Raw genomic sequence first — 60948 nt, 5'->3', positions numbered from 1 at the left:
GAGGTTTTTCCTTCCCGCTAATGGGTGGTTTTTCTTCCCACTGTCGCTTCATGCTTGCTCAGTATGAGGGATTGCAGCAAAGCCATGTACAATGCAGATGACTCTTCCTGTGGCTCTACGGTTCCCCAGAAGTGACTGCTGCTTGTCGGGACTTTGATGCAATCAACTGGTTTCCTTATATAGGAAATTTTTGACCAATCTGTATAATCTGACCCAATCTGTATAATATGATTGAACTTGATTTTGTAAAGTGCCTTGAGATGACATGTTTCATGATTTGGCACTATATAAATAAATTGAATTGAATTGAATTGAATTGAATAGTTGCTCCAAACTGCTTTCACTGTCCTAAAACTGTTCTTAGACTTGTGTCTAATACCTGACTGACTTTTCAGAGTTGCCGCCCAAACTGGATGCACTCTCTCTGTTCCAACCGGTTCTTGTTAGATGTGTTAAAAAGAGTATATATATATATATATATATATATATATATTTTTTATGATTGACTGCCATCGTCTCTTTCACCACGTCATTCACTACAAGCTTGAGTCTATAGGCGGAGCAGTGTCACACAGTTATATGAGGCAAAATAACTTGAAGTCTACTCGCAGCACTATTATTAGCGTCACAAATGCGGCATCACATGTAAGCCCAACAAGCGTTTTAAATAGAAACTCTTTAGTCAAATGCAAGCGCTCAAGTGCGGATAATAATACATAAATAATCTAGTTCAACCAGTTCAGTAAATATGTTACTTGGTTTGTGCATGTCTGGAAGCTGTGTTCTTATGTATATAATACGTTTTTTTTTTGTTTGTTTTTTTACTTGTAGACTTGTCCAGCAAGAGGAAAAGTTTTTTGGTGCAAACTCCACAATACGAACAAATCATTTTCTTTTCATTGTGTTTTTGTATGTTTGCATCAAAATGCAGTATTCTGCCCATATCAAGTCTGTTTAACTCCTGACAATCTGTTTCAGATCCAAGTGCTGGCCTTTTGCGTTTAGCCTCTCTATATGTAGTGCAAAGGACCCGACTAATAGTGGCTTTCTGTTCAGACTGAGTATTGACTGTAGCCTGTCCCAAACTGTTTTCTTTTGCTTTTTCAACTATGTTTTTTTGCTAAGTGACTCTTCGCCAGAGGGGGTTTATTATTTTTTATTATTTGAAGGAGTGCTCGCTGCTGCTTTGTTATGTTAGGAGCAGATGAAGTTATTAAACACGACACCCATTCTTTAGCCAGTTTCATTCCACCAGTCTTCTCTGGTCCTAACGTCCCAACAGCCTTGCATGTAGAGCATCCCAAACCTGATTTCTCCATTAAAAGGCACAGATAGGGAACCTGCTCAGCCTTAAAATGGGCAGATGTCCATATTTTTGTGCATCCTGCACTTGACGGTTCCGAACTCGACTCTTCTTCGCTGAATTCCCTCTCCTCCCTTAAGTTCTTGTCGTCCTGCTCAGGCTGTTCGCTGTGGTCGACTGTGGGCTCCGATAACCTGGTTAGCTTAGGAGTCAGCTACACCAATCCTTCTCCAGTAGTAACTTCATTGCCACTGACTATGGGTAGAAACAGACTTAATCTCTTTCCATTCTTGGTTGTTTACCTGTAGAATGAGAAGCATTTAAAAAAAAAAAGTGAAAAGAAAGTATATTGGACTGTTTTTAGACACTTTTATTGCTAGTATTTTTGACAAATTTGCGCTTTTGGTTTGATACTTCAGGTACGTAATAATGTGATGCAACGTACCCATTACCCATCACACATTTCTCATTTAATTGTAATTATAATACAGAAATTATATTTTTTATCATCAACATAAAATGTAAAATTGTTTTACAATTTAGATTTGCTGTTTTATTATATTTTTGTATTTATAATAAAAGTGCCCATGACTTAGGACTTCAAGGGGCGGGTTTTAAGGGTAGAAGCAGAAATAGGTACATGAAGGGAAAGTTCTTATGTGATATGAAGAAGCCTAAAAATAGTGTTTCATGTAATCATCTGCAGATTACGTATTTACTTTAGGTTTTGTTGTTTCAATGCAGTCAAATGTGTTCATTAACTTTTCATAAGTGCGACTGAGCGTTACCGGATCCTAGCAGACAATTTCTGGAATGCACCCTGTCAAAATAAGAGAGTTCCCTGATCCTGTTCCGGCAAGATCCGGCTCAGATTAAGCACTGGGTAAGAAGATACCTGTAAGTGGAACTGACTGATCTTAAATAGAAGGTGTGGGAAAAAGAGGTATTTACCGTGCTCTTGATGCTGGTGAAACTCAGGAAGAGTAAAGTTGGTTTCCTGGAGGCTCGTTGCAGGAGTGTGGATCCTCAGAGGCTTCAGGTGAATGTATGGGGTCAGCATCCTGGATCTTGAGAACAGATGAGATGCTGGAGAACAGGCAGGCGAGGTGAGAAGACAGAAAGGTAAAGACTGAGCGACCATGAACTGCAGGTGATTCCAGTGGTAACGGTTAACAGGTGAATCCAAGACTTGGCAGAAAGGAGCAGAAAGCTAGGATCACAAGGATAATGTGTGAGTAAGTCTCAAGAATCCTAAGTTCTATGAAATAACTATAACTACGAACAGAGTGAGATGTACTGGTTCTGAGAACCTGGTTACCAAACAATGGTTGACGAGTGATCGGTCAGCAGCTCCTTAAGAATGCCTCCTCCCTGATGAAATGATGAAGAGCAAGAGCACAGAACCACACCTGAGCAGCCACATCTCCAGCAGAAGTCCTCCATTAAGGAGGAGGCACACAGCCTGCAAAGAATAAACCTTCAGAGACTCTAAAATTATTAAATTCCAATCATAAAATAATCATCTGTATTGTCATTGTAATGTGCATTCCAATGAAACGAGTCTTCTGCATTTAGCCTATCCGTTAGGGTGCGGGGGGCTGCCACTGTGCTGCGCTACGGGAACATTCAAGAGGTCTTGCTCAGGGACCCAGAGTGGCTGTCCGTGGGATTTGGACCAGATAACTTGCAGCCTTCAAGTGCTCTGCTATACCAACTAGGCCAGCACTCCCCCATTCTTGTTAAATTTCGGTTTTAAATGAATTTTAAATACAGTCGTGAACTGTTCCCTGAGTCGTTCAAATACATGTATGAACACGTATTTCAGGATGTGTAGATTGGTAAAACACTCTGGAATAAATATCAGAAAGAGGGTTACAAAAGAGGAAGAAAAAGGTGAAATGAGTTTTAAAGTAGAAGACAATAGCTATGAATTTTATTCAGTGATTTTTTTTTTTTCAAATGAGATGAGCTGCACAAGATGCAAATAATTAACTTTTAATCAGTGGAAGATTTGACCATTTGCATTTGGTAATAAAATAGAAAAAAAGGAAAATCAGATCACCTTTTGGTTTATCAGAGTTGCTTAAATGGTGAATCTATGTGCATGCCCCCAAAGCCAAAGTGTTTCATATTTAAAGGAGTAATTTGGTTTCCTGGCTTTTAAGAACAAGGAGTCTTTCATTCAAACTTACAAATCAAACAGACTTAGAGCCCAGTGGCTGACAACATGGGAAATATACAAGGATTTCCCATGTCCTCTTAAAATCATTCAAGACTTTCAGTGTTTATAGTCGCCTTCCGCTGGGACTGCTCTCTACAACAAACATGACAGGTTGATTGCCTCAAATAAAAATGTTATGAATGTGATTTATGAAAAAGGTTGACACAGATTTAACTTTCTGACAGGAAAGCTTGTTTATTCGCCCCCACAGACCTTCAAATTCTAAATCTTTGAGGCTTAGCAGGAGCTTCATTTCATACAGCTGTGGAGGTAGTCTCTTTTATTCCCAAAGAACCGAGCCGCATTTTTTGATTTATAGAAGAACTTTGTCATCTTTTCAAATACGACTACTGTTATCTATTAATCCTAATGTTTTGTGGCCTCGTGTCATTTTATTCCTCACTATTGATTTCATGACACTACTTGCTTTCATTCAATGTTCTGTTTTGAAGAAAACATTAGGAATTTATTCAAATCTTATTTTAAAAAGCAGTGATTTAAATTATTCACCTAATCTTCTAATGGACTTTTTAGTTAAGAATTAAAGCCAAATTCAGGTCTTTGATATTGACAGCGAAATCCATCCTTGCTTTTTCCATCCATCCATACATCTGTCCGTCCGTCCGTCTGTCCATCGACTTCTGGTCTTAGTTGCAGAAATTGCAGTCATCTTTCTCCCCAGCAGCTTTCTCCAGCTCATTCTGGGGCATGGAGTTTAACCCCTTTCCTTGAGCTTTGGTGCTTAAAAGCATCTAGATGCATCCCTGGTCCAATGTCCCTAAATCAAAAGACTAAATTCCCTCCTCAGCATGCTGTAAATTTCTAATGAGTGGCCATTGGCCCCCAATAACGTATAATTTTAGACCCCTGTTTTGCAGGATCCTAAGGTGCTTCCAAACCAAAAGAGATGTGAGTCCCTGAACAAATGTCTACACCACCTTGTCATTATCTGATTATCATCTGACACACATGTGCAGCTCCGCCTCGTTGCTCATCAACTCTCATCAGAGCCACTTGCATCTCTTAATATATAACCAGCCCTCAGACCAGTCCCTAGTGCCAGACTATTACCTCCCACTGGTGAGTTTAATCCAGCATCCTGAATCTTGCTAGCCTGTTTCCTGACCTGTTTCTGCCTTCTGAGCCTCTGAGCCTGCCTCGCCCGTCAGACCTGATTGCTGTGCTCTCTGGATTGCTGACCGGTATCTGTACCCTGACTCTGCCTCGGATTCTGATTTGGACTGTTCATGGATTTCTGATCACCTGGCTCTGACTCTAAACTGGCTCTCGGATTTTGGACTCTGGTAATCCCCTCTGATCCTCCTGCCTGATTCTGTCATCACGGTTCTGACCCTGTGCCTGTTTCTCGACCACCGGACACCTGCCAGACTCACAAAGTCTTTATCCACATTCAACCTGCAGCAGCTTTTGTCTGAAACTTTTTAGCTGCTTGAGTCTGGCTGAAGTCTGGGTCATCTGAATTCTGGGCATTACACACCTCTACTGACTTCTTATAATGCGAACAAGCTGTGTCTCAAGTTTAAGTTCCCACCCCAGATGAGAGCCACGTATCATCTTTTAGGCTGACCCAACTCACTCTGTAGGCAAGGCTCATCACAGCTGTTTATGGCTTTTCTTTTGGACATGATCCAAACCTTATTACAATATGTGAGAGTCAAACCATAGATTGATGTGTAACTGGCTTCATCTTCTTCTTTAGGATGACAGACTGGAGCAGTGCCTCTATTTAAAAAGACAAGACCCCAATCCATCTGTCCATCTCCTTCTCGATCCTACCCTCGCCTGGGACCAAGACACCGAGATGATTGAACTCCCCCCTCTGAGGCACAGACTGATTCAGCCTTGATGTCAGGATTGTAAGTTGTAACTCTTCACACATTTTATTACTTAAAAGATCAGATGCCCAGGTTTCATATCTTTTCGGGTTTACTAATCTCAGACTGTGGCGAAATCAGACCAAAACGGTTTTCATTGACTTCGAAAAATTAACAGAAGCCATTTCATCTGTTCTACTATATGAAACATCTTCCCCTTGAGTTTACTTTTGAACAAACTCTTCTGAAACATGAACTTCCTCGTGGGTATTGATCTTGAAGGATTCATGCAATAGTTTAGAAATGCAGAAATTGTGAAACAGCAGCTTAGTTTTCAAAGGGAAAAAAACTGAAAGAGGTTTTTATCACAAAATAAATGACTCAATAATTTTCAGCTTTCTGAAAATGCTAATTTATACTGCTATGTGTTCTCCCAATAAAAGGAATCTTTCTAAGTAAAAAAAATATTTTAACTTTGGGCCACAAACAAAGTAGTCTGAATGTTGAGTTTAAACTACAGTACTTGGCTGGTTTGTTATTCTCCTTTATTCAACTTTTTTATCTGACTAATGAAAATGAAAACATACTTTTTTAACAACTTGTTGTTAAGAACTTTAACAACTTGTGTTTCACCAAAATGTACATTGTGAAGTTGAATACCAATAAAGTCTGTCCAGGTCTAAAGTCTCAGTCTGTTTGTTATTTTGGTGAAGAGTTATGTCAGTACTTGGTTCTACATTTTATGCATAACATTACATACACTTCATCTATAATCATTGAAACAATTATTCCACAAATTAGTCTTAAAATGTGTTTTATGGTTACTGAGGTAATATTAGATTAAACAAGAATAACACCTATTACATGATTATTATTAACTGTTGTTTGGATTTTATGTACATTTTTATGTTTATGTGTTTTATGTACCTACATTTGTTCTTTCTCTAAACCTATACCAACAGTTCGTACCAATTTGCCTCATAAAGGAGTATCAACAAATTGAAATTACCTAACTTAAAAAAATATTTTCCTCAAAAAAAGGTAAAGAATTATTGTAAAATTTGTTGGTAGGATGTTACCTTAGTATTGTAAGTGCATATTTAGAAACTGACTTTCATGTTTCCTAATTTACAATGCAGATGTTATTAAATCCTGGCCACTTGTGCTACTTTCTGTGAGTAAATTGTTTAAAAATAGACATGCAAAAAATGACACTGCCATCTGTTTAAAGCAGCACCATGTAAGTTTTGACCCAATTATACGTTTAATTTGAGATATATATTAAATTATATATTAAATTATTTTTTCAGATCCGGCTTTAAATGGGTTGTGTGACCTAGAGCGCCCACTTTATGGTAGTCTTTGCCCCTCCTAGCCACGATTGCTAACCTTACATGCTTCTATTTTTCTCATCCTCGAGTCAAAGTTTGTCATGGCCATGTTATTATTACAAAATACAGTAAGCATAGTTCACAAACCTGCAGGTCAGCTCCTCTCCTCTGAAGTTTCTGCAGCCTTTCATGATCAGATGATTGAGCCTCTTGCATGCCCCATCCTTCTCTTCCATGGCTCCCGGTGCTCCCCTCCCTCTCCCCTGCCTCTGCCTCCTCTCCGTTTCATTGGGAGACTCTGAGGATAATCTAGACGGATGAATGAGGCCTTGACTTTACAAGTAACTCGATGACTTCTCAATCTGCTGGTCCAAAGTGGTCTGCTATCAGATTCCAAAACGGAGGGAGACTGGGTATGAAGATGTTCAGCGGCGCTAAACCTGGAAGTTACAGGTCCAGTGCCCCCCAGTAGCTAAAAGTCACAGTGTGCTGCTTTAAGCAATGTGAAAAAGTGGTTGCAGATAGCACAGAGGAAGGCAGCCTATAAGTGCCTCACTGTCTTATTTTTGCATGTTGTTCATTCTGCTCTCTGGTACTAGAGTACACCTTGTCTGATCACCTTCATAGGAGAGGAACTCCTAAAGATCAGACAGTGGTCTTCAGGCATATTTTCTCCCTTCTACATCAACCCCAACTTTACTGAGATTTTGTTTGGTGGTGCAGCCACACCTAATGGCTATCACCACTGATGCAAGCAAGGTAGGTGCACTTGTGAAGCTTTGGCAATCAGGGGATGTTTCACACTCTTGCCTTCAATCCACCTGGCTATCGTCGGCTCCCTGGCTGGAAAATTGGATTAATTGCTGTTTGTCAACTCTAAAAGCTTCATCTGTTTCACCATAACATGGCTCGGTGAGCACAACCACGGATTGTGCCATAGTTCCAGATATTTCTAGAGGGGTGCAGCAAGGAGCTCTTAGGGAAAAAAAGGGAATAGGTGCAATCTGCTTTTACATAAACCAAGGTTTGTGTGTGTTATGGTTTGTTTGATTTGTGTAACCTGCAGGGTCAGAGGCCAGAGAAGCTGCACAGCGCTGCGCTGTGGGAATATGTTTACCAGGACACTGGAGTATCTTCGATTCTGTATCAGGAGAAAAAAGCATAAATAATAAAGTATGCATATATAAAGCATTTCTAGCTTTCAGCTGACGTTAACCAATAGTGAGGAAGACGAAGAATGCTTGGACTATGGTGCAATTGTGCACTTAGGACACAGTCTTATTTTGGCACAGAAAGAGAGCAGCAGAACATGGGACTCATCGGATATTGGGTGAATTTGAAAAGTTTAAAAAACTATTACGATGCAATGTACTGAAATTAAAGCTGTATATCATTCAAGCTTCCATTTTTAATATCCAAACATGATTTCTAGCTAGGGTCGGTGATTTTTTCGGAAGTTTCCCCAAGTCCCTTTTTGAATAACTGCGCATGAGCAACATCAGCTTACCTGCTCTTCAGGGGGAACATGTCTTAAAAATCTCCCAAATCCACTCTGGTCTTATTTCTTCCTACTTAGGCCTTCCTCTTCTTCTCATAAACATGGGTAGTGGATAATTTACTTGTAATTTACTTGAACAAAACAGTGCTGTGAGTTGATCTAGTCCCTCTATTGTGGGAGGTGTTGCTGCAAGGTATGCACAGTAAATCAAATCAACATCTTTTGTTAACACCCCCATGCTTGGGGTGATTGTAAAAAAACTTTGTGGCTTGTTTTCTCACTAATCTTCTTTGCAGATTGCCAACATTCAAACGTCATACTTTTTCAAATTGTATTTGATTTCCACAAGTTTGACTTCATTGGAAAGCTTAGATTTCCCTTTTTTTTATCTCCAAATAACACAAAACCGCCCCAGGGAGACTTGTTCATGGTTTTGCTGTGACCGGTCACATATTGTATATTTAATATATCAAAGGAGATAAACTCAGTTCCTTCAGATATATGTTCTCAATACCTTCACTGTTCCAGTAGGGAAAAACACGATCCTTGTTGAAACATCATGTGAGGAGACCACCCACCTTGGAGGGTTGTGTCTAAGCTTAGAAAAAGCCATGTTTGTGTGAGAATGGGGCTCTTCACTCATGGGACGTTGTCTGGGTTGTTTTGTTGTAAGAGTCCAGCAATGTAACTTTGTGATTATTTCTCTGCCTTATTAGAATAAATGGTTAAGTTAAGTCTGAAGCTGAGTCCTCCTTAGAGGGTCTTTATAGTGGCAAGGTACTTTGAGAATTTAAAAGGTAAGTATGGGAAGCAACACTGTTCAAGTGCTATTGTGTGAGCTGATGTCAAAGTGTCACATAAGACATGTAGTCCTCACATGGAGACTACTCTTAAAGCCAAGCCTATTTCAAGGAACAACCTTATTTAAATAAACTGTTCTACTTCTGTCAAGAAGAGTGGATGAGTGGAAGTGCAACTGCTTAGGGGAGATTCAACTACATTTTTAAGGAGGCAAAATATAGAAATGTGAGACTCTATTGTTTCACACTGTGTGGATTAGAGGAAGTACATCATAAATTAAACATTTTAAAGTCAGTTTTGTGTTTTTTAAAATTACTAAATTTGTTTCACATGCAAATAATGAAAGGATGTAAGTTTCTAATGTAGCCTGCATTTAATAAAGGAATAATCATAGGTGGAAAAATGAAAGGAAATATTTCAAAAGTTGCCACTTACAGTGTTTTATTGCACAGGTTCTCTTAGATAATGAGGAAGTCTTTCTCTTGTCTTTTTCTGAAAGCATTAGGGGAATGGAAGAGAGGAAGACAGAGTAGGACAGAGACATAAAGGACGAAGAAAGTCAAGAAGACAAATTGCTATGAAACAATGATTTATTTTCCCTCACTAACAGGTCTGACCTTAGTTGTGCAGTGAATCCACAGCTGACTATTCAGAAAGATCTTTGTACATCAGTTCATTCTATGTCAGCAAGTATAGGTGTTATTGTATGAGAATATATATTTGTGTGTGTGTGTGTGTGTGTGTGTGTGTGTGTGTGTGTGTGTGTGTGTGTGTGTGTGTGTGTGTGTGTGTGTGTGTGTGTGCAGGTTAAAGTTTGTGAAGGAATATATAACAGCCAAAGAGTAAACATTTGGAGCTGCTGAAGTCACATTTTGTATAGAAAAATCCATACTGAGCTTGGTTCTGCTGGAGGTTTTTCCTTCCCGTTAATGTGTGGTTTTTCTTTCCCCTGTCGCTTCATGCTTGCTCAGTATGAGGGATTGCTGCAAAGCCATGGACAAAGCAGACGACTCTCCTTGTGGCTCTACGCTTCCTCAGGAGTGAATGCTGCTTGCCGGGACTTTGGAGCAATCAACTGGTTCCCTTATATAGGAAATTTTTGACCAATCTGTATAATATGATTGATTTTGACTTTGTAAAGTGCCTCGAGATGACATGTTTCATGAATTGGCGCTATATAAATAAAACTGAATTTAATTGAATTGAATAATACCCAGCCATTGGCGCCTTCTTGCACCAAAGTAGTCCAGCAACCTGGCTAATGACCTTGTTTTCTTCAGACAGAAGCACCTAAAGTTGAAGAAATTGTAATAATATAATAATATGATATATAATTATATTATTATTATTATTATTATTATTATTATTATTATTATTATTATTATTATTATTATTATTATCTTCTTATATTATCTCTGTTCTGTTCTCAAATGACAAGAGTCAGACGATAAAAATAGTACATTTAGCCTACGTAAGGGTTGGGCATGAAAACTGAATAAGGACAGTGCCAGACACTAAACTGAACTTTTCATTTGGTGTACTCTTTTTTTTAACTAGTAACAACCATCTAACCAGAAACTACAAAATCTACAGACAATGTGGGATGAAATGACTGCAGGTCTGGTTGAAGGCCAAAATAACAAATACAAATGATTGCAGAAATTCAGATCGATAAGTGCTCCCAACCAGAGAACCGTGACTTACTTCATGTACCATTTACCACATCATACTATTATAGTTTTACACATTTTAATATATTTTACTTTTTTTTTAAATATTAAGATATTTTTGACTTTTCTAGCTATTTTATGTGAAATATCTTCCATGACACAATGAAGCCAAATGTGATTGTACAGTAGATCCAGACCCAATGTGTAGTAGCTATTTGACAGCCCCGTATGACGGGATTTTAATGAAAACAGATAAATTTACAAAGCTCAAGATGGAGTGGAAGGCCCTCAGTGATACTAGTTCTGACACCTTCAGTTCAGATGGGAGGGTATTCGAAGCAGAGGGAGAACTTAAGTGAATCCTCTCTTTTCAGTCCAAACATGGGACACAGAGAGATTCAAAGTGTCCTTAGAACATAAGGCGTAGCAGCTTTTCGTTCTCCAAAGAAAAGTACATAAATAAATTGGAACAAGGCCCAGAACAGCCTTGTAAATCAGAATGATCCAGTGTGTAAATCACCTTACAACCAAGGAAGGCATGTCAGCAACAACCAGTGATGTCAGCCAGCACTGGTAGGTAGGGGTCAAGGGTCATGAGGTCATGGCATCAGAACAGAAAGCAGCATCCGGCTGAGGCCCTCGGATCATTATGTTTGTGCTTGTGTTTTTGTTCGTGTTATCACCACTCCAAGCTTTAATCCAGCGAGAAAACTATGGTACTGGAACTGAAGGAAAACTCTAAAGATTACAGATCCTCCGGCCGCCAAGACAAGACTCTATTCCGCTCGAACTTCAGTGGACAACAGAGGCTGTGGTCAATCCGCTTCTAAGGCCTAAATGCAGAAGGAAGAAAAGAATAGGCAGCCGAGGTGGACTGCACACTACGCTAAAGGCTAAGCCACAGAGACTAGCTCTGCCTCGTCTCCTCTTGGCCCTAGCGATCTTCACAGAGACAACATCTCCAACGCTGCAGTGGAGCTAGCAAGCTGCAGGCCCAGACATAGTGTCAGGTTGAACGCTTATATCATGTGCTTAACACCAGGGTTTTTTTCTGGACATCTTTAACCTGTAATTTAGCTCTCCTTACTCCCTGCCTGCCTGAAATCCTCCATCATTGTGCCGCAAAACAAACATCATCTGCTGCAATGATCCTGGTGTTCTGACCCCTGTTAACAAAAAGTTATTTGAGAGTGTAACGTTTCACCCTCAGAATCTGGAGAACCGATAATTCAGCCAACACAAGAGATGAACATTTGAACGAGTTTATTGTATTACTGGTATTGCTGGAACAGGAACTGAATGGAATCTGTATCAGGATCACTGTAAATTGGAGAGCTAGCTTAGTGGCCATGAAATGCTTGGTGAAAGAAATATATATATGCAGAAATATATATATATATATATATATATATATATATATATATATATATATATATATATATATATATAAGAAATCCCATTAACCTTTTCAGATGCTGGGAGGTTGCACTGGCCCTGAAGATTGATCCATATGGCACCTTCCTGGGGATCCGAATCACTGGGTGACTTATTCAGTCCTTGGTGATGCTAGGCGGGGTTAGAGCTAGCATGGAAGTCGTAGTCAGTCATACACAGATGAACAGTCCAGAGGCAGAGGTTTCCAAAAGGGCTAGGCAAAAGGACAATCCAGGCAAGAGAATCAGTAAGAGGCGGCACACGCACCATGCAGAGGTATCCAAGTGGGGCCGAGACAGGAGGCAGGTCTGAGGTTCGGTTTTGTTACCAATTCACAGGAGTGTCCAGACAGGGGCAGAGGGAGGCTTGGTTGACGGAAGAGGCAGGAGATCAGTGTCCAGAGATCAGGACCCAACAGGAGTATCCAAAAAGGGCAAGGCAGGCAGGAAATAAAGGAACAAGACTGCCCAAACACCAAAAATCAGAACAAGGAACGCTGGATGGTATACTCACACAATGGCCTTCAGGAATCTGGCGCTTACACACGGGGAAGACCAGGGGAAGTCCACCCTGGTGCAACAGCTTCCAGAAATCAGAGCTGTCACAAGTGTAATTGTGGTGGCCGAGTAATGTCCATGTTATTTCCAGTAACAAAACTAATGAGTCCGAAAAAAAAAAAAAAATTACAGTGTGCTGTTTGGCAATGTGGCAATAAGAATTGTCTTAATGCCAAAGAGAGCTCATCAGATTTGACTTTCACAAGTAGAGCAGTACTGCTTTTGCCATAGTGCTCCGCTTGATTTATGAATGTGAATAGTTTTATTATGATTCATGCGGGGAATATCTCAAATGATATAGACACTACAATGGGAAAGTAGGAGAGGAAAGGAAGAACAAGAAGAAAAAAAGAAAAGGTGAAAGAAAGAGGAGATAAAAGGAAGAGAATGATAAAACAATTATTGAAAAAAACATGTACTTCGTTTAATTGAAAATCTGCAGTTCCTATTTTGTCCACGAGGGGCGCTGTGTTTTAATCAGCAGATGGTAGCACTGAGCTTCAGATGTGGAAAATTGATTTTAAATCATTTCTTAATTTTTATCTGTTTGATGTATTTTGTCATGCAGGACAGTGTTTTTAAGTTCCAAAAAAAAATCAACAACAAGTCCTTTTTTATTATTTCAATTTAATCTTGCAATGAGTTAACTCGTGTGGCCCTATTGAGATCAGATTAAGCTGTATGCGGCCCCTAAACCAAAATGAGTTTGACACCCCTGGTCTACAGGGACAATCACTTTACAAAGGATGCTGTCTTGTTAGCATCTCACGCGGCTCTGACCCATTTGCAGCATTCCAACACCTATTTTAGGATGCTATTTGTGAATGCTATTTCAGCCCAGCCTTCAACACTGGGCTCCCAGACATGCTGACTTTGAAGCATTATCTGCACCGCTCTGCACATGGATGAGCGACTTCCTCACCAAGAAGCCCACGGTGGTGAGAATAGATGTAAAGAAACTTGCAACACTGGCATTGTGTTCTCATTGTGAACACCATCAAGACCAAGAAGGTCCACTATGACCTCTCTGCATAAAGTTCCTGGGCATTCACATTTCCTCTGACCTCTCCTGGACTGTGAACACCTCCCACCTGGTGAAGAAGGCCCAACAACGGCTGTTCTTTCTCAGGAAACTGAAACAGACTGGACTTTCTACTCCGCTGCTTCTAAACTTTTCTGGAGCTACAATCAAAAACATATTGTGTCTCAGTGTGACAGTTTGGTAAGGGAGCTGCATGACACAGACGAGGAAGTATTTAGCACAGGTGGTGAGGTCAGCACAGGGGATTATGAGATGCCACCTCCAAGATCTACAGTAGACATGGTTTATGCTGCATGTGACCAGAGAAGGGCAAGGCAGATTTCCACAGATCCCACCCACCTGGGCAATGCACTATTAGTCCCACTTCCATCAGGTAAACAATTCAGGAACATCAGAAACTAATCGACTTAAAAACCCAGAGCTGTGAGGGCTATCGTCCCCTACTGAGAATAAACCATCAGCTCTGACTATAGTCTGTTCAATTTTTACAAACATGCTACTCGTTCCACACATTCTTGATCCAATGAGAATTCCTCTCTGACATAATAATGTCTATTTGCAAACTAGTTTCTTAGGGTGGGTTTCTTTGGACATCCATCCCAATTGCACAGTTCTGCAACTTGAAGTTTGAAATGAATTGCACAGTATGTTACATCATCCTGTAAACTGACTGCTACCGCTCTATTTGTCTTGAGCATCGATTAACATGAACATCAGTTTTTCATTATGACTGTTTTCTCACTTTATGACCTCTCAGTGAGTGTTTGGGTGATATACTCAAGCTATTGCACAGTAACCTACATCGTCTGTATGTTTCAGCATAACTGTGTGGTATGGGAGCTGCACAGTACAGGAAAGGAAGGATTTAGCTCGGGTGGTGAGAACAGCGCAGGGGATTCTGGGATACCGTCTACAGGATTTGGACTCAGTTTATCCCGCACTAATCCAGAGAAGAACCAGACGCATTGCAACACTAATCGCACCCACCCAGGCATTGCACGGTTTGTCCTCCTCCTTCAGGTAAACGTCTCAGGAACATCAAATCCAAAACTAACAGACTCAGAAAGACTTTTTGGCAACAGCGGTGAGGGGTAGCGCCCCCTGCTGAGAGGAGCCTGTTACATGTTAAAATATCACTAATGTGGATGCATATTTGCACACTCTAATTTACCAGGAGTTTTTCCATTGCACAGTTCTGTATATGAAGGTTTATTGCACAGAATTTACTGCAGACATGTATCATCAAATCTTTGAGTGATTAATTCATGCAACACAGTAAATCATATCGCTCAAAAAGGACTGACTTTCAGAAATCGGCACAAGTCTTAGCATACCCTACAGATTATTTTGCATGCTTGGGCTTCTCATGAAGTGTGTTTGGCCAGTGCTGGCTGACTTCATCTTTATATAAAAGGTGTCTTATGTCTACCTGTACATATTATTTGTGTGCATCCTGAGCTGGTGTCGATCTAAAAAACATAAAAAATCACCACAGTAACACAGTAACAAAATATTCTTAATTCTGGATTTTGACTTGAAAGACTATTTGCACACTTTAAGCTTCTCATGAAGTGTAAATTAAAAAAAACCTGTATTTGTTGCTTTTTCTGCCTTGATCCACGCATGGTCTCTTTCTTTAAGTAGGTTTCCAACTTCAGTGAAAAACCAGTGAATATTTCACCCATTTATCCAGAATTTAAGCAGGGGAGCATGTTTATTAATATGCTTCAAAAATTCACCCTGAAAGGAATTCCAGGCCACCTCTAGATCAACAAAGAGGGAAACTTGTTTCCAGTCAAAATTTAACAATTTGTGCAAGGATGTCTGCTCATTAACACATTTAAGATCTCTATTTAGTAAAATTCACGTGTTAGTTTTAGCAAGTTTGGCATTTCTTACATCTGCAATGGCTCAAAGGTCACTCAGATCATTTCCAAAAACACAGATATCTGTATACTTGTGTGGGGCATTCGTTATTATTAGAACAAGAAGCATCGATCTTGGAGGATATTTAATATTAGGCTGAGTTGGGCTATCTAATAACTGATTTAAATTCAGTGAGTCACAAATAGATTTTAGACTGAGGCTGCTGGTAGCCAATCCAGATTGAAATCCCCCGTAACACAAACTCTCCAGAGTTTAACCCTGTGACACAGTAATTTAAATAACTGAGAGCTCCACTGCAGGCTGAGGGAAAACTATAACAGCCCATGACTTTGAGAGACTATCTCTGCTGAAATTCAATTTTCAGTGACAGAAATTCAAACTGTGAATAGATAGAGAGGAAGGAAGGGTCACATAAAACATATTTTATATGTAAAAGGTTACACCTTCACCTTTCCTCTGATGATCACAGTGGAAAACATTGTAAGAGTTGATAGCAATATGATGATCTAAGACTGATTTGCTGAACTTTCAGACTGCACAAGAATATCAGGATCATTTATCTGTACCCAGAAATTAATTATGTCAATTTTAGGATGCAGGTTCCATACATTTAGATGCAGGATGTCAAGGCCTATTCTGGTTTATACATTCTCAGGCGGACCAAGAGGGGCTTGGGTTAGGCTCAGCATTGTTAGGTAATAAAAAAGAAGAAAACATTTTAGTTTGATACTAAAAACTGACACCTTATTTTCATTATTAGACATTTTCTGGTCTATAAGCAAATTTAACGACAGAGAAACCGAAACCAGGAACTGAAATTTATCCGAGAATTGATCAACACACCACAAACAGGTGAGAACAATCAACCAAACACTAATAACCTGGGGAAGAACTGAGGAAGGCACAAAACTAAATTTAACTGGATAAAAAAACACAAATAACAGAGGTATGTGGAGGTGATCTCACCGTATGTTTGTGGGTGCACCGGTTTCATGGGCCACCCTGAGACGTCAACTACATGCATACTGCATGAGCAGAAAAACAACAGAAACGCAGACGCCCATGGTGAATTATGAGTGGATCAAATGCAATGGCTTCGGCTTCTCCGTAAGTCATGTTGATGAATGAGTAATCAGTTAATCATAAGAGCAAGCGGGGAGGAAAGGGAGGAAGACACAAAGAGAATGAAAGACAGAAGAAGGACAAAGCGAATCAAAGGTGACTGTGATGCATCGATCTGATTTCAGCACAGATTTTATTCTACACCAGTCCAAGCCAGACATGACTCCTAGCCATCAAATGTTGTGTTCTTTTTGTGCTACTTCTGACATGTTTGCTACATAACACTGCAAATGGAAACAAGTTCTTGTGGATCTACAATGCACAGAACTTTATGTGCATGAGGAAACAGGTCCGAGTGGTCCTCTGCATCATTAGTAAGGGGTGCAATCACATTTCATATTAAAGGAAACCTCTCTAAAAGCAGAAATACATTTTGTATTCAACTAAACTTAAAAGTGTACAAAAACAAATACTGCAGTTAAATGCAAATCTTTAATACATGATAAAACAAAGCTGTAACAGAACTAACTAGATATGGTTAATGAAGCAATAACGCAAAAACCCAAAGATATGATGCTGAGCCACCTGAAGACGGAAAGCAAATCCAATAAAACTGTGAGATCTTTACATTTCATAGCATAGATGCCAAACTGAGGCAAAAAGCTTATATTAATTTCTTTTTCAAACTGGCTTTTATCTGTGGTAGGGGGAAATCATCCCTTATGTTGTATGATCTTTGCAGAGTTTCATCACACGTGTGCATACATGTGTTTATGTAAAACAAGAGAAGTTATAGCATCGTTAAAACCTTTGGTGTCATGGTTATTCTTTCCATGCAAACACAGGTGACAGTTATAATGAAAGTTGTTTTATTGAAGGTTTGAATGGTGGAAAGGATGAGAGATGGATCTTTGGTCAACAACCTGTTGTCTTTAAATGTGTTTTATAAATAAATTGGATTGGGTGGATCTGGAGAACTGGCCCACTGGAAAGGCTCTGGCTGTGGACTGTGGGGAAAGTGGGAGATATAACTGAGCACTGACAACAAGCAGGAAGACATGATGAAGTAGCAGAGGCTGACTCAGGCGTTGGGTGTTATACGCCGAGCCAGAAGTGATGAGACCAGAACCAGAACCAAACATGGAGAAGCAGCATTCAGCTTCTATGTTCTACAAATCTGGAGCAAACTTCCAGAAAACTGTAAATCAGCTGAAACACTGAGTTAATTTAAATCAGACTGAAAACGTACCTGTTCAAAGTCGCTTTAGGCCATAATAACAGAAACACTGATCAACATATATGATGTTTATTGATGTTTTCATTGGATAATGTTTGTTACTGGTCTCACAATCGGTGACTGTTTTAATGATATAAAGCATTTTGAACCGCCTTGTTGCTGAAACATGCTGTACACCTCCTGTACAAAGAGTTTAAGCCCCTCCCTTCAGGTAGGAGATGCACCCAATTCAGCCTTTATTGTTTATCTTTACTTCAAGTCTGAGCTCCAGTCTTTTATTTTTTGCAAATGTGTTTTAGATTGATCTCCTTTAACTTTTATAAGTTGCTTCTTATCCTTCTGTCTTGTCTATTGTCTGTATTGTTCGTGTGATTATGTGATGGCTGCTATTATTACTACTATTACTTGCTGCAAACGAATTGCCCTTCAGGGGACCAAACAAAGTCTAAAAAAACTTGATTTGAGAGGGGTAGCGGTTGCATGGATGAAGGTGTGGTTGCAGCTGATGGATCTTGCACACTGGAGGGTACACAGCCCTGTTGGTAATTGTAGCCGAGGACGCAAGCGTGGTCAGAGGAGCGTTGGTTGACTGGTTTGCTAGGAAGGCTCTTGGATCTGGGAACAGATCCATGGGGTAGATGATCTTCTGATGGAGTCACGGTGAAGTCAGGCAGGAGCAAGGAGGTACCTGAGGGAAAGATGAGGAGAATCAGCCAAGGAGAACAAGAAGCTAGGCTAGGATCTGGTCAGGTACCACTCAGGCAGAGCCAATGCTCACACGCCTTCCATCTGTCTCCAGCCAACTTAAATGATTGGCGTGGATGGAGAACACCACCTGTTGCACCCTGCTGGAGAAAGATAAGAGCCACACCAAACAACCAAATCACAAAACAGCATACCTGACTCTTTTTTTTAAAATATGTAATGTGCCCCAACTGTTTCAGCTCAGGAGTGTATCTGGAGTTTCCAATTATGAAACAAAAAAATTAATCGCCATCACAGTAGATATTTATTCACTTTTGTCAAAACAAAGTTTAAGTTAACAGAACTTATGTGTGTTTTTTTTCAGATTTAATAAAATAATGGTTCCATTTCCCTATTTTTGGCTTTTGGATGAATAGGAAGTGTTTCACTTGTTACAAGGAAAAGTCGTGATCATTAAATCAGCCAGTAAGGGTATAATTTAGTTATCTTTATAGGGACAGCATTCATGTTGGCTCTTCCCTCTCTTGTGCTGGGAAACCTTCATATTTTTGGTTCCACATAAGACAACTAAGGGGTTCGTGGTTTTTAATGTTGTAGGGAACGCAGCAGGAAGTAGCCAAGCAACCAGGTTAGGAATATAGCATGCTCTGAGACAGAGGCTGACCGTAACTCAGCGTTTACCTACTGGAAACAACGACACCACAACCTGTTGAGTGTTTGACCATCAAAGCAACGCCTCTGAACCAAACTCCACACATCAGCGGTGCTGGAAGCCAACATCCTTCCAACCAGACGACAAACGGCTGTGAGACCTGCATCCTGATGCTCTGGGTAGTGCCTGAGTGAAAACTTGAAGCAGTAATGAGTGAAGTGGAGATACGACCGTCTCCCATCGGCTTGGTGCAGCAGTGGGTTGCCATGGAGACTGAACGTAGGGCAGTTAACAGATATTGCTGTACAGGGAGTGGCATTGATTTCCTTGGCACGTCCCCCAGCTGCGTGGGTTAAATGAGATGTCACTGGGGCTGCTGCCGTCCCTCGTGCCATTTGGTCTCTCATTTTAAAAGGTAGGCCCTGGTTCATTAAGACCCTCCTGGTAGGGAATACACAACGCTGGGTTGCTTTCTGTATGTGAACCACAGTAAGCTATGCTTTCAGGTTTTTGTTTTTCTTTTCTCGGGAGTGGAGGGGGAATAAAGCCTTAAGTTTCTAAAAGGCAATACAGAAAAGGCTGTATGCTGTTGTAGGAACCAGAGCTGAGCTCTTCTGGGACAGGCAATGGGTAAAACATGTAGCTGTGTTTCTCCAGTATCAGATTTGATCATCATATAGTTTATTAGAACTAATAAAGCCTTGTTTGCTAGTAGGCAGAAATTGATGAATAACCATATGGAAGATAATTAATGCCACGTTTTCATAAATTATTTTCTAAATATATATTTTAAAACTGAATATATTTAGAATTATGACATGACTGCTGGTTAAAAAAGTACGTTTCCTTCTTTTGGAAGCACACAGTGCAACACTGCCACCTAATGGCATACTGATGTTTCTACTAAAATACCTTTTCTGGTTAAAAAAAAAACATTTCCAAACATTGACACTGCATTGTCCCTGTTGGAAGCAGTCTCCCTGTTCCCACTGACAACATCAAAATCTGCTTGTTAAGGTGTTACATTAAAAATGAGGAGAGGCAGTTCTGCATCTTTATGAAATTATTATTTTTTTATTATTTGCTTTCACTTTGCAGAGCTAACCTATAAATCACAAGCAATTAATTATTATTTTTTTTAATACTTGCCATACAATGTTTGATTTATTTACAGTAATCAGTCAGGTAGTGAGAGAAGAGGGAAGGACACCCAGGAAACGCTCTAAGGTTAAGGAATCAAACATTGGATGGCTGTGTTTAGCACTAACAGCAGCTGTGTTTGCAGCGCCTGCTCTACTTCTACACCACATAATGTCCTCAAGAGTTCATAGAACATAACTTTGAAATGAGAACTAATATCTTATTATGATTTATGAATATTGATTTATATGTTTCAACCCTCGAAGATGGGCACCAGCCCCCCAAATGACCCTCAGAAGGATTAAGCCCAGTGGATGGTCAGCGCTGACATAGTTCCTGGATGGATGGATGGACAGATTTTGAAACTCTTTCAAATCTCTATCTCACCTAATCAGTTTCACAGGAAATTGTCTAAATGGATGACTAGATTGACGTGTATTTATCTCTACCCCCCCCCCCCCTTCAAGGTTTTATGGGTAATCTTTTTGTTATTCACCTCTTGTAACACAACACATTTAGACATCTCAGACTGCAGGCTGTTTTCCTTTTAGAACTGGCTTAATTCTCTGCGGCATAGATTTACAAAGGAAACTTCTCTCTGAGATTTCGGTCCATATTCACATGATATCATCATTCGGTAGCTGCAGATTAACAGGTTTGCAAAATCCACGATTCAAGTATCCTGTTGCATGACTCCTGAAAGGTGTTCTGTGGGCTGACAACTGTGGAGGTCACTGGAGCACTCTGCTCAAGTAGGTTGTGCCATTTCAATAATGCCCGGCTTGGACCAAGAGGCCCAGAGTGTGCAAAGAAATCATCTTATACACAATTACGCCACCAGCAGCTTGAACCGTTGATACTAAGCAAGATGGATCCATGATTTCATGCTGCTTGTTGTTTTATTGCCTTTTATCAAACTTTTCACTGCAGACCCAACATGGTTGTGTGAAAATCCCATAAGATCAGCAGTTTTATGGACAACTCTACCAGCCACATGACATATTCAAATTCCCTGTCAACCACACATCTCGTTTTGAACTTGATTGGCCGACTAACTATTTGAGTTTACCAGCAACTGAAGAGGTGCACGTGATAAAGTGGCCAGGGAGTATTTATTGTTGGTTTAAGTTCATGATGCTGTTTTCCAGACAAACATGTCGACTAACTTCATCTTAAAATAGACGATCAAGCTTATGCTTTTGTTTTTTTGTGTGTTATTTTCGCCAATAAAGCTGAAGAACCACACATAAAACCAAGAGCCGTGTTATCAAGTCTCCTCATCACGCATAGCTGAGATCCTTCCCATGGTGCACCTAAACATGCAAACGGCCCACTAGGGAAATATCTTTAATCAGATTACGTGTCAGTACCACGCATGCACAGAAACACACACATGTATAAATACCTGCTCAGAGGATTCTTCCTTCCCTCAATATGATGTGTTCTTCCATGTTTGCTTTCAATAATATATATATACAGTATTAGTCACTAACCTACTGAAGGTTACACAGGCTTAGATGTAGATTTACCAACACCAACACTGCCCTCTAGTGGCATATCCTCATAATTACAAGAGCAGAGGCTCCATGTTGTTGAGTGCTGCTCCATCTTACCTGTGGGACTGTTTGATTGCAATAACAGAGAAACATAAAAAAATTGATTTATTGGCAATTTAGCTTTCGAGACAAAATTCCCTAAACATTCATCCTGATGAAAGTTACTTTAACAATGAGATTATTGCTGCATAAAAAAATAGCAGAGGTTATCTCGGTTGTTTTAATGAAAAGTAACTCATGATGTGTTTGTTGCTATTGCCAAGAACATGAAATATAAAGAATGCTTAAAAAGAAGGAAAAGAGTCTTATGGAGTGAGTGACAGAGGTGGAAAAAAAATGCTGCACAAGGTGCATGTGTGAGAAGGTCAAATTCATTTGAGTCAAGAAAAATGAGCTACTTTCCTGACCGGTAGTGTGTTTCCTCTGTCAGGTGGATTAAAAGTGGATTTATTGGGGCGCCAACAGCTTAGCTGTCAGAAGCAATCGTCCATCAGCAGGAAGCATCATGGTTCAGTTTCCAGCACCTATCACGTAGGATGCCGTGGGGTAAAAAACGCTAAAGCCCACAGTAGCCCAAATGTGCTCATTTATGTGTACACCAGGGAAAACATGCAGCATGCTCGGAATAAAAACTGCTACATTTGGTGTGAACAGGTGAATAAGAAATGAATTGTGAAGTTTTTGTTTAAAGAATCCGTTCCGTCAGTCTGACCGCGTACCATAATTTCACACATTACTATTTCATATACCAACATTTTAAACTCTGTACATGTAAACATAAGATTTAGGAAATGCTGAAAAAAGCTAAAGGAAGAAAGCAACACAGTTTGTCAAGACAAACCAAGGTAAAACAAAAAGCAACTACATGAGAACTAACCTGTAATAATCTTCCTGTTCTTGTATGAATACATTCTATTGTACTAATTTAAAAAAAGCATATTTTTGCCTGTAATAACGTCTGTATTTTAAATGTAAATAGTTGAAATAATTGCTTAAGCAGCACAGCTTGAACTGGTCTTTAGTGTTTGGTAAATATCTTAAAACATTATTGAGCACTTTAATACTTCCTTAGTGTATTTATTTAGTTATTAAATACACTACACACACATGAACCATAACTGGGTTTTTCTGAAGAGGCCATTTTCACCTACTGAGTGAGGCGGTGAAAGCTGCAGTGGGTCTGGTGTTCTTTTTTATAATCTATAATTTGGTTTGTATTGGTGAAAGACAAATCCAAATGTCTTTCACCAAAGACATTTGGATCAAATTCCAGGTTTTCCATCATGACCGTGTCCACGCTGATATGAAATCCAGCACTAAGGGACGCAGAATGCTTCCACAAACATCCGGGAAAAGATTAATCCATCACCACAGCTCAGCTCATTCCAGGGTCTCACTGTGAGAGGATGCCACCGGTGCAATCAATACATTCAGACACTCAATTTCCTCGCTACTAAATATTCCGCCGTCCACCGATTGTGTTGTTTAACAGTGTGGAAGAAACTGGGAATGATTGCATTCCCAGTTTCTGCCTGGAAGCAGTTGGCCATGCAGTGCCAGTGGATGCTAAGGTGCAGAGAAATAACAGCGCATAGCATCCTGTAATGCTGCAGATGTAACGCATGTAAATCCCCAGACTTCAGATTAGCTCAATGACAGCGGAAAGACAGTTCATGGTGCCACCTGTGAAACAAAGTGTCAGACACGGTGGGGTAAAGCTTGCTGACGCCAGACTGGAGAGCAGTGGCACTTCTTCCTTGCAGCAATACATCACTGTCTTTAGCAGTGTAACATATGGGTCTGGGTATGGCAGGGGAGCAGTTTATGTGGATCTGGTGTGAAACGATGGTTGAATCTCCGAGAATGCCTCACATCCCCACGATTAGGTTTGGTGGAAGTTCTGTGATGCTGTGTGTGGCTCTTTCTTCTCCAAAGACTCCAAAGCACCTTGAGCGCTTTGGACCAGCAGGATGTTTTAATAACCGTCAGCCATCAGGCAGCCATCAGTCAGCAGGATGAGGAACCAGATTTTTATGTCCAAAATAAACCCAGACGGCCCATTCTTCTACTTTCATCTCTGCCAGATCTAAAGCTTACGGAAGAGGGTAAGCCGAATGTACCCAGGACCAGAGTTTGGGCCAGAGCGTTCACTCCAGAGCTATTTGGCTGACTTTAATCAGACCAGAGTTTGTTTCCTCCGCTGCTCGCATGAAAACCCTCCAAAATCCCGTGTGGACCTTTAGTGCTGCCTGAAAACAGGGTCTTTGCTGCACTAGCAAGTGAAGTCTGGTGGATTGTGCTTACCATGAAGAAGGTAATGACTTCTGCTTTTGCTTTTTGACTGTAACCGACTGACATGGTCCAAGCGGTTTTGTCCACCTTTGAACGCGCAGTGGAAAACTGAACTAAAGAAGATTATATTGTGAGATTCTCTGGAGCTCCCTGACAAATCAGGTGAAGTCAGCATGACTCTTCTTGTGTAGAAAGAATAAAGTGCGCTAATAATGGAGGTACCTGTGATATATGGAATAAAAAAATATATTTACATTGAGGGGTTTTAATTCCCCTTTTCTGAATGCACTTAAATTAATACTTGTATAAATATCTAATGTAAGCTTATACTAATGCAATGAAATATGTTTTTTAATGCTTTTCACATAATTAATGTGATGTTTCTAACATTAAATTGGTTTAGTAGGTGCTTCTAATTTCATCTCCTTAATATTTGATCCCTATCTATTAATATATTAATAAGATTGGCGGCTACTAACATTAACAACTGAAAGATTAACAGAAGTACGCCTTAATGAACGATGCGCTTCCTTCCTGGTAAACCTGTTGCTGATCGTTCAGCGCTGATTTATTTCCTGGGAGGATTTACCGGCTGCAGTACGTCCTGCTCACCAAGCGCTGCTGTGGCAACTGCCTTGGTGACCCTTCACTGACCCGCCGCTGCGACCTCTGATCCGGTCACTGTGACACCACCCTTAAAGGAGACAATAACCACTCTCAATCCACATCTTATGCATGTGGTTTTTAATGTACAATGGGACTATAAAAATCTAAGCTTTCTGCGCAGTTCTGATGATTCCAAAAAATAATAATACACGATTTAAAGTCCAAAAATACATGATTGTAAGTCAGAAAAAATAAAGTTTGTTACGTTAGAAGGAACTACAGCCAGCTCCAACATAAAGAGTCCACATAACGTTCCATGGTTCGTTCTTACAGTATGCTTCAAATGATGATTCATGGCTGCAAACTCAGATCGGTTCTCATTTATGTGACACACCTTTCAGTTATTAGGCAGAATATTTCCTTAGGCTTTTATAATTATATAATAGCATGACTATACATTCTTCTGTACAGATAAATACAAAAAAAGGCTTAACTATTTACAGTATTTATTAGTCTACTGATGCAGTCACAGCCATGTAATCTAGAATATCAGCTTAAACTGTTGCACGACTCTTAAAAAAAGGAATAATAAAGCCACTCCATGATTTAACAGATACAATATTTGAGTGAAGGGGGCTATGCCCAAACTCTCACTCTGTGAAATGAAGTTTAATTTAGCTCCTAAAACAGTAATACTAGCAACACACTGTACAGAAAATTTGAGCTCCAAACAAATGATGTGTTAGAATAATAAGTGAGGGGATTATTAATGATATTACTAATGAAGTGATTAAAGAAAGACTACAGAGTATTAAAAGGCTGCTTCTTGCTGCATGTGCCACCCTGTCAACAACAGGGGGCGACAAAAGCTCAGAAAAACACCAAACTGCAAAGAAACAGAGCAGTTTTCACATAGCCCTGCTGTCCCATGCCTGTTGTGTGTTAGGCTTACAGTACGGCTGCCAGGGTCGATAAGGTGCATCGCTCAGTTTCTGAACTGTCACAGAACTAAATCACACGAGGGATAGAGAACACACACGCTCACATGTTAGAAAAATCCGCTGATCTTTTAAAAATGCTTTAAGTCATCCTCCTAATTCCTCTTTTTAGCTTGTTTGTCTTCCAACAAACGGGATAAAAAGACAAACCCTGAGAGGCTTCAGTAGTTAGCGTGTTGTCGTCTCCACTAACACGCCTCTGCTCGGGAAAAACAAAATGGAGCTTTTGCATATGGGATCAAGTTATTCATATGCACAAGTAGTAAAATGAATAATTCAATCGTGCTTCCTTCCTTCTCTGACTGGTCATAGCATCAATGTGTGTCTGTCTGACCCCTGCCAGGCTCTTCTTTGGTCCTAAAGACAATGTCCAGTGAAGGTGACCCGGTTTGAATTTCTGGATCACAACTTACCTTCACAAATACCACATGCCTCTTTCATGTTAACGTCTAATATGTTATTATCCTTCACATGCATGTATAGCTAAACAAGGCAAAGTGTTTTTTGTCCTGACAGAGAATAATTTTAAGTTTGTTGCTCAAAAGTCTTATTCCTTAATTTGCTTCCACTTTTACCTCGAGGAAAACAGAAGCAGGCGATCCAAAAAGCTTCTGTTCACAGAAAGCTTTCTATGAAAAATAACTAATCATTTCTCTCTCTGCTTCTCTTCATTTACTGTGTCATTAAATTCTAAGTCAGTTATATTAGAGTTATTCCAATAAGGATGCATGCAGATGGCAGACTTTTCTTTTCAACAAATGGAAACATTGTGCAGGTTTACCATGACTAGCTTTGACAAAACAGATTCAGCAAACCTTAAAACAAAGATTAGCTTTAAATATAAACCAAAGGTCCATCTTTGCCATTTCACACTCATTCTTTGCCTTCTAGTCTAAAAAAAACAAAAACAAGGTTGGGTTCTGTGACGGGTTTGATGTCTTTCACATTCAGGCTGGTCTGCATTCCATCATCTTTTTAAAAGCTTTCCTGAAGCTGTCGTCCAGGAAGGCGTAGAGGAAAGGGTTGAGGCAGGAGTTGGCGTAGCTCAGGCTGGTTATGAAGTAGGAGATGCCAATCACCAGGGGCGTGTTGCTCAGGTCTGTCGTCAGAGCCACGATGGTGCTCAGGTGGAAAGGCGTCCAGCAGAACAAGCACACGGCCAGGACGATGAAGACCATGATGGTGACCTTCTTCTTGGCCTTGTCGAGAGCTTTGGCGTTGCTGTTCAGCCTCATGTTCCGCAGCTTGTAGAGCATCATGGTGTACAGGATGCAGATCGTGGAGACGGGGATGGCAAAGCCCAGGATGAGCGTGTAGATCCGACTCATTTTGAACCACAAATTCTCAGGCGCCGGTAAGATCAGCACGCAGCTCTTCCTCCCGTCGTCTGGACTCACAAAGACGCCGGCGAAAATGGTGAACGGCATGACGATGAGGATGACGAGGAGCCAGACGCAAAAGGAGATGATTTTGGCTGCTCTGTAGGTGCGGTACGGCATGCGCTTTGACCTGACGGTCGCCCAAACCACCAGATAGCGATCGATGCTCATAACTGTCAGGAAATAGATGCTGGAGAAGATGTTGTAGTGGTCTATGCTCAGGATAACTTTGCACAGGACCTCGCCGAAGGGCCAGTAGTTGAGCAGGTGATCAGCTATGCTGATCGGCAACACCAGCGTGAACAAATCATCTGCGATTGCCAAGTTCAGGATGAACATGTTGGTGACTGTTTTCATTTTAGGGGCTTTGAGGATGACATAAATGACAGCCATGTTTCCCGTTAGGCCCACGGCACAGATCACAGAGTAGATGACGGGTAAAATGATGTACAGGTCAGCATGGAAGTAGGGAAGGAAGCAGGTGCTGTTCCACAACAAGGGGGAGTGGGGATCCATTGATTCGTTGCACACTGGCAGCTCACCACCGGGAAGAGACATGTTTTCCATTTTCTCCATGTTTCCACGGACATGGGAGTTTAGATCAGGGCTACTTCTCTGACTGCATTTTTAAAATATTAATTAAAGAAAAATAGAACGTGACTTTAAGCTTGGTTTTTAACATCTTCCCTCGTCAGTCTTTCATCATGATAACAAAAAAACATCTAGTTTCAGAGCAGGAGAGGGGGTCAGAATAAAGGAGGCTCTGCCCTTATTTCATCACTACAGAGAGAAAGCACAACTACTCAGGGAAATACTCAGCTGCCTAATTTACTGGCAGTAATTTCACATCTTTCCATATCAGAACCCATAAACGTGTACTCTTACCTCCCTCTTGAATTAAAAACAAATAAAAGGGATTGATTTCACTCCAGGAGTCTAAAATGAATGGGCTAAGTGCTCTTCGTGCAAAAGCTCTCCAAAAACCCCGCTTCACTTTTTGTTTGGTTAACAGTCATTTAGGAAAATTTCTTCTTTATAATCCCTTGGCTTTTGCTCTTATTTTATCAAAGAAATCTAATTCCTGACGCCCTTCTGTTCTTAATTAGGTACACATGTCCTCCGGCTCCTCTGCTCGTGTCCTCCCTCGATGCCAAGGACTAAAAAGATGATTTCTAGAAGCTGAGCTTGACTCCCGTTAGGTTTTATGGTGTTTCCATTCAGTGTTTGTTGAACGCTCCGGAGACGTGTGCGTTACGCATGAGAGGCGCATCGAGACACCTAACAGGAGGCAGATGTGGACAGGAATTAGTTACCAGTAATGGCGAGAGACACATTAGGAGTAAACAAGCACTGGGCTTCTCATAAACCGCAGAAATTTCAAGCTTTTAAATGTACAGGTTTGGAAGAAAATAAAATGGAACAAAACAGCATCAGGACTGAGTGCGCAATTTTTAAACCGTGAGCTATTCCCTCTTAAAACATGCTATTTATCACTCAATTAACTTCAAATAAACCAAAGATCCAGATATGGCACAAAAATAAAATAAAATATCATGCAAATAAAAACCTTTCGGACTCCTGTTAAAAAAAAGATCGGATTTCTCAAGTTTGATGAAGGAAGTCGCTAGATCCTCTTTGAATAACAGATTCCTAATCAGCCATATTATTGTGTATGAAGTAAAGTGAGTTTACCCCTGTGTGAGCCCCCGGTGAAGTCCTCCTGTCAGGTCTGGAGGAAGCGCGTAACGCTGCGCTCCGCTCTCCGCCGCTGCGCTCTCCCTCTCTGCCGACGCGCTCCTGGAAGGCAGCGCCTCCGGCTGACGTCATTTCGAGATCCCCGTGTCAATCATGAGAGGCTCCATCTGCCCGGCCGAACCTCTCTGCCTGCCTGCCTGCCTTCACGGTGTCTTGCGCAGGTCAGAGTATTTTTTCTTCTTCTTTTTCCGCCCCGCTGCAGGTTGCATCCTCTGACTGACAGAGCTGTTGGCTGTAGTTTCCTGTCCTGATGTCACCGTCCTGCTTCCCCTCATAATGCACGACCGCTGCACACCTCCCTGTCTTTAGTCCATCAGCACACAGATTTGGCATTTTCACTGACTTCATCTCCAAAAGAAAGCAAAACGAAATATTTTTAAGTAAATGAAACCGAACGCTAAAAATCTCAGACCAACGACCAATCAAACAAACAAACTAAAATTAAAACAATTTATCTAAAACAACCAAATAAACTTTTATATTGCACACATTTTCCCCACAGAAGGCTTATCAGGGTTTGGTTATCTTAGTAAAAACATATCTCTGAAATACAAATCAATTCCTAACGTTTAAAGCTCTGTTTGGTTCTGACTCTTTTCTCTGACCTTCTAGGTATTTTTTTTATTCTTTACAGAGGCAGAGATTCTCTGGTGACAGATTGTCAGAAGCTATTTTTCCATCCAGTTTTGAGCAAACTTTAAAAAATGTGACAAAAAGAACAAAAATAAAGAAAGAAAATGTGAATTACGTGTGTTTCGATTCATTGGTTTGGAGCTAATTAACAAAGTTGATGTTACACATGGCTGTAATAAGAAACAACAAGCAGAGGATGGAAACTAGAATGGACCACACATCTGAGAAAAATCAGAGAGGTTTTCAGGAATGCGTTGCTATTGGGTAAATTGTCATTGTTCTGTCATGTCAACCAGTGCTGCCGATGTTAAATGCTATCCGCAGATGTAGAAAAAGAAATGCAATTCCATACGGGTAGTGCAAATATCCGGCAAGATGCCGACAACGGAAACAGCTAATCAGTGAGGTAAATGTTCCCTACATCAGAACAAATGCGTTTCTATCTCCTGTTTTGCATATTTCCTTTTTTGGAAAAGCCAAAAACCACCTGAAGTGAGCGCGCACAGAATTTTTGCTGAATCATTTATTTCAAATTTAGCAGTTTCTATCAACCTTTCCTAACATGATACTTCAAAATGTGCCTAAAAAAGGTTGGTCTAATGGTCCCACACACTTATTTGAAGACTAGATGAGGTGGCTATCATATCCCACATTGATGACACCCATTAGAGAGCAGGTCTACAATCTGTAGTGCTCAAGGAATAACCTCATCCTGAACACCAGCAAGGCTAAATAAGTCATAGTGGACCAGAGGAGGTCCAACACCATTGAATGTCAGTGTGTTCCACTATTAGAACATTATGTCTTGTTTGTGTCTGTGTGTTATGTGTGAGTCTGTGAATCTTGAGCCTGTGTCTCACCAAAAGTTTATCATGGACACATAATGACCATAAACAGTTTTGATTCTAGAGAAGACTGATCTTTTAAAGCCATGGCCTCCAAGTTGTGGGATTAGTTGCCCCCAACTTCATTTTTTTTGGTTGCCTTGATTATGTGAATCATTTGAAAAGCGGCTAAACAACCGTCTGGGACCTTAGCCTGACCAGGAAGAAGGTTCCAGTGTTGTGGAAAACCTTCTGCATTGTTCCGGTGCCAGAGAACACTCACCCATAAGCCTTTAGTGACTGTAGACCTGTTGCCCTGACATCACACAGGTCCTGGAGAGACTCCTGTTGGCCCACCTGAGTAAGCAACCAATCAGCTATCAGGACCTCCTGCAGTTTGCTTATAGCTGTGGAGTTGGAGTTGATGATGCACCTGCTTCATCATGCACCTGCTTCAACAAACCCACTGTCATCTAGACAAGGCAGGCAGCACCATGATGATCATGTTCTATGATTTATACGGTGCATTTAACACATTTGAGTCGGATTTGCTGTTTCGAAAAACCCAGGACACTCAGGTGGATGCCTCAATAATTACCTGGATATCATTAACTATTTATTTTCACTCTTTACACCTCAGACTTACAGTAAACACAGATGACTGTCATCTGCATAGATACTCAGATGACTCTGCAGTCCTTGGGTGCATCGGTGACAGGAAGCAGAGTAGAGGGAGCTGGTGGACCGCTTTGTGGAATGGTGTGGAAGTAATCATCTCGCCCTCAATGTAAATAATACAGGGCAGATGATTCTAGATTTCAGGGGAAGCAGGAATAGGTCCAACACTATTACCATCCTGGGTGAAGAAGTGGAGGTGGTGGAGGAGTATAAATATCTCTGTGTTCATCTTTTTCATTATAGTGTCTTCAGCCAAAGGCTTCTACAGATCCGCTGTAAGACAAACTTCTACAGGAGATCCTTTCTGCCTGCAGCCGTCACCATTTACAACAACTTTTCAAAGAAACCACTATGAGTCACACTAGCATTTATTTTCCCTTTTGAAATAATAACTTGCTTTTGAATTAAATTTTGTTTTGACTGGCTCTTAAAAAGTTACGACCCCAAAGGTCTAGGGGTCCAGGGGAGGTAACATAAAAGTGTTCAGAGAAAAGTAGTATAATAAAAATGGTGATTTATTACAAAAGAATGGCTTTTAACAAACACAAAACAATACAACCCAGTTTAACACAAAATAAAGGTCACATAATCTTAACAGTGTTTAGGGTAAATTAAATTACTACATGTTTAACCAAACTAGGAAGCACAACTAATTCAAAATGAGCCCAAAACAATCACAAACACCAAAGGTGGGGGACAGCTTAACAAAAGCCACTTCCTACTAGCTGTCCCCAAAGAAGGAATGAGTGCTGGAGTCTTTTATACTGCTGCAGGTGGGTCTCATCAGCAGTCAGATTGGCATGGTAGTCCGCTGCTGGTCCAATGAGGTTGCAGCTTCTCTGCAGCCTTCTTACAGCCAATCAGGTAGATGTTACGTCACAGTGGATTTGCATAACAAACAAGCCTCCTGCACAGCCTCCATAGGCCAGGGGCCGTAACACTCCCCCCCTTTAATTACAAAATCAAAATTTTGTAAATACATAAATCACACACACAAAACGAGTAACACAACCAGCAAAGGTCAGGATCAAACAGTGTCACAGCAAGACAGCAAATTAATGACACATCCTGCCATTGTCAGGTTAAAGCGAGTGTTATGGAAAACAAGAAACAAGTAACACAACCAGGAATTGAGAAGCTAGAACAGAGTGCCACGGCAAATTACCAGACGAGTGACACAGCCTTCAATACACAGGTTAACAAAGTGTCACAGAAAACAGGGAACGAGTAACACAACCAGCATTGTCAGGTTCAAACAGAGTGTCACGGCAAATTACCAAACGAGTGACACAACCTGCAATTATCTGGTTAAGCAAGTGTTACAGTAAAACAAAAAAACGAGTAACACAACCAGCAATGGATAGGTTTAAACAGAGTGTCACGGCAAAACACCAAACGAGTGACACAACCTGTCATTACCTGGTTAAATGAGTGTTACAGTAAAACAAAAACAACTAACACAACCAGCAGTGTGGCAAGCTGCTCAAGAACACAGCTGCCAACCCCTCTTGAGCTTTATCACAAAACTTTCATTGTAACAAAAGTGGCCAGGTTTCCCTATGCCATTTCAAAGCACCAGCAAGGTGTTCAAATGCTGCAAAATATGAATCAACTTCAGATTCTCTGAAAGCAGGTACTAAAGAAATACACTTACTGATGTTGAATGGCATAGCAGACATGGTGGTGGAACCAGGTGTGATAGAGGCAGAAGGTGCTCGAGTCTGGGCCTCCAGCTCAAGTTTGCGCAGCTTTACAGCTTTATCAGCCTCCATTTCCAGCCTCCTGATCTGACTGGCTCTTAAAAAAGTTAGGACTTGTTTTGTTTTTTACCAGTTTAATGCTGTATTTTTTTGTTATTATGGCTACAATGCTATTTAATGCAAAGTGTCAGACCAAGGAGAGTTACAATTTAACAAGCTTCTTATTTAAGTCTTTTAAATTTTTAACTGGTGTAGCACTTGTTTTATTGGAAATGTTTTTCTTTGCATATTTCAAAATAGTTGTAAATAAAGTTGTGTCAAAATGTCAAATCCCTCATTATCTATTCATGTGGTGAACATGCGGTCTGATGCCAAATGTTAATAAGTTTTATCATGTTAAGAAGTAACATGTCTTTTGCTTTGAGAAGCAACTTACGGGAGGACGGCAGTTATCTGTGCTTGACAGACACAGAAGCCAGGTACTATTCAGCCCTATTCATTGAACAACCAACAATGGGTGGGTTGTGGTGGGGGATAGCTACACTTTTTCAAAAGCTGGGGAGGTTCAGACCCTCCCTCCCGAAATATTCACCTATCAGTGACACAGTCTTGTTGCTAATGTCAAAGGTTAGCTTATTACAGCGCCCCATGCTGCCCTTTTCAATAGCCACCGCTGGCTGGTATAGATTGTGCATTTGAATTATACAACCATATTTGCATGCTGTGTGCTATGACAAAATTATAGAAAGCTGCCCTGAAGTATTCATTGCCAAAGATGATACAATATATCTGAAAGGTGGAAATGAAGTAATGTATTGTTGGTGGGAAACGTCCTGTGGCAGATGGTTCTTTTAGGCACCTGATAAAGTCAGGCAAGAAAAGGTCAAAACTGCAAATGTACCAAATGAGAAAGGGACCAAGTAACCAGCACCAACCTTGGCGTAGATACTCATTGCAGATGATTAATATGCAGTGGACTGGTTGGCAAAAATAAAAAACAAAAATAATAATAAATTGCATGAAAGTCAACAATATCATCCCCAAGAAATACTTGAAACATATCTCAAAGGTCTGAACCTCTGTAATGACTTAATCGATCACAGCGGCATGTTGACAAATAATTACATTGATTGACAATCATTTGATCAAAGGATTGTCAAAAAACGTTGTATTTCCTCACATTTCATTACTTATTCCACAACCTGGGAGCTAGTTCAGAAGCCAAAGCTTTAGACTTTAGACCTTTTTAGGTCCTCAAAGGGAAATCTGTTTGCAAAGAGTAGTGGTAGAAACCGTCACACAATCATATAAGAAATTACACAGACAACTGAGAAGACAGGAAGACAAGAGGCAAAATATTATAAAGAAATAAATCTAAAACATACTTTAAAAAGTAATTACATTTAAAGCTAGAACTAAAACTCAAGCCCGCGAGCTCTTTAGCAACAATAACGCGCTTGTAGAGACTCCTCTAGAAAAGCATTTACTTCATTCTAAGATCCACTGACCACAGCTCAAACACTATTCAAAAAATAGATAAAATGCAAAATATGACTAAGTTTGTGTTTTAATGGGCCTGGTTTTGACACACGTAGCAGCTCCAAATGATGCATTGCTAAAGAAAGCCAACAAGTCACTGAATCCGTCGGAATCTAACTTATTAGCTCTTTTTTCATTTTAATGTTTTTCTATGTGTTGGTATATATATAGTTTTTAATTAGAGTTTGTAAAGATTGCTGAAAAAAACAAAAAATTGTTTTTGTCTATTTGTTTTGGGAGGGGTGGGGCTGTAGTTTTATGACCAAATATATAATAGCATATATATAGCACAGTCGGATTAGGTGCTGGTTCACTGAACAGTTAAGGTGGAGTAAAACAGAAGTTAGCAGCAAACATGACATTACTAACATTTTGAAATGTTGGTAATAATATTTTTAATAAAAAAATTGCCTTCCAGCATAATTTTTTTGTGTTTTAGCCAACAAAACCATTTACATCTAAGCAACTCATCAGAATATTGACCGTTTATGTTCGCCTTTCAAATCATGCGTTTCAAGCTCTACTTTAATACATTCATAGATCAAATTTTCATGGGAAATCAAGTGCAACAGCAGCTTAGAACATTAAGCTGCTGTTGGTTCATAGCACTGTAGAGCTCACCAGTTACAAGTGTGTGTGTGTGTGTGTGTGTGTGTGTGTGTGTGTGTGTGTGTGTGTGTGTGTAAAAACAGATTCCATAAAATGATTAAAGCTATTTGCACTTTCAGGTGAAGAATTGTTGAATTTGGCTGGCCTTTCGGTGTAGGAACGTATTCAGTATTGATATCCAATAATTGGTGGCAACAGAAATAGAGTCGGTATGAGGCCACAAAGAGTTTTAATGCTTCAGTTTGATGTTGTTTCATTCATATAGCACCTGGTGTAATGTGCCTCAGGATGCGTGGCATTTCGATATCGCCTGCTGTATGAGGATACATAACATTATCAGCCCAAGTAAACAGTCTTCATGTAATGAAACTCCTGATGGGTTCTAGCTGTGCTGAGGACATGCTGCCTTGCAACAGGAATTCAGCTGTGGGACACAAACTGTGTGGTTTGTGTTTAAGACTGTCTCTAAGATTAAACAGTACTCAGTAGGTTAACATTTTTAGGAATAATTACAAAAATTCAATATATTATTTAACAGAAAACTTGTGTGCCAACCAGTTAAGCTATTCAATTACGGCAAACAGAATTGAATATATGCAATAAATACCACTTACGTCTGTTTACATGCTGCAAACACAGAGAGCACCTCAGTTTCAGGGCAGACTGAAAAACAAAAAAACAGAAGCGTGGTTATGAGTGTGTCTTAAAAACACAATTAATGTACAATGCGAGGAAAACAGAGCCATTCAAAAATACAAATATGTTACTTTTATATTTGTATTTTCTTGGCAAATGAACTTAAAACAAAAAGTCAAGCGGTTTAATGTGCTGCTTAAAAGAATAATATATGCTGTCAGCTGATCATTTATTTTAACTTTGAACAGAAGTCGATTAGATTAAAGTATATTGGTGCACCAAATATTGTATAGATTTAGAGTACAATCAAGTCTGGCTCTGCTGATGAGCGCAAACATCTGGTGGTTATGTGTGGTCCAAATCTATTCTTCTCAGTCCTGAAATATTAAAATCTTTTTACAATCCCCTGTGGTGACCTCACCTCCCGTGCTAAATCCTTCCTCTCCTGTGCCGTGCCGCTCCCATTCCACACTGTCACGCTGAGACACAGGATGCTTTCAATTGTGGCTCCATAAAGGTTTATAAGCAGCTAAGTAGGTAGCCCAGTCCTTCTGAGTTTTCTCCTCTATGGATACGTGGGGAGGTGGTGGAGCGTGTGGACAGCATAAAGGTCCTTGGCATTCATATTTCCTCTGACCCCTCCTGGACTGAGAACACCCCCCACCTGGAGAAGAAGCCCAAAAACGATTAATTTGTTTGGTCATGAAGCTGAAAATGAGTGTGTCAGATTGTGGACCTCTTCTCTTTAGCGGTTTTCCTCGTTGTTGGAAATGAGACCTATCTGAGGCTTGCTGTCCGCAGACTTCACCACCATGTTTGTGGGTTGAATAGCAGAGCAATTGTGTGTTAAGAGGGTGAAGACGGCAGGGCTGAGGACACAGCCTGAGGACCAGTGGGGTAGATGTGATTTTCCCTATTCTCACCACCTGGTGCATCTTGGTGAGGAAGCCATTGATCTAGGAGCAAAGTGGTGCACATAGTCCCAGGTTGTGGAGTTTCAGGACTAGCATGTCTTGGGCCACGGTGTTAAAGGCTGAGCCGAAGTCCACAAACAGCATCCTAACGTAGAGATGCTGCAAATGGGTCAAAGCTGAGTGAACTGCTAACGAGACAGTGTCCTCTGTGGAGTGATTGTCCCTGTAGGTGAACTGCAGGCTGTCCAGGCCAGCAGGGATGGGCATTCCTGATGTGTTTCTATTTGAGAAGATGTAGAGGATCGTCTGAAATAGAGCATTGATTGAACTATTGAACTATGCTCCCATTTTTATTGATGGTGTTGCTTCTCCTGTTGATCCAAGCTCTTCCCTCAACTAGAGGCAGTGGAATTGGTATCTGATCAGGACACCTGATCAAAGTCAGAGACGCCAGTGCAGATTCCACATTTTCTGGAGAGATCTTCTTATCTCCTCTGGCCTGGAAACACCTCAGTGTCCCTCATAACGAAGTGAAGAGTGTTACTGATGAAGAATTTCTGGGTTTCCCTTCTGAACCAGTTACCTTACAGAGTCCATCTTAGATAAGCAGAAGAAATGGATTAAATTAAAAAGTGAAGCACTTTTCTGGAAAACAGAGAATGCTATTAAAAGGCATGATCTTTCCGTCCAAGCACTGGGAACTATGCTTCACAAATTATCACTTCAAATGGCGAGACATGGTCAGAATCAATCTACGGTAATCTACGGCGATCTGGCCCAGACAATGATGCGGCGACATACTGATCAATGAAGGCCAACTGAGACCTTTTCAAGTCAAAACCTGAGCAAAGCAAAGACATGCTCAATAAAACGATGACAAAGATTATAGCATAAACATGCACACCTGAACTGTTAGTAAATGCCACAAATATAACAACATCTTAAGCTGTTTGGTCGTTTTTCCAGTTTTAAAATAAAGCAATAACAAAAATCACAGCAAATATTGCTAACTCATGTTTACATCTAGATTATTATCTCAGAAATGTGCAATGGTATGTAAAAACCAGTGATTGAATACGAAATTGCATTTTTCCATGCCTGATGCATCCTTTAATGAGCAACATTGTTTCCAATGATGCACTGCAGCTCAATCAAATCAGGCCGAATCATTTATGTTTCAAGAGATGATTACAGCACTTCACTCAAAGTTTCCAAAAAGGGACTGCTTTGGAAAGGGGTGAGGGTAGAGAAAGTACTGCAGGGAAAGGGGGGGACAGTTTTAGGTAAAACATGGTGAGATGAAATGAAGACATACAAAAAGCATTTTTATAAAGACTAATACTTATATAACAGACATCTTCAATGAATGTTAAAAGCAACATTAGGATGCAAAAATTTGATCTATATTGTAGACTTATTTGATCCACACATTCAGAATTATACAAACAAGCTCAAATTAAAGATTTTCTCCTTATAATATTTAAATAATTGTTGCCTATCAGGTGGCAGAGAAAGCACACCTTCTGGTGCCATCAACAAGCTTCTGGGATAATTCTGGCCACATATTTGATCAGTCTTCCTATTAGAATAGAGCTAATTTAAAATGCTTGGTTTCCGGGCTCAGACCATGCTTTTTAAATACAGTCCTTAAATTTTTGAGATGCTTTAAATCCGAACCGTTCCAAAAACCCAATGTCAGTCTGCTTTTCCCTTCCAAAACCATTTTTGAGGCATGTTTGCAATCACTGTCCTATTGCATTACCCAGCTGCATCCAATTATCACCAATCTGACCTAAACAGTCATTCTCAGAGGAAGGAAATGTGTTTAGAATTGCCTAGGAACCCCAAAGACTCAAGTCTATTATACACTAGAAGATGCTGGAACATCAGTAATGCTCTCTCTAATAAAGGGTCCCCACCATGAAAGAAGCACCTGCTCCAAAATGAACACCTTTAACAATTTGCGGCTGCCAGGAGAGCAAAGCCAAATGTTTAGTTTTTTTTTTTTTTTTTTTTTTTTAAGGTGCGGTTTCTGATCAGACGAGACAATGACTAAGTTGATTGGCAACAATAACGGAGTATATTTGGAGGATTAAAAGTGAAGCTTCCACACCAAAGACCACTCTACCTACTGTCAAGCATGGTGGTGGCAGCATCATGATGCGGTATCTGTGTAACCAGTGTTACTAGTGCATGGCACAAAGTGAATGTAATAACTAAAAGGCAATAATTGAATATCCTTTTAACTCAACTCCTAGATGGTTAAAACCAGGGCTTACTGGGTGTTGTTCCAAATGGATGATTATCACAACTATAAACCCAAAATGGGCTTTGAATGGATAAAATGGAACAACGTTAAGGATCTGGAGAAGCATCATCCTGCCAAAAAACTGAGTCTGTGCCAGGAAACCACCAAATCAGCTGTTTCAATTATTTAAAGAATAGTGGTCAAGTATTCAGATAAAGTTACACATGAAGCTTGTTATAAAGGGGTGTGGTTTCTCTGCAACGTGGTAAGAATGTTTGTCTGTATGTGTAATTTTGATGCTGTGTGGACCAGAGAAAATCTACCTGGAATTCAAAACACTGAAGCTGTTTTTAAAACCATTCCACCAAGTTCAAACATGTCTTCAGAACATCTACGTTTGCTGTTAATGTCCAGGACGAGTTTCTGGAAACGTTCCACCAGCAATGTGAGGCGACATTGTTGGTCTGTGAGTTTAAATAAACATGTATGAGAACAACGTTGGAGTTGTGCAGTGGGACATGACATGCAGGCAGGATATCAGACTGCAATGATGGTCCCCATAGTGCAATGAAGTGTTGACAATGCTGATAAAAGCCCATTTGTTAAGTTAACAAACCAAAATAGATAGTTTTGAAACTTTTTTTTTATTTTTTTGTAATATATCACAAATTAATCAGCTTAACACCTGTCATATACAATGCTTTTAATGTATAAGTGTGCACAACCTTGAATTACTACTATCTTAAAGCACATTTACAATAAAGCATATTTGTTGTATAAAAGTTGTTGAACATTTCTGTCACGTAGACTGCAGATGCACTTGGTAGAAATAAAAGTGCTTATTCAAAGTAAAATCTGTTGACTACTCAACCACTGGGAGGAATTAGCATTAGCCGTGAAAGCCTGTCAACCTCCACTGATGGATGGCTGGTCATATAACAGATGGACCCCCTCTGATGGGGGGTGTTGGTGAACAAGGTAGGAATACAATTGCCTTATAATTCAAGGGTCAGTTCAATACCAACGACAAACAAACAATAATCAATTTCTAACATGCAAGAACATTGATCATAGCTCTGTGCCCTGAGATCTGTATTGTTTTTTTTTTTTTGCTCTCTCAACAGAATTTGTAAGCAATAGGCAAGAGACCAAAAGAACAGTCCGCGCTGGATGCATTTAGGTTAGCGCTTGTTATTTTATAACTGGAAACTATCATCTCAACACAGGCATGTGCTGTCTTGCATTACGAATTAAACATTTCACAGTGGCATTTTGGGAATATAAAGACTAAAGAGAAGGTGGTGGATGTTTATTTTCAAAGCAACATGTTGGAAAGGCAAGCATCTAGTGTTTATTCACCTCCAAATATTCAGCTCTGATCAGCAAGGCCAGCTGCTCACATTCCAAACAGGCTCCCTTTAGTATGTAGAGATAAAAACAGGAGATTTTCTGCATGCTTGTTTAAACAAATTATTTTCTAAAAATAGGAAAATAATTGTTTTAAAGAATGGTGTATATTTGAACAATGAATTGATCAAAGATGGGAAATCATATATGCTAGAAATCATATGCTAGAAATAAAAGGCTCTTCAGCAAAATAAATATCTCAACTGCTTTACAATGGAAGCCAAAACCACTATGTGGAAGAAAGCATAAAACTACCATTTGTATAGATCCAATTTTAACTATAATGGCAAAGATTCAGCCAATAGTCAGCTACAATGTGATGTTATCTGTGAGTGGTTTAACATTTGGAGGAGACATCTGTGGGAAATTGTGAAACATTTCATTCACTGATGAAAGCAAGATAGTTCTTTTAGGGTCGCAGGGCTGCACAGTTTGTAACACTATCCCCAAATCCCATTGTTTTTGATCGTATAGTGACAGGCCTGTGATTTCTCTGATTGATACATGAAAACGATGAACGATGTCAAGTTGCCTTAAACCAAAGAGGAAATGCTGTTGAAATTATAACAGGAAAGAAACTCCAAAACACGCCGGTAAGTGTGCAGCATCTTGGCTACACACCAACAGGATGAACTTCCTGAAGCTATGTTTCTGAACCATAGTCCAACAGGAAAACTTGTGAGGCGAGTTTAAAAATGCAGTTTTGGAGGTAAATGAACTTTGGAACATAGTCCAACCATCTGTAGGCAGGTGCTAGACGTTGGTCAACCCTATGCAACAAACACGTTAATCAGTTCTCAGAAACGATGGGCAAATAATTAAACACCAGTTTTAAGGAGGAGGAAAGCAAAATCTTCAATCTTTTTATTCAGCTTATGTATTAAACGTTTCAGCAAAATGGATTCTGGATTTTTGAAATAGCTAAAATTGCTTTTCTCTCACTCTCTGTAGAGTGAGAGAAACATCTAATAATTGTTTTGGGTGTTTTGATTTGCAATAGAGTGAGCCATGTTCCAAATGTGTTGCTGTGAATGAAAAAAAAAAAAAAAAGATATTAGTATTTCGCTTTACTCGCAGTTTCAAGTGTGAGCAGGACTCCACGTTGTTATCGTTAAGATTGAATTACCCACAGTCCAAAAAAATGAAGGCCCAATTTCTTTGTCTGGTTGAAAGTGCTTGCTGCGGCGCCGGTTGCATAAATGGAGCTGGCACACTGGATATGGAGCCAATTAGTCCCCGCAGTTGTCAGAGGTTTTATTCTTGACCTTCGGACCTTTGCTGCTAGTCTTCCCCCCTTCTTTTTCTGTCTTATTACTCTGAATGAAAACGTCTAGTGCCACAAAAATGTCAAAAGGTTATCACAATCAGGACATGACTCTCAGCAGGTCTCAGTTTGTTACTCAGTCATCCTCTGATGCTCCAGGCAGGAAACAGAATAGAAGAGCTTTTGATTAGTTGACAGCGTCTCTACAACCTAAGTAATGTTCAGCCCCAAATTAATCCAATTTAAACCTCTTATCTCTGAGCAAATATATCTATCATGGTTTCCCAGTTGTCCAATACAAAGCAATATTTTCAGCTGATTCAGTTTTGCTGTAAGGGAAGGAGACGTTCTCTAGGTTCTCATTGTCGATGCTCAGAAGAACAGATCAGGATGGCTGCCAGTAATACTCCCTCTTTAATCCAGGAGCACACATTAAGACTTCCAGGGAACATAAATGTCCTGACACAGGCTCTGAGGTAGGCCAGCTCAGATGAATCATGCTCTGCACGGTTGAAGCCAAAAAACGCTCCCAGCTTCAGTGTACTGCTGTAAATAAAGCAGATTATGTTAAAATGCATCCAAGGCCTGTAAATCTAGGGGTAAATGGCCACTAAAAGTCTGATCAGACAGTAAAAGTCCACCAAAGCGTCCGCTGATCATTGGCTAATAATAACAGCGGATCCAACACGTTTGTTTGTTGCCAGATGTAACTGGAGCTAGAACTGTATGCTCCTCAAGCTTTGCAGATCTAAGACTTCTGATTTTGTGCTTCTTTTCAGTAATATCAACACACTAGCAAAGTGTGTGAGGAACAGCATAGAGCTAGCAAATAGAACTGCAACGAAAGAGTTGATTGTGTGTTTGAAAACCAGTTTATGCATTAGTTTTGTCAAAGCTGCATATTTTTACGTATTTGCTATCGGAAACTTTAAAGAATTCAGTTTAAAGCAATCTCTGTTAAACCCAGAAGAGAATTTCAAATTCTCCTCCTCACAAAACGGCCCTTAGTAATGGAGCTCCGTCATATATCAGAGTTCTGACGGTTCCATGTGTTCCTAACAGGGAGTTTGCAAAAGTAGACCGGATGCAGATCTATTCGTTATCAGGGTCCTCTCCTGTAGAACAAGCTCTAGGTTTCAGTCGAGGGGGTGGACAACATGGCTACTTTTAAGACTAAGTTAAGTCTTTTTTATAAAGTTTATGATTAGACTGGCTTAATTCATCCTGAGCTATCTCTGCAGTTGGACGGTTAATGGCTCAGGCTGCTGGAGGACATACTCTCCAACAAATCTCCAACTACATCATCTGGATCAATTTCTGCCCATAACTTTCTTTCTTTCTCAGTTTGAATTGGCTGGCTGAAACTTTCATGTTCTCTTTCTAAAGAAGGTTCAAAGCCCGGTCTTTAGTGTTTAACCCCATCTCTCTCCTTGATAAAGCGATTGAATGAGCTCTTCCTTTGACAAACTTTATGTATTGTTTTTCTTGGCAAAAATATAACAAAAAGCTCAATGCCAATTAGGATTACCCTTGTTTCTTCTCCTAAATTAAACCACTAAAGGGGCTAATGCTGGTCATAACCCTTTACTTATTCTTGACAACCAGGTTGTGCGATTTTTGTGTCTCCTCTCACTACCCGAACCCCCAGTTGGTTCAGTTCACACTCAGCCAGGTTCTGCATGATGATTCTTCCTGTTAAAAGAGCGTTCCTTTATTTACTGTTCCAACACAGATTCCCAGTATGAGGAATTGCTTCAAAGTTAACATCTTGATGCAACTGACCATCCACTGTCACTACAGACTTCTTTTGCTGCAAAGTCAGTGACTCAACAAACTATTAAAACCTCTTGGCAGCTTCTCTGAATAGTTTCTCCTAGTCCTACCTGTGGGTTTAGGTAGATTTTGACGTATGTCATTGTCATTTTCCTTTCAAAACCTTTGAGATATTGTTTTTTTTGTTTGATTTATCAGTGTATTTCTTTAAGGACTGTTGTTTATTGTCTGTTGACTTTAACGTTTTATAGACTACCCTAATTTATAATGTTTATAACCTAACCCTGCTTTTAAGGACCTGCCTCCCATCCTACTTTTAGAGACTCTAGGAACCACCAGCAGACCTGCAGTCTGAGAGCGAAGTGCTCTGTTAGGAACATACGGGGTAATCAGAGCTCTGATATATGATGGAGCTTGATTATTAAGGGCTTTATACGTTAGAAGGAGAATTTTAAATTATATTTTTGATTTAACAGGAAGCCAATGAAGGGAAGCTAAAATTGGAGAAATATGATCCCGCTTGTTGATTTTCATCAGAACTCTTGCTGCAGCATTTTGGATCAGCTGAAGACTTTGAACTGCATTTTGTGGACTTCCTGATAGTAAAGAATTACAATAGTCCAACCTTGAAGTAACAAATGCATGGACTAGTTTTTCAGCATCACCCCTGGACAGTATATTTCCAGTTTTGGCAATAATCTGGAGGTGAAAAAAGGAAACTCTGGAAACCTGTTTAATATGGGATTTAAATGACATGTGCTGGTCAAAAATAACACCAAGATTTTTGACTTTATTACCAGAGGCCAAGTTAATGCCATCCAGGTTAAGATATTGATGAAGGCAGTTACTTGTTGATGACTCTGGTCCAAAGATGACAATGTATGTATTGTCAGAAACAGCAACAAACCAGAGATATGACTGGATTTTCAAACGTAAAGCTTGAATCAAAGGTTATCCCAAGTTTTCTAAAAGAAAATTTAGGCAAAAAAGTCAAGAGGCCCAAGGATCTGTTTTATCTTTACAGTTATTTTTTTCTGGTGCAAAGATGATTATTTCAGTTTTTTTTTTCTTTCATTTAACTGAAGACTTCAGACCCCCTTTACTTCAGTTCACTATTGTTTTCTAACAAATCTGTGAGGCCACCACAAAACAACTGGATTTATACTGACAATAAATTACAAACAGGTGAACATTATTAATTTAGTTATAAAAATACTCTAAAGTTCTAGGGGGTGGGGGTAAGGATCCAATGTTCCTTTCAGGTATGTTCAGGTCTTTAGTTTCTGCAGAGTTCCCTTATTCAACCATGCTGGATTATGAGTGGGTGCTTTTTGTCATTAAGTTTTACAAATACACTAACAGTCACCATGAGTGTGCTTCTTCTGCAAATCCGCTAGAAATTAATTTTCTACTGGGCTTTGTTTGTCACTGCCTTGGTGTTTGTTGTTCATATAACATCCTAAGAGATGCTGACTCCAAAAAAATAAAAGGATTAGATACTTTGCTTGGTAACTCTATGAATGCAAGATAGCATTAAACTATCTGTTTTTATATATTAATTTATTGTAGATGTGATATTACCCATATTGTTTGCTGTTGTAGTTTAGACTTAACGTATTTCCCCTGTGTGATAGAGAAAGCAATGTAAAGAAATGGCAAAACATTTTGTAAAAATGTGGAAACACAAAACATTTAAAGATCATATTTTTGCACCATTATCTGTTAGTTGGGGATGTTATTCACATTGAAGGCTTTGCAAAGTTTAAAGATGAAACTGCATTTTAAACACAGGCATCTAGCCCTAATGTGCAGGACTCCACCCATTATGTACAGAAATATGAAATAGCCTTCTTACAAGCTGCTGCAGCTGGAACATGGAGCAAGTCATTTAAAGGTTAGTGTGCTTTAATAAATGTTTGAACTAAGTGAACTTCTCATAATTTGATTCAGAGCAAATAAACGTCTGTTGTTGTGACAACAGTTTGAAGCATTATAAGCACTTATAGTGAACTTACATGAATGTTCAAGGACATAGACCAGTGTACACATTATGAAGGTGTAAATCATGCTAAAGGTTTACACTCTGCCTATGGATATGTGACTAAAAGCTCGGTCAGCATTAGTAGAAATGATTTATGTCTTGGTGGCGTGTGGACTATCTAAAGTACAGACAGTGTAGCACATTTACACAAGCCAGATTTACGTGCATGCATAGGTTTTAAGCTGTCAGGCTAAGTGTCAGTCGTTTATGGATATTCTAACTCAGTTTAACAATGGAGTAATTTATCCAAGTCTTAAAAAGGATTAGAGGTTTGAAAGGAGGGATCCCGAGAGAACAAAAGTGATTGTTTTTCTCTTTTACCATATTAGCATTGACATTCATGACCATATGATGCCAGTGTGTGCAGCTGACTGTCTGTCTTTGCCAACATTTTGCATCAAGGCTCTATTTGTGTATGATCACCAGCTGCTGCTGGATCTCAGTATTTCTGCTAAAACTCAGGTTGTCTCCCGCTTATCTAGGGCTGGGTTGCAGGGCAGCAGACTTAGGAGAGACACCCAGACACCAAAGCCCGAGACATTCCTAGGCCAGCGGAGAGACATGGTCTCTCCAGCGTGTCCTGGGCCACCCCTTGGCCTGATCCCAGTGGGACGTGCCTGGAATGCCTCCTGAGGGAGCATGCGGTGGGCATTCAGAACCACCTCAGCCAACACCTCTCGATGTGGAGAAGGTAAAACTGCATAATACTGTACATAAAACTGTGTTCCAGCTTCTTTCAGAGGTCCTAGCTCCCCTGTGTAAGCCATCACTCCACCTCAGCGGTGTAAGTGAACACGTTGAAAGGGCAAATGTGACAGTTTTCTGTTAAAGCTCGAGGCCTCTATGCAATGCTCTTCTTCGGCTTCTTTACTCCATGATCAATGGATTGTATAGCAGTTCATCATCTCTATGTCTTGTCAATTGGTGGACCCTATCAACACCTTGTTGGTACTTGTTGTTGGTATGGGGGACGTGACCATACATTCATACTCCTTGTCCACACTAGTGCCAGGCCAGTCAGGGGAATCTGCCTCTGTGATGGGCACCCAGAATATGGAATAAGGAAGCTGTCAAAAAGATGTGTATGATTTTAACAATTAATATTTACATGTCAATTTCTTTTTACAAAAATTTGAGTACAAAGTTCTGCTATCATATATGTGAGTCTGAAGTATATTATGGGTTAGATTTAAATTTGTATGACTTTGGAAGCTGTGAGTCCAAAGTCACCTCTAATTTCTATGACTACAAGTCTTCACTGCTGTGGACACAAATCCAAATTTGTGGCTGTGAGTAGAAAAGTGTTGAAATTACATCACTGAGGAGGAAGTCGAGCTTTTTGTGGTGTTGGAGGAGTTTGTGTGAGACATGATTGGTCAGAGTGACAAATATGGGTGGGGTTCGAAGAAGCAATGATGGTGGGATCATGTTAATGTGTTCCATTTGTCCTCGGCAGTCGGGATTCTCAACCTCCAGATCGGAACATTTTTCTGGAATGGAACCTAAAGTCGGCATTACGAGTCAGAAAGTCGGTGCAGCAGGATGGTACTCTCTATCACCCACAAACTTGGATTTGTGTCCACAGCAGTGAAGACTTAACTGGGCTCTCGCCAGATGGATTTAGTTCCGCAGAGCTCCGTCTGGGATCGCTCCATTGGAGATCTATTTCAAAGGAGGGGCCTCAAAAATCCTTGCATATGATTGGATAAACCACTTGTCCATCATCTTTACTGCTACTTCAACCACTCACATCGAAACCAACCCATACCACCCAATTTTTCAGCCTTTCTGATCCGAACGGTGTGGTGCTGCATTCGTCCCATTTCCTTCACTACCAGGGAGCCATTTGGAAGATGAAGGGTGGGAGAAGGACGAAACCATCGTTTCCACTAACAAAAGCCTTAAAAATCATTCTGTGGTGTTGTTTTAAAGAATTAATATTCGGCAGATTGGACAACGCTGATGAAATAGCAGCATCAAAGTTACTGCTTGCTTCCTCCCTTCGACCCACCATTGTTGTCTGAATCTAAACAGATATGTCAAATTAGAGTTGTATTCAGAAGGCTTTGGACTCTCAGCCTTCAGATTCATACTCGCATAAAAACAACCCTAGCCCATTTTTTAGACTCGCATATGATGGCAGAATTTTGTGTATTGTGTTTTTCTGAGATAGAAAATACCAATACGAGTTGTTGGAATCTGCACAAATCTTTTTGACAGCTTCCTAACGCCATACCAGAAAAAAGCTATTGAAATAGATCCACTGGTGCCTGCTAGGTTGTTAAAACTCAGTTGGTGGCAAATAAAACTTTCAGAGACCCTGCAGAGTGGAGATTCTGCTTATGACGTGCCTGTCTGTGCAGTGATGCATTTTTCTGAGTCAGCACTGTTTGATAAAGAATTAAATGGCAGCTAATGTGTTTAAAGGGCAGTAAAACCGAAAGTAATTTAAAAATTACAGCTTTAACCTTTGAAGGATTTAGGATTTGACCGTTTCAGACTTACTTTTAGGGCATGATTAAAAATGGGTGTGGGTTCTCATGCCAGTACCAGTATGGACGGGCTTGACAGGTTTAAATCTTGTTCATTCTATGTCTGGTGCGACACAAGACACCAGACATGGTTTTCCTGTTCATAACTTTTAGACTTATGATGGTACTACACTGAAATATTATGGAAGTTAAAACATCAATGAGTCAAATGAAAACAGAAAGTAACAGAGAGGTAACATTAGCTTAACAATGTGAAAATTTCAGTAGAAAGAAGACTGTAGCTGTGCTAACTGAATCAGGTATACAGCATGTTTAGAAACAAATTAAGGGTTGTACATTTTTGGTTCAGACATTATTAGAGCATTTATTAACATAATTACACCTGTCTGGGACCACATAGATCTAATTACTCCGCTGCGTTGTGGAGAACAGTGGCTAGCAGAGGCTTGTCATGCTCCGTTAGAACATTATCTTCAAAATGCTGCAAAGCTTACTTTATAAAGCTGACCTTAACAAATGGCAATCAGCTTCCAGATAGTGTCCAGTTACTGAATGAGATCATAACTTTGGCAAGTAAGCAAATATTCAGTGGCCTGATACTTACACAGATTTAGTGAAAAAATGTATTCGGTGCACACAAGAGTGAAGCCAGAAGTATTTCAGGCATGTACGGGAGGTAAGATGCCATGACACTGACCCAGAGATCTTAGACTTAGACTTAGACTTAGACTTTCTTTATTGTCATTTTGTATACACAGAGTGCATACAGAACGAAATTTCGTTTTCACACAGCTCAGAAATATTGCAGTGACTCTACAGGATACCTTGCAGTGAATTACAGTACAGGATAAAGTGCAGTGATCAATCGCAGTCACTTACAGGATAAATTTCAATTTGCTTCCGGATAAAGTGCAGCAGTGAACAGTAGGCAGTTGAAATGTAAACAATGTAAACCATCTGTGTCCTAACATCTGAAATCCTCTCCAGCCAAAGCCAGGGGGCAAAAGGCAATTGTTTAAGAATTATGTATTGTGAAAGGCCAGATTTGTTTCCAAAAAGGATCAGCTCTGTCAAATGCAACAACCGCTTCCACTACAGCTGTTCAAAAATCAAACAGAAGGCAGCAACATGGTTCTGTGGGCTATGTCAGAAAATGCGTGTCAAATAGAATATAACAGAATAATCATTTACTGTCCCACACTGGGGAAATCCAGGTGTTTTAGCAGCAAGTAAATGAAAAAGTCCACAACAGCATAATATAAAAAACGTTAAGACATTAAATAAGCCATGGGAGTGTAATGTGATGAGGCAATAAGTGTTATCTTTTGCATCACTGTTCTGCTATGGACATATCTGGCTGTTTTAGATTGTTAAATGTATTTGTCCATGTAATAGTTCTCTACAAAATTTAGATGTTGATTGTTTAAAAAAACATTTTTAGGAATATTTTAACACTTGGTAAATATGTATTAATCTCCAATATTTAGCCCAAATTTATACAGTTTGAAAAAAATAACAAATAAGAAACAGTTTCCTTACAATTTCTTTTGTTTGTTATTACTGACTTCTGCTTGTATATTGAAAAAATATATTTTTGCACTCTTTCACCTACATTTATAGGCTGCAGTATGTCAAACCCCTGATGCAAATTAACACATTGATCCTGAAGGTGACAGTGCTTCATGTTGAGATCGTCATATCCACTTCTTCTGACTGGGAAATCTCTTTAACTTAAATATAGAAAAGGCAACCTTTATCATATGCACCAAAAAAGCATGCAGTATCAAAATAATGTGTCTGCTGTTACAACTGGTACCTGTGCCGTATGTGGTCTGTTGTTTTGCCGCTGACTGGCCATGTGACCAGTCCTCAGCTGTACAGGGGGTTGTGAGACAGAAAACATGCAGAGTTGAATATTGCAAAATGTGACCAGAATGTAGGAGAACATCTTAGTGTTTTAGACACACTCTATCTGACATAATGTTCGAAATTGTTAAAAATAAATGAATAAATACTTGCTTGTCAAAATGCATGCTAGCAGGGACACTGACAACAGTACAGGTGATCAGGGGGACAACACAAGTAGTTCATGGGCAGTAATTCTTATTAACCCCAAAGGGCAAATAATTAAACAGCAAGTAATAAAACACAGAGACGTAACAATACAACACACACACACACACACACACACACACACACACACACACCAAAACCACACTATATTACGTATTTAAAGATCCAATCACTCTAGGGATTAGTTAATGTTTAGTATGTTAGTCCTACAACAAGAGTGAAACCAAAAGGCACAAACACTATACAGCTTTTGCTTTTTTATTTTACAAAACATGTCATTTTCTAACTATTTCCAGACCCACAATATTGTTTAGAATTGAATAACTTTTCCTGAAATTTCACAAACACGGGATATAGTACAGAACACATTTGTACTAGGACAATTTTTGCTGGATTGTTGTTGTTCTGGAGTGTCACAAAAAACAGGTTGATCTGGAGGCTTGTTTACCGTCATCTCTCCTTCTTTTCACATAGTAACTAAATTTAAAATAAATGACAGTATAGATAGATACTAAACATTTACACTGCAACTACCTTTTCAACAGAGCAGTATTTCAAAGCTGATACCAAAGCATATTAAATATCATGGCAATGGAAGGGAGGAAAACTAATTAAAAAGCAATAAAGATAGACCAAGGCTAATTATCTACACACATTAAATTTGCTTCAGGTCTCTGGATTTGTTTAGTGTACCAAAACACAAAGGCACGAATTCAGGACTGTGTCAGTCCAGAGACGCTTAATAAAGCAGTTTGTTTATCAGCCATTAGCAAATGCTGTATGTTCAAATTTACCTGTATTAAATTGTAGGTCTGTTTTGCTAACAAGTGCTATATTAGTTCTTGTTATTTTCACTTTTAGTTCTCTGTCATTTTTCTCTTCATAGAAGGTACACCTGGTCTGGGGTTCTGTTAGCTGTGACATCATCCAGGGGAGGCACATCATCCACTATTACCATCTAACATAGAAAGTACTTCTGGGTCAATGTGAGCTTCTTTGCTTTCTGTGTCTCTGCTCTGTCTTCTCTAACCCCCAGTGGGTTGAGGCAGATGAACGTTCACACTGAGCCTGGTTCTGGTTCTGCTGGAGGCCATGAGAATATCATTAGTGACCTTCACCAGAGCTGTTTCAGTGCTATGATGAGCTCTGCAGCCTGACTGAAACTCTTCAAATAGGCCATTACTTTGTAAATGTTCACATACTTGATTAGCAACTACTGTAAAATAATTTTATATAGGAAAAGATTAGATATAGGTCTGTACTTTATTAAGTCATCTTGATCAAGAGAAGGTTTTTTAGGGAAAGGTTTAATAACAGGTACGTTAAAAGCCTGCGGTACATATCCATTTACTAAGGGTAGATTAATCATGTCTAAAATGGGGGCGTTGCTATGAAAGTCAAGATTCCTCATGAAATCAAAGTTTAGACACATAACCTTACCTGATATGAAATGGGCACCACATATGCGTGCATTTTTGATAGTCTCCTTGGTCCAATCCACTTGCTTGATAGCCTGAAGACAAAGCCACCTTCGGTGTCTCTGAAACAGTCGATTGTATCCAGTAGAACTTAAAATATCGGCTCAAACAACCATAAACACAACAACTTGACACTTTGATGAGGAATAATTAATTTGTATTTGTCATTGCAATTGTACATTCAAACTAAATTTGTCCTCCGCATTTAACCCATCTGTTAGGGGGCAGTGGACAGCTTTTAAAATGCCCAGCAAGCAATCTGGGGCTAAGGGACTCATAGCATCATCTTGTGGGGTTTGGACTGGGTACGTAAAGTCTTCTCAGAAAGCAAGTGAGCTGCTCTAACCAATAGGCCACCACTTCCCTTGGTGGATTAATCAATGCCTGTCATACATTTGTGCACATGAAAAATGTAAATGGGAAAATGAAGATGCATTCTGCCTTGTAATCTGCTATAATCAGAAATAATGAGACATCCATTTGTCACAATCACTCAGTAGTTTGTCTTTCATTCACAACAAAAGCTAACCAACGAGAATCCTTATCAGAGTCACAGTCTCATAGTTTCAGCATCAATATCTAACACCTTTGTTTTCCCTCCTGGGGTTACAATAATATTGTTATGGTAGAATACTTTATTTCACAGCCCTCCTGTGGGCAGCCCACTTTTTGCTTTTATAAACTTGTTTTAGTACATGTATTGTTTCAATAAAAGGTCGTATAACAGTTTTTTGGCATACAGGTGTGCTGTGCAGTGGGATTAATTTTCTTTACTGTTTATGCCCCCTTGGGACGCCTTTGGTTTTAATATGCAAATAAGGACTTTCTATTTCCCTCATTTAAGAGGAAATGTACTGGTTATTTTAACATATAGGTACTTCAGATTTTTAAAGTGCATTGAGCTCTGTGAAGTACTTACTATGAGTGGCAGAGTGTATTTGTCAAAGTGAGTTTTCAGAGAAACGGAGAAAGGTTAAAAGGAAGTTAAACTGGACCCCCTCTGACAGAAAGGATGTTTGCAACCACTCAAAGTCAAAAGGTTCCTGCTTGTTTGAGCTAAACCAACAATTGGACTTTTGGGCACTTTTGCAATTTTTTTTTACACAAAATCAAGAGTGCTTGGGCAGCTTGCTGAACCAGGCGGTCAGATTTCTTCATTCTACCAATATATGTCCAAGGGTTATGAAAACTGGCTCCAGAGGAATCAGAGTATAGCAGGCAGGCTTGGACGCTGGAGGAAGAAGCAGCTGAGAAAGCAAAGACAATTATCAGCCCCTCTGCTTTATTAGAGCAACCAGTGTGATTGACCAGTAGTGTATTTTCTTCTGTAATTTCATTTTTGGAAACTCACTGACAAAAGATTTGTTTGTTGCAGGTAAGGTTCAAAATACTGATACCTCCTTTACAAAACTCTATTTTAAAAAATCTAATCTACGGCTCAATACTACAACAACCTTCTATCAACAGAACTGGGCAAACTCTCTGCTGGAGGATGTGGGAGTTTGATTGTTCAGTCTGTGTTTTGTAGATCTTAAGGTGTAGATTTAAATTCTTCAACATTCTCTGTGAAAGGTGATGTAAGAGTTTATTAATAGGTTAATGGTTTATTAATAGGTTTATTAATAGGATAGAATTAGTCGGGGATGGAAAGGCATTTGGTTTGGGACATCAAGACGAGCACACCAATGGTTTTAGCTTCAGGAAATGTCTTGCATGAGACTGAATATGGTTAAATCAGCACTTTGAATCGACTTGTTACTGAAAAGTGCTTTATAAACAAACGATGTTTATCATTCATTCATTCATATCATTGGCGAGCCTTTGCCTTAAATTGAGAAATTCAAGAACATTGGTCACTTGTACATTAGTTATGATAGGATGTACTGCAAGATTGTTATTCAGATTAGGGCCTCATTAGGGAAGCAGGTGCTGTGTCAGTCTCTCGCAGTAAAGAACTGCTCAGGCCAAAGCTGTTGAGTTAATGGTCAGTTGACTTTCTGACCCTTAATTACACTCATTAGATAGTGATCATAACCAAATAAACAAAATGGTAGCTGACATGAGCTTCTTCCCTTGAGAGTCTGGGCTCAGCTTTAGGGATCAGAGGAGCTCTATCAGGGAAAGTTTGGAGCATTTTGATGAATTTAGCTGTAGTGCACCAACCATCTGACTAAGATATCTCCAGGAAACCTTCCATTGGGGATTTTTCTAGCACATCCCAGAACTTGCTTGAGGATCCAGAATAAGCAGGAGAAAGCTGCTGTGTGGAGGGATTACTAGGTTTTCCTCCTGAATGCTTTATCTGCATAACTGAACCCTAGATGACAGATAAATAACTGTTGAATTGATATTTGGTGGGAAAACCCAGTCTATTACATCTTAAGCCCCCCCATAAATGCAATTTTCAGTAAAATTTTGTTATTACGGTAATAAATCTGTACCTTTGCTTATAGAGGATACCATATTACAGCTAAAATATATTCCCCATTCTTTAAGTACATATGCAGCAGAACTGATAAAAAGTGGTTAGATGTTTTGATCATTGGACAGTAAAAATGTAAAAGCATCAGCGAAGCAGACCCGTGTTCCTCCTGTTTACCCACAGAAATTGTTGCATTGGGGTGAACTTTGAACATGAGTGTTTGCGCTGGCTGCGGAAAACACTGCATCTCTGAGGGACACCTTGGATCCTAAGTAAATAAGGTCTGCTGTCTGTGTAACTGGTGACCATACCCATAACAGATTCCCCAAGAAGAGATGATTGCCCTAACTATGTCGATGAAGCAGTTTCTTCTCCACTGCCCTGAGAAAGAAACAGTATAGGAACCCTAGCTCCGTCTGCTGAACGAGCATAGCACCCACTCCAGGCACTAGAGCGAGAGTGGCTGACATGGAGGCTCCGGGTCAAAGCTATCAGTGCGACAGGCTGTTTTGGAAAGTTGATGAGGTAAAGAGTCACTTAATTCCTGTTTATATTGTTTCGTCTGTGTTTTTCCGTCCTCTTCTCTCACTAACCCACCTTAAAATATGGCTGCACCGTCCTCATAATTTTGCTAAATTGTGTCTCTGTTATCCCAGCTGTTAACGGTAGCCTCCATTACCATCTTGGTAGTCCATCACTCCATTTAATCCATCACTGGTTAATACAAAATTAGGAATCAGACATTATTAATGTCTGATTTAGATATAATTTGTAAAAGTATTTTAAATAATGTTTTATTTTCCCCTTCTGCCTTACTTTGTGGACTGGCTGTTTGAACATACTAATTGTTATTATTTTGATATATTTTAAAGCTAATTTGGTCTCATTTCCAGTCCCTAATAGAACATTCTGGTTTTTATTTACACTGAACCGTAAAATCCCAGCATTGTTATTTTATTAGTGCTTCAGTTCTATTGTTATTAGTGCTATCATCAATGTTATGTATGGGTTTTGTTTTGGTGCATGTTTGTTCTTTGCTTTATTTTGATCTGATCACTTCTGTCAGCAGCCTTTAATCAGTCACCTCAGTTCACCTGCCAGCATTCTGTCAGCTCACCTCACCGCCTATCTCTTTGCTCGTCACTTCCCTGTTTAGTCACCAGCCAACCAGTTCAGTTCATTTCTGTCACCACCTCCCCTTTGATCATTCTCACCTGCCTCTGGTAATTAGTCTTATATATATATAGTCCTGCTTCAAACTTCTGCACATTGCCACATCATTAATGAGCCTTTGGTGAGTTTTGTCCAGCATTCCCTTGTGGATTTTCCTGTTGATATTATTGCCTCCAGATTTCTGAGCCAATCTGAACCCTGTACCGGTTTTTTCCTGCCCTGTTCTGACTGCCTGCCTGTTTTACCTGACCTGTTTCTGTTTTTGGATTTCTGAGCTTGCCTGATCCCTGCCTGCATTGTCTGCTGAACTGTGTACCGACCTTGGACTGTTATTCAACCACGAGCTCTGTTTTTGTCCTGCCTGCACCTTTTTGTTAAAATAAACCTTCTAATCACTTATCCTGCTGTCTGGATGAACACTGGGTCCCTCTGTCTCTGGTTCATGACATGTTATCCTTTAATCAACTAGTTTATTAAAGGATAACATTCAATTCAATTGATTGGATTGAATGTTATCCTTTAATCAACTAGTTTTCTAATTGTTCTTTTTACTTTGTAGGTCAGTTGAATGTTAGCTCTATAGTTAGTTGACTAAAGTATCTTAACTGGAAGTTAAGTATTTTGTTGTGAATTTCTTGTATTTCAGAGATAAGTTGTTTGTGTTTATTCTGTATATGCATGCAAGGCTTGCTGAAATTTACTCCATCTCTAATACCATACTGCATCAGGTTGGTGTTCACAATAACTCACTGAGCCGTTGGGCTGTTAGTTCCTCATTTGTACCCCAACTTCTTAACTCTGATTAAAATAACCAACTTTATTACTAGTTACCCATGGAACTTTAAATTCAAATATACTTTATTGATCCCAAAGGGAAATTTTATATTACTACTAATAAAAAAAAGAAAAATACTCAGATACTTATAGTAGTTATCCAAAACAAAACCAATCTATTGTTGCACAACGACACAAAAAAAAAAAAATCCAGCTCATGTAAAGAGCGCAGTAACCTGAAACACAACAGTTATTCTGACATAATACACCTACATATGGTTTTACATGAGAGGCAGCTATTCAATGCTGTTTTTCTCATGTAAAACATTATGCAGGTGTATTAATGTGTCTCTCTTGTGAAGTCATGTCTCAGTGAGTCTACTTGTATAAATACAGGTTTATTAATAACAGCAAAAAGGGTTAAATCGGAGGCAACCAGACTTTCACCTAATTCTTTCTGAAAACTTTTCGACACCTATCCATTAATAAACCAGTTTTATTAGTATTATTATCCATCCATCCATTTTCTAACATGAGGTTACTAACACCAAGTGATTGGTTTGTTTGCAACATAGATAAACGCTTGGAAATGAGTTACAATTACTAGGTGTCAATCAGGCTGAGTTAAATAAGAAAATATAAGTAAAGATAAGTAAATTTTTAATGTCATCTCTTAATTTCCAGTTTTGTGTTTAAATTTTTTTAGTCTGACCTTTTTCCATTTAAATGTGATGAAAGAATGATAGGCCCCGTGTTTCCCTAAGTGTTATCACTATGACAGTTCAAAGTTACCCGATCATGAAATGCTTGACAGCGAGGAGCAGGAAACTGTGGCCTTTCAAAAAAGATATATACACATTTCTTCTAAAACTACTTCACATAGATGTTTCATTTTTACCTTTCAAATTAATAATTAAGGTCAAATGTTAGGAATATTTTGACAGCAAACAAAGAGAGAAAGCACAGAGCTTGGACTATTATTTTGAATTGAACATGTCAGCAGCATTACAAATATTTAAGAAACCATTCTGCATTTGTAATGTCTGTGTGAAAAAGGTAAAAGTGTGGAATAATTAAAAATAATAAGTTAAAATAACACACAGGTCCTTGCTCTCTGTTTTGCCTGAAAGGGAACACTGACACTAAGTCCAAATATAAAAATAATTACATTTTCTACCAGATGCACTGTATTTTTGTTCAAATTGGACTCACTCATTCCTGGTTGTCTTTGGAAAGAAACACGGGAAAGTGAGAGTTTTTTTCCCCCCCTTCCTACTAATATACTAATATATACGTCACATACGAACTTGCCCATTGTGGGACAATAAAGGTATTTTCTCCTTAGATTTTTTAATTGGAAAGCTTTGAACATTTGAACATCATTAAACAGCAACATTGATTTGAACATCATTAAAAAATATTGTAATATTGTCACGGCCTTTCTTTTCTGCTGATCGTCTCCACATCACGTTTCATGCATTTTTACCTTCCATCTCTCACCTTGTAAGATTGTATCCTGTTGGTCATTCTTATTTTTCTGCCTCCAAATCTGTGGCATCTCCATCATCCCGTCATGTCAGGATGATTAGCCTCATCTCTGCAGTTGCCTGGTAACACATCTAATGATGATGGGCTAATTTTGCTAAACTGGCCAGCCATCCAGATGGGAAACAGAAGAAAGGGAAGATGAGTGCAAGATGATTGTCAGGTTACATATAATGCTAGGTTTTTAAACTATTTTTGACAAGAGGTTTGAAGGGGTTCAATTGGTTTTGGTGCATTTGAACTTATCCAAATCTTTTAGATTTCACAATAGCTTCACAAGAGAAGTATTAAGTGCTGACAAGGCAGATAAATGAAATTCAGCCTGACAGTTTTGGATTTTAGAAGGTATATCAATAAAATAAAGAAAGCCCTGCTGCAGGTAATACGTCTCTGGGCAGGGGCTCACAGGCGACGCTGACGCGATAGCTGACAGCTTTCAAAGGCTTGACAAGATTTGTGGTCAAGGAACAGTCCAGGCTGAAGAATAACTTGAAGCCAAACGAGGAATCTGACTAGGGCAAGTTGACAACAGGGAAATCCAGACAAAAAAACAAGAACCTTGTCAGAGATCTGTCCAACTGGAAAAGAGAAAGTCTGGACATCTACTCACAAATAGGTTTTCAATAATCTGGCAACAGGAAGCAGTGGGAAGCCAGCATATGAAGGCTGAAGAACAGGTGTAGGTTTGTTGTCAGAGGATCACAGGTGCATGGAATAAACTGACTGACCTGCAGCAGTGACAGACAGTAGGACAGGTTCATAACAAGAAGATGCTGTTTATTATAGCTAATACTTTAGTATAGAAATACCATTCTGTGTGCTGCCTGAAACAGAATTAGACAAAAATAAATGTAGCTTTGCAGAAAGAATATACCTAATTTGATTGTAAGTCTAACCTACTGCATAAGGGTCCAGAGAGACACCTTCTAACACACCTGCAAGAGTTGGTTGTTGGTTTGCAGCATCTTGAGTTGAAACCTGACTTGCTTGTGGTGTTACAGAAGCAAATTTCTGTATTTGTCTCATGTGACATCTGTGTTCAAACATTACTAATGATTCAGAGTGCTGATGGGAACTGTGAGCACGAAATAACAACGTGAAGAGATAATTTGCTTGTTTCCTGTGGTATCAGTTTGATTAAATATTTGAATTACTGTGGCACTGAGACAAAAATCTGACTGGATGAATTCAAGCTTGAACCCACCCTCATGCTGCTCCTTTTTTAAACTAATGACTATGGTATCTCTCAGATTCTCATATGTTTTCTAAACATACAATATTTTGTACCAGGGAATCAACAAAGTGATGCCTCATAGACTGAATGTGTTTCTGGATTCCATATTAACAGCTCACTATAAACTGTAAAAAATATTTAAAATGACAGCACAGAAAAAGACAATTTTGGGCTTTTGTACATTATGAGCATGTTTAGCCTCAATAGTTACAGTTTTCTCATAGTTAGGCTTTGTGCATTACTTACCACCTGGCATACAGCTTCTTTATACTTATTAGTATCTTCATCTTTATGGCAGCAGAAAAATCTGACACTCAATGCTTAAAAATTACTACCAATAATCTCAATAGGCCTAAATTTATTCATCAGGGCTCCATCAGCTTTGAACATACCTTCATGAGACTTGGAGACATGGTCAGGCTGCAGACCACATCAGCAATCTCACAGTGCACTATTTTCTGTGGCAATTTGTGACATCACCCACCTTTTTCCACAGGTTTTTAACTCAAGTTGGACTCTAACTGGGGTTTGCAAGCACTGTAAAACACTTGGATATCAAAGAAGTTAGCCACACCGGTCATGTCCGCTTTCATGCGTTTATCAAATGTTTGCCATGGGTGGTAAAGTTCCCTTACCACATCAAGTAAAACGGCCAGCCAGAACAATCTTAGTCTCATCTGAAAAAGGCAATTCTCATTAAAGTTCTCATAGCTTTTGTCCAACTTCACATGTCTGCATTTCTGATGGTTGATAAGAATAAAAGCAGTTTTGTTCCGCGTCCCAAACAGCTGATTGGCATATAGATGCTTCATATGGTTGTTGACTTAGCAGACAGAGATGATTGTGTTACAGTTGCTTAACTATAAACTTTAGATTTTTTTTAATCCACATTGACATCCTGTGTTTGTCAATTTGAGCATTTGTTCATACTTGTTTATTTTATTTCACCAAATTTAGGCACACACTTAATTTCCAGATACTTTCTGGCTCAACGATCAACATAAATCTGTGTTACATAACATGCATTTTCTTTTCTTCTGTTTTTTCTATTTCAAAGGCCACTGTGTCAGAAAAGAAAATCTTGGATAACAAACTATAAGAACTTAAATATGAAGTAGGTGTAATTAGTGACATGGAAACCAGGTTTAGTACAATCAAGGGAATTCTCAACGGCTGAGAGAGATTACTGAAAAAGGAAACTGATGGAACGTGACAATTATAGACAGAATGATCACAGACAGAGGTAGGCTAAAGGCACTTCAAGCTAAAAAGAGAAGAAGCCAAAATATGATTCTAAAATCGAAAAGCAGAGAAATCAAAATACAAAAAATTTGTAAAAGCCAGCACTGAGGACTAAACTGGAACGACAACATCCTAAAGATAACAAATAACCCCAAGAATAATCAGGAAGTAAATCAAAACACAAACAGAAAGATCATGAATATAACAGCAAGATTATTTTAAAGCCCTTTTGCAGCTTTTCCTGTGGTGACAATAGTTCTATGATAAGAAATACCTTTATTGTTCCATAATGGGGAAATTTAGGCATGACAGTAAAATAAACCCAGACAGAGTTGCACACAATGTTTAGTGAGGAAAAAAACAAGCTAATCTGATCTAAAGTTAGTTCTAAAGCAACAGAGAATGAGCTTATCAGAAAGGCCAAAATAAAAGTAAAAATAAATACCAAAGTAAGTATGGCACAATAATAATATCGTGCAATGATGAAATATTCAAGTTATACATACAGTGGAAAAAAAACAGCGTATTTACAGAAAGAATGTAGAGGTTGTCGTATGTACAAATATCTGAGTGTCACTGCAGGTTTCCCAGATGCAGAGCTCAAGAACTTTTAAATCCTCCCCTTCAAATTAACAGCAGAGCAAATATAACAACTTGAACAACAACAAAGGTGCCACTTGTTTAATGCAAATCACTGGTATTAGTGCTCATCTGTAACATGCATACACACACATATACACAAACTAATACAACTAACAGACTCATGGAAGATGGATGGGAACACCACCAGGAATAGAAAAAGAAAAAATGTCCTGCCCTCAAGTCCTCAAGACATGTGCTTCTGGAACCATGATAATCAAAAGGTCCCTCAGCTTTCAGCTCTGATTGTGGTTGTAATTTAAATTTCCCCTGAAGGTACTTGAGAGTTCATAGAACAAACTCAAATATTCTGAATAAGCCAGATAAAGAGCAATTAGTAAAACAACATAATTCATTAATGATGAGTCGGATGTACTCCCATTACAGAGAATAAATCTTCTGTAATTACACTACAGGGGAAAAAATAGAAGACTCCATTTAAATATTCTATTATTTCAAAGTAAATCTTCATTTATTGACTCCTGAGGAGTTTTCCTATATTTATGGATACGGAAAGTTTGATGTTTGTTGGAAAATTAATCTTCTAGATTGCTGACAAGACACTGGTTGGACACTGAGGAGGAGATGTAAAAAATCGTTGTTTGAATTGTGAGATGATGGGATACGGATAAACAAATCCATCAGTCTA

At 39.4% G+C, this 60948-nt stretch overlaps 1 protein-coding gene across 1 annotated transcript; it reads right to left on the bottom strand.

The window, feature by feature from the left end:
* Nucleotides 1-24946: 24946 nt before the first annotated feature.
* On the bottom strand, nucleotides 24947-29171 carry npbwr2b (neuropeptides B/W receptor 2b). The gene is made up of 2 exons (XM_021307300.2): nucleotides 28899-29171; nucleotides 24947-28484 (listed from the first exon to the last, which is right to left on the bottom strand). The coding sequence occupies exon 2, from the start codon at nucleotides 27780-27782 to the stop codon at nucleotides 26775-26777; it is 1008 nt and encodes a 335-aa protein (XP_021162975.1). The 5' UTR covers nucleotides 27783-28484; nucleotides 28899-29171; the 3' UTR covers nucleotides 24947-26774.
* Nucleotides 29172-60948: the final 31777 nt, after the last annotated feature.

This window comes from Fundulus heteroclitus, chromosome 1 (genome assembly GCF_011125445.2).
Source record: "Fundulus heteroclitus isolate FHET01 chromosome 1, MU-UCD_Fhet_4.1, whole genome shotgun sequence".
Lineage (NCBI taxonomy): Eukaryota > Metazoa > Chordata > Actinopteri > Cyprinodontiformes > Fundulidae > Fundulus > Fundulus heteroclitus.
This window is presented reverse-complemented; position numbering and strand designations above follow the sequence as displayed.

Coding starts and splice junctions, on each gene's coding strand:
- npbwr2b (XM_021307300.2), bottom strand. CDS start 27,782: ATGGAGAAAATGGAAAACATGTCTCTTCCCGGTGGTGAGCTGCCAGTG.